Here is a 72,089-nt window from a genome sequence, read left to right on the forward strand (position 1 = left end):
ATGTCAAAAAGTATTACCACTTAGGTGGTCCAGAAGTACTTGAAACACTCATATACGGTTAACATAATATATGAATATGGATTTTAACTGATGACTTCCTGAGAATGAGTGCACTTCACAGAGACAATGTGAGTAAAGAGACAGATACATCAATTTTTTTATTTTAAGACTCAAGTAAAGTGGTCCTACAGTAGACGTTACAATTCTGAAAGACTTGTGCAAACATTTTAAAAAAGGGTTAAAAAAAAAGTTTCATGCTGTTAAAAAAAGTGCTCTTTTATATTTGTAAAACCTCTCAAACTAACAGGGTCTGTGAAGTGAGAATCAAACCAACAAAGTATCACAAATGTGAACCCTCAGCTACAAAAATATTGCACTTTAGACATTAAATTTGACTGACAACCTAAAAATATAATTTTCAAATAAGCGCTCAGTATAAATGGACAATATAGAACAACTTCACAAAATATATAAAAAACAATATTTTTTAAATACTAGAGTAAGTCTCTGAATGTCACTTAAACGGTTAGAACCTGAGGAAAAAAAAAAAGGATCTGGCCTGTAGACCCTGGGAGACAGTCTATTATTTCAGTTTATGTGTATATTTCTTCATATGTGTGTAAACCACCTCTTTCAAGAGATTATCAATCATATCACAAGATGTTTCCATTGTATCATAAATCATATTTTGTTTCACGCTGTTTCTTAAATAGCAATGATATGAATAATATCTGTGTGCCTTATATAAATGTAAAAACCTAAAAAAATCTATGACGGTGTTGTCAGCACATAGTATTTAGTGTTAAACAACCAGAGCAGTTCCTCAAGTAGAAGCTGGGCAGCATTGTCTTTGGGGAGTGTCAGATCTCATGCGAACATATCTGAGCTGGAAGTCTCTGCTAGTCAGGTGTTGGATTCTTTACATTCCATCCAAAGAACTTTTTTTTGCCCGGGCCGACGCTTTTTCCTGTGGAGGCATCACCGCGTTCGCTATAGCGGTCACTGAAGTAGGTGAACAGGCTGACGATGAAGAAAGCCACTCCAAGCAGGGTCAACACAATCCATAACAGCCGATTCTGCTTGAATATCTTTGGACACATGCGTTCTAGGATGTCCAGGGCCTCTTCATACTTGCTGCTGAATGAAAAGCCAGAATTAGATTAAGCTGATGCTCTTTGATAGACATGGCAGTTAGTATAATTTTGCTGGGGCTACATTCATTAGTTTAAGTTGAAACCCTGAGAATTGAACAGTTTTGAGATAGACCACAAGGAGCTGTGAAAATAGACAAGAAGATATAGCACAGGGATAGGAGCTGAGGACATTTGGAGAAGCCAGAATAAGACCGGTGTTCAAACAATCCATTCACCTGTTCTTCAACGTCTGCAGCACACAATTTTAAGTAAAAGCAATAACTTCAGTTTAAACTAATAAACAATCATCTGTGATATTCAAATTTTGACTTTCTGGTACAACAAAATTTAAAAAATGAATTGACTTTGTGCTGTACTTATACCCTTGTGCTGACATCTGCATTAGGTTTAAGGTTAGTCACCTGGTGCATTTCTTTTCTTGGACTGGATCCTGTTCATTCTCTCCTTCCTGACTCTCTTTTGTTTTCTCCTCCTCCTCTTTCAGTTGCTGGAGCTCTTTACTCCGCTTCAGTCCTTCTTGATACCTTAGTCATAGTTTTTTTTTTTTTTTTAAATAATACCAATTCATTAAAGTGCTTCCTGTTCATGTTCACAACAATGCAAAGAAACTGATTTAAATTAGAAAAATTTTTTGATATAAATTTAATGTTTTTGGGAGGTGGTTGAAAGAAAGAAAGAAAAAAACTCACCCTTTATTGTAGGCCTCTTCCTCAATCTTGGCTTTGAGTTCTGATATTATCTCATTGTTATTGATAGGTGCACTGGGCTTGGTCAGAGCAGACGTCTCACCTTCCTGGTCCGCTGGAGTCCTTCCACTGTACAGTTCAGAATGGAGGAGATAGTTAAAGACCTGTGGCCACTACACTGCTGTGCTTCAAACGCCTCCTCAAACACATCTGATAAACTCACTTTTTGTTGCGGTTGTGCAGATAGAAGTACAAGGTGACCCGGGATGTGGAAAAGCTGAAATGCAACTACCTGTCTGGCACATTCCGCTCCTGAGTGGTTCAAATATGCACAAATGTGGCCTTTAAAATGTCCCCATTTTTTACTGTGTGTGCTTTTGCACAAATATTAAGATGAAAAGGATTAGTCTTTGTAACATCAAGTCTGTACCTCTCAGTGGAATCTTAACAAAAGCAGACTTTGAGCACACACCATGAGTGCACTCTCATACTAGGACCCTTGAAAAATCGTTGAACGAGGAATCTGGATTCCGTCAAGCAGGTTCACTCCGGATATTTACACAAAATCTCTAAATGCTGTGGAAATCATTTACGGCTGGCATTTCACAGAATAGCGGGTAACTTTAAGAACTTCAATAATCTCACTGTAATAAATATGCAGCGTGCACCTTCATCTCATACATCTTGCTGGTATGCCTCAAGCAATTCACTGGAATGTTCTTAATGGCCTCCTTCATGAAGCCCCGTAAACAAGCCTGATGTAGCACGAAAATCTTCTCATAAGAGCTGTAAACCTCCCATTGTTTAAAAGAGCAGAGATGCACTGTGACATTTATAAATAGTGTGCGCAGGTATTTTATCTGCATCGACAAGCTATAAAAAGCAGGTAAATTAATAAGAACTGTATTTACTTCTCAGTTCCTGCCTGCTGTGTGGGCTCATTTGGAGGGCTGGATCTCATACTGTTTGTCTCACACTGTAAAACAAGAACACACACAGCATACAAATTAGTAAGGCAGTATTGCAGAAAGACTACAAATATAAAATCTGCATGCGCAGGACCTCATTTTAAAAAGCTAAAGGTGCAAATATTTGTATGGACTGGTGTGTTGTTCACAATGTACCCTGAGCAGCCTTGCACCCGTGCTTCCAGGGCAGGGTCTAGACCACCGTGACCCTCACTTGGATAAGCAGTTAACAACAGTGAGTGAGTGAATGAGTGAGTGAGTGAGAGAGGGTATTTAAATCATACCAGCACAGGAAGCCCTTGTCCAGAGTTGGATGGGCTCTGACCAGGGATGTTTAACAGATTGAATTTAGGAACCACAGCAACGCTGACTCTTCTTCGTGGCAGCGCCTGGAGTACAGGGAGAGAGAATGCTTATGGCAAAATGCTTTGGAAACTTTCAGTACCCTGTGGTGTGAGCCCCTTCCTGAAATCTCCATCACATGGCTCTGATGCCCTTAAAAGTGTCTTAGATATCTTACCTTTCCAAGGGTCAAAGACATGGACCTTGATGAACGAGGAACTCCATCATCTAAGGAAAACCAAGCAAGAAAACACAAAAGTTTCACGTCATCAGAATGTTTCCCTCAAGGGTACTTGTATGACAGTACCTGACCAGGTGTCACACGCACCTCACCCGCACCTGCCTCTCAAGGCAGCACGGGATAAAAGGTCAAGGATTCCACACCTGCTTGCGGAACCTCACTTGAGCAACTGCTACTCCCGTGTTTCCAACGATTCTTGTCCTTTTCAAAGTTCCTGATCTCCTGGCTACCAACCTTCGCTTCGTCTCATCGTTTATGTCCCTCGTTTGTCGCAAGAAACCCTGAAAGGTCATCGCCTGACCCTCACCTGTCCCTGACTACGGCTCTTTGTCTTGCTCCTTGGCTTTGTTTGTTAATAAATGGAACACGCGACTGGGTCCTACTCACCTTTGCCCTGGCTTCCATTGTTCCAGCATGACAGAAGGTTCTGCCTCTCAAATGGACCCAATGGTTCTGGATCGTCTACAAATGGCAGTTGCTGCACAGGGCACCCTGCTGGGCTGCCACAACCAGACCCTGAAGCAGCACTCTGAAACCCTGCAGGGGCTCATTCTGGTGCTCCAAGCAAAGGGAATTGTGGAAGTGGTAAGCGAGGAAACCGCCTCTGATCTGCCCCCTGCAACCTCGGCTCCCGAGCCAGCTCTAGCTCCATCCGTCCCCACCACAGACCCACGACTGGCCACGCCAATATGATAGGAAACCTGATGCCTGCCAAGGCTTCCTGCTCCAGTATGAGCTGGTATTCGCTAACCTGCTACACACCTATCAGACAGACGATATTAAGATAACCTATCTGATTTTCTTGCTGATGGGTCCGGTGCTGAAATGGGCCACAGCTATCTGGAGTTACCGTGTTCCCACTACCTATGCGGCCTTCAAACAACACTTTAAGGCTGTGTTTGATCACCAGTTCACCATGCAGGATGCATGCAACTGGCTCAAACAAGGCAACCGCTTGGTGTTGGCATACTCCCTAGAGTTCCGTACCCTCGCAGAACAGAGCAGGTGAAATGAGGCGGTTCTCCTGACCGGCTTAAGGAATGGTCTCCATCCCTGGATCCAGGCCAAGCTCACCTACCGAGGGGAGGACTGGAGCATTGACAGGTTTGTGAAGACTGCTGTGGCTGTCGATAACCTGGCCTGGAACCCCTCCGACACACCGGAGCCCATTCAGCTCGGACAAGGAAAGTTGTCGTTGGCTGAAAGCGAGCACCGGATCAAGAACAGACTGTCTGTACTGCGGGGACCCTGGACACATCCGTGGCCCCTGCCCGGTTTGACCCACACCACCAAAGGACTCCTGCCAGGAACTGAAGGTCAGCGGCTCTTGTCGCCCTATCACACAGCTAACGGTACCTGTAGTTCTGTCCGGGGGGGGATCAGCTCTACGCATGTGCGATGGTGGATTTGGGGGCCACAGGCTGTTTTATGGACTTGGCGTTTGCGCACTCCCATGGCATACTGATACGGGGATGCAATGTGATGCTACGGGTCAGTGCGCTGGATGGGCAGTCTTTGGGCTCCGGGGTGGTGGAGGCATGCCATAAGAAGGAGATAGTGTTTTTTCTCATACGGTCTCTGGACACCCCTGTCTTCCTGCGGTTTACCTGACTGACCCCTCACGACCCGGTGTTTGCGTGGAGCAAGGGTGAGCTAGTGGAGTAGGGGCCACAGTACACAGAAGGGGGTCCTAAAAGCAGAACATGAGAAGTACCTCCGTTGTCCATGGATCCTCCATAGCATCGGCTGGAGTTCTGGTTGGCCAACTTTTTGAACTCCATCAGCTCAGCATGATCTTTCTCATAGGTCCTCTTCAAGTTCTCCACGTACTGCATCATCACCTCTGTGGCCTTGTTCATGCGCTTCTCCTGCCGGGTCGTGTTAAAGGAAACCATCAGACCTATAGCTCTGTGAAAACTGAAGTCACCGGAGACTACGATTTCCATCCAGCATGTGATACCTGCCGTACAGCTCCCACCATCTCTGCCCGGCTGGAGAGACGCGTAGCCAGGCGATGCAATACATCCACGGTCTCCAAGAGGCGCTGGTAGGTCTCTCGTTGCTCTAAATTCTGCCACAGCATCACAGAGCCCTGCAATGTCAAAGAAAAGGACACCAAGTGGACTCATTTGCCACCTGCCAGGACAGGGCAGGGCATTTGTTGGTTCTCATGATACTAAGAATTTATGTTTTGGCACTGGGTGAAGGGTGGGAGGCCCTGCCATCTGCACACCTTCAGGCAGCCTTTAAATTCTTCCAGTTCCTTTTCCGCATTTTCCTCAGTCAGGTTGCGGTCCCTTTCTGCATGACGTAGCCGCATCTCCAGGGTGTAGCTGTCATTGCGGAACGCCAGGGACAGCTGCACAAACGCGTTCTGTTTGGGGAGATGAGATGCCCAGTTACACTTAAGAAAATGTCAGCTCTAAGAACAGTTGCTCCCCAACATACAAACTTAATAGTAACCGAGAGTTAGTTTATTACCTGAACAGTTTCTAAGTTGAATGTGAAGGTAAGTTGAGTGGGCGAATGGCTCCTCATAAATTCTATAAGCAGATACTCATGTACTGCATGCTAGCAAAAACAGTGGTTTTGTACTGAGTGACTGTCCTCTGAAAGTTGAACGAACCAACACATCTATAGCGCTCCATGTGTTGGTGAAATGTAGTTTTGTTTACTCCGAGATGTATTTTGGAGGAAAGTGTCTGCTAAATGAATAAATGCTAATGTCAATGTGAATGTTACTAAGCCAATCTTGGACAGCTACAAAAACTTAAGTGGTCGTGCTTACGATTTGAATGTATCAGGTAAAGCTTTGGTGCATGATTTGAATTGCTACACCAGCCATCTTTTCTGAAACAATAAACACTAAATACTTCTCAAAAAAGTTCATATTGGCAAAAAAGTCTGAAAGACTTGTTACTCAAAATTAATAACTTAGGGAGCAAATTTTACATAGTTCTCTACAGTGGTGAACTGTTATTTACTTCTCAGTTCTTGAAGTATTTTGATAGGGCAAAGCAAACTTACTTTACAGAGAGAAAAATGTCCTCAATCATACAACTGAAGTTTTCCCATCTATTTCCCTTCCTCTTCATTTTTCTCCATTGCCTGTAGCTTCCTGCATCAACTTTAAGACTCTGCTTATAGCCTCCAAGACCATCAACGGATCTGTTCCCCAATACTTACAGGACTGGATCACTTGCTACACCCCAACCAGACTGCTACACTCGTCCACCTCTGCCCGCTTGGTGGTCCCACGTACAAGATGTCCAAAATGAAAAGACCAGAGGTTCTGACTCCAGTGTAGTGGAACAAGGTCCCTCTCTCCCTCAGAACTACTGAATCCCTCTTAATATTCAAGAGTGTCAAAATCCATCTCTTTTGGTCCCATTTCTTTAGTGATTTCCTGTCCGTGCAACAAGCTTTCACTGGATTATCTGTCTCAATTACCTTTGTATTTCCCATCAATTCTATAGACAGCTATTGTGTAATGTATGTAAACAAAAATGGTGGTATTGGACAAACTGACTAAACTGTTGCTTAAATGCATGTTTTTTTAAACTCTTGTGTGCCACTTTGGCTAAAAGTGTCTATTAAATGAATAAATGTGAATGTAAATACAGTCATACTTATTGTGACCTAGAGAAGAGCAGTTTTTAACTAGCTTTGAAATAGAAATATCAACAGAGCCAGAATGTCATGGTCTCACAACATTGCTGTACTTTTGTATAAGCAACCCTTGCCTAACATCATTGCGACTTTTTGAGAACAGAGCTTCACAGGGAAGTCCCTGAAGGCAAAAAAAAAAAAAGAGAAACACTGGCTCTATATTCTAAGAGATGTCTGCTCAGGAAAAGTAAGATCTGCTGGGAAGCCCTCTCTGTCTACCTTACTGTCAAAATCAGAGTTTTCCCAATACCCCTAAATGCCATGGTGGCGCTGAGGGACTGAGCAGGAGGAAAGACTGTGATGCTGGCTTTATCACATCCCCAGTTTGCATCACAAGCCAGTGACTGGAAACCACTGACACCTACAACACCACTTAATGGACAGCCTTCCTTATTCTGACTGAGGATGGTCTGCAGATCACAGGGGACCTCAAATAGGAAACAGTTCTGTCTATTCATTTAGAACAGAAAATGACCCAAATTACTTAAGGGCTTATTAAAGGAAGATGTAGTTACTCTGTATATACACACAGTTACAGTTACTGTGGTAAGATTGCTGTAGTTACTCTGTATCACATTGAACAGCGGATGGACGAACACTGCAGACACAATATGCGCAGCAAAATTTGTCCTTTATAATACTTCCAAAAGACAGCGGGAAATTACCATATACTTTTAAGAAAGAGAAAATGTTATAGATCTTTTTCATTTGTCTACTGACCAACACAAATATATAGTAACTTTAAACCATACATTTCATACCAACCTCAACTTCTTTTTCTGTCAGTGATGGTGCACTGCAATAAAGACAAATACAGTATTAGTTTTATGAGACAAACTTTGTGAATCCCTTCCAACATAGTAAAAATGTATTTGTATGCAAGACAACTCTGTGGTGTTCAGAGAGGCCTACACCATGAACATGACCCTGCTGCCATGAATCCCATGGTTGCCATGGACATGTACGCACTTGCCGGGCAGCGCCCTGTGCAGCTTCAGCTTCCGCAGCATTACGTCCGAAATGCTTGGCATCACATCCAGCTTCTCTTTGCACTCCTCCTCCATGGGGGAAGCTAAAGATTGAGATGGAGAGGAACGAGGGGCTGAGATGGAGCTCATTGCAACTCAAAGACAAAGATAAAATTTAAAAAAAATAATCAGATTGTTATTTTATTTTGCAGGGTTTAGGAGAAGGATTAAAAATGCTGAATTGTATATCATGTGCTCCACATTACACCATCAAAAGAGTAATTGATGCCATTGTTATTTTGCTGAATATGTGCGCCACCTGTTGGTCTAAATGCAAAACACCACATCCAGGAACTTTCAAAAAAATAGAAAAATAATGTGGTACACAACTTAAAAAAACACAAGTAAATACCTGTAGATCTGGATCATTAACTACACTGAGTGCACACTGTACTTCGGCTGCTCAAATTAATAAAGTGACCCCATTATTACTGGTTTTACTTTTCTGTGTCATATCGGCAATGCCACATGGCTCAGATTGGATTTCCAGCTAAGCAATCGAAATGTCAGTTATGGCACAATGTAAATAACATTTACCACTTCGAGGAAGTTACCTCTATCCTGTTCTGCAGTTTCACTTAAATCTGGCAACTTTGATCCTACAATGCTCTGGTTTCGGATCAGCTTGTGCTCCTAAACAGGGAAGCAATGTGTTTTTAGAAACAACTGCAGGAAACTTGTTCAAGAGAAAAAAAAAGACAGACCTACTTGAAACATGCAGCTTTAGCCTACAAGGAAATGCATCTCCCACCTGCTGAGTGCTACTGATTGACTCCTTCTGAAGGGGTACGTGGCAAAAATACCAGTGCACCAGTAAATACGCAAAGCATCATTTTCTCTTTAGGGTGAAACAAACACCCCCATCTGAGATGCTCCCTGCTCACCTCTCGAATTTTGGTCAGTTTCTGCATCTTGACGGGCTGGACGGGGAAGTCTTTGTACCCAGAAGACTTGAGCGGTGAGTCGGTGGCAGATGGCTCGAAGGGGAAGCAAGCCTCCTCGCCTTTGCGAGAGAAATTGGGGGCCGCACATCCTGCAGTATCCCAGGACACAGCCCTCATGAGGGGTGGGAAGGCACCAATGGTCTTGATCTCAGCAGTGCAGGGGGCCTGCTGTGCAGCTGGCCGGGGAACTGGCTTGGCTACACTTGTTGTGGGGGGCTCGATCCGCTGGCTGCCCCGTGTAGTGGAGCCCTCCCCCACCCTCTCTGCTGATGCCATGGGACCTTTCTTGCCCCTCTCTCCACCCTGCTGGGGATCTCGACTTTCTTTCGGGCTGTAACGGGGAGACAGGGTGCCGGAGGACACCTTCCGCTTCTCAGTGGCCTTCCAGTCTACAACCTTCCTGGAGTTCTGACACACCAGCAAGCAGACAGTTAGATACTGCATTCTTTATTTTTTCCCACTAAAAAGGTGTACGTTGTAAGCCCTTCCTTGTTAATATTAGTCCTTCTATAAATGTTCATAAACTGGCTCACATTGTGTACACTTTCAGGCTTTTATGGAACAGAATATGTTAGACATCATCAGGAGATCAGATCTTATCAGTAAGTGATGCTTTCAAGGCTTACTTTTCCAGCTCTCCCCACCCTACCGGGGGTCTTGCAAAGGGATGAGCTATGAAAAGTGCATGACCAAACTCTACAAAGACTCCTGTTTGTTAACAATTGTATTTCTGAATCAAATGACTGTCACTCTTTGTGGTGGAGGGAGATCACAGTTACCACTAAAACATTTACTGAGGTAAGTCTCTGGGCACAGCAGTAATGTAAGTAGGACACACTGACCTCTGGGTCCTTTGTGCTGGAGTCTCCTTGTTCTTTGACCCCTGGTACCTCCAAATGCTGCACATGAATGCAGGAAACAGTGAAAGGTTTCCATGTGAAGCTCCACGGTAACTTACATGACACAGTCTGAAAATCAGATCTGCTGCTGATATATCCAAAAGACAGACAAAATGTCTTGGGTGTTTCATTAGATGTTACCTGATTAGCTGAAGGACTCGCATAAGTCACATCTGCTGCCTCTGCAGAAAAAGTACCAATAAAAGGTTTTAAAAAAAAAAAAACTAACTGGTAGTCCCACTACACTGACTCATTCAGGCCAGAGACTTTACACAACATACAGTATAATAAACATGAATATTGGTTATTGGTTTATGGAGACAATGCATTTTCCAGTACTTTAGCAATATGTAATTTTATTGCAACTTACAGTTTGAAAGAAATACTTAAAAAAAAACCTTTGTAAAACATTTCATTTATTGTAACTATAGCCACAAATTACAGGCCCAAGCCTGTAAAGAAATGACAAGACATCCGAGCTGTGTTCATATATGATATACACATTGCATAATGTATAGGATGTGAAAACGTACCAAACTGGGGGGGTACAGTAAGAGAACTGCTTCTAGAAGGCACAGGAGATGAGCGAGGAGTAGGGCTGGGCGAGAGACCTGCCAGAGAGACAGCCCACCATTAGCAATTTTTGTTACCATCTCGAGGTTTTCGGGTGGTCGAAAGCCTTGTTTTCACTGTGATTTCAGCGGAACAAACTCAGACATGGTCCGTTAAACAGGGGCCTGCTCTCCAGGTCTCCCTCTAGTAAAGGAGCCTGAGTGAGAGAGGCAGTCCAGTCCAGATTCTCTTGAACTCTGGTGGGAATGAAGATGTCACGGTACGATAACAATGAGAACAAAGAAGACAGAGGAATGTGACCTGTGTGATGCACTTTCCAGTTAAAATATTTTCACCCTAATTTGTGTTGTCAGTTCCTTCAGGTTAAAAAAGGAATTTTTTTTCCTTATTCTCATTACCTCATTAAACACAAACCAACAATTTTAATAAGAAACCTGAGTGGAAATGTTATCAACTGCAGACTACGAGTTGAATTATGGATAAAGAAGCTGATCTAAAAATATTTCTAAAGTTTCTCTGGAAAGTAAGAACTATAAAAGCAACATTTTCAGCTGCACACGAGTGGCGGTCTCTACCTGTGGGGGAGTCTGAGAGACTGCAAGTGGACCTCCTGCCTCTTCGTGTGAGGAAGCGATCGCTGACTTTTTTGGCCTCCTCCAGCAACTCCAGATTCTTCTTTTTGTCCTCTTCAGAGAGCTGCACTTCAGGCAATGTATCCTTGACCAGGTCAATAACATGCCCTGCACTGTCTGGGGACCACACAGATGAACACAAGAGCTCGTACACTCAGCTGTAGCATCCCTGGACTATTGCAATGCATTAAAACCGAGTTACTGCAGCCTTCAGTGCAAACCCCAGACAGCAAAACTGAATTTTTTCACAGATGGGATTCTTCTATAGAGGGTTCCACCATTTCAGCAGTAAATCTTTGAAAACACACCAGCGTGGAAAAATAGAACGGCGAGTAACGGTGTTTATGTTCATTAGTCATCATTGCTGTACACTTCTGAGATGTTTGCCTAAACATAGGAAACATTGAGACCCAGGCCAATGGCACTGCTGACTGTTTGTAATGTGGACACTTTTTGCAGTTTTAAGAGCCCTGTGTTTGTAGGGTAGCGATGAGGTACGGGAAAGATACAGCTGAGGTAAAAGGGAAATACAGACGGTAGGGGTGAGCTATGGGTGAAGGTGGAGGTGAAGCAAATGGGTTACAGATCAGGTAAAAGTGAAGCACAGGTGAGGAAACGGTGAATTAAAAGTGAGGTGAACATGGTCTCAGCTCACCGATGGAGGTGATGGCGTTTCCCGATGAGTTTCTGGATAATCGGGGCCGAGGGCTTTGGGACCTGTGTGTGAAATGTGTTCATGTTCACCACCAACAGCAATTTTCGAAATACGTCACTGTAGCAAAATCTCAGATATTCATAACCAAACTGATTCTGGGAGAGAGGACTATCCCATAAGTCTGTCACTTCTGTGCCTGCTCAATAGACTCACATTTTAAGGATAAGTTTTACAGTTAGAATAAGAATAAAGTTATGTGGTTACAATTCAGTACTTCCATGTATTTCAGTTTAATATTCTTTTAAATAACTCAGCCATAGTTCTTAGAATGCTAAAGTGTTCTACTGCAAAAACAGTGAGTTCTAGAGCTGGGTTTGATTTAATCGATTAATAGCACAGACTTCATCTACACAACCTTTACGGCAATTTTTTCAACTCAAAAAAAGATTAAACATTGGCTTCCCCTGTGTACCTGGTCTGTTTCAGTGGTTTGGGAACTTGGTTATCTGTGTTAGCTTGTCCTGGGATAACGATGGATGGTGTGGGTAAGACCGTGTTCACCACATGGCTCTCCGCAGGTGTGTACTGAAAAGTAAACGGAAATGGCTCAAAAACACAGGGATCCGGTGCAAAATGTCAGTCTGCTGAAGGAGACAACAGGGCAGATCTTCCACTATAAAAACAGTGGCTGCTGAAAAGGAACCTCCTCCTGCCATCCGTTTTTATGGCACAAAGTCAACATCTCATCGTAACGGGATATCCTGTTGTAACAGCGAGCGTATTTTTACTGCTGGAAAGAACGTAATGTTCCCTTCTTCCTCGCTGCTGACCACCACATCACCGTGTGATGCCTACCGCAGCACAGGAAGGAGGGGCAAATTCCAGGATATTCCATACACCAGGTCTTTAAAAAAAAACTCAAGATGAAAGGACAAAATGACTACGGTATTTCGTGCTAAAGAGTCTCGTCTTTGCTCTTAACATCAGTGCAAACGGCAAAGGTTCAGGTCACAGTTACACCGCTGCCTCCATCCTCTGCAGGGCTCTACACATTCAATTACCTGCCCTGGAATGGACAGACCTGGTCCCATGGTGGAATTCAGGAGGCAACCTCAAAGGGATTACTTCCGTAAAGGTACAAAGCGACAATACGACACATATTTAAGGAGGCTGCTGCGATTAGCAACTGGTCCCAAAGCAACCAGGAAAAGTCTGCAGCCGTTAATATTTTTACCACATAGCAACGTTTGCTTGCCACTGCCTTCCTCAGTACAGCTGAAGACTGAAGCTCAAAGAAGATTGTATCAAACATGCTGAGCCACTGACGTATGAGTCAGACGCAGTGGAAACAGGGAGCAAAAAGTATAATGTAAATAATGGCACTTTCCTCAAATTCCTGGCGAATTATTTCAATCCAGGAAGCCGTTCAGTACATGGAACACAACACACACACAGTAGCTGAAACCGCTTGTCCTGAGCGGGGCTGCGGCAAGTCAGAGCCTAAACCCGGCAACGCATGGCGCAAGGCAAGAGGGGGAGGGGGACACACTCAAGATGGGATACCAGGCTGTCACGTCAGGCTGTCACAAGGCACCCCAAGCAGGGGTTGAACCTCAGACCCACCAGAGAGCAGGACCTGGCCTAACCCACTGCGCCACTGCCATGGAACACAGAGTAATGAATTTATTATTGCCTGTTAATTTAGTCAATGCTTTTTCTTCCAAAGGAACTTTCAAAGTTTGGTTGGTACAATAAGGTACTGGCAATTATTTACCCATTAATAGAGCTGGGTAATTTTCACTGTGTATATTCAGGGTAAGTACCTTTCTTAAAAGGTACAACAATGGGAGCAGGGATTTGAAGTCATGTCTTCTGAGTGTAATGTAGTGGCTTGAACCTCGCCCCCTCTACAGGATTACATTGTCAAATATTTAAGCATTCCACAATATCTTAGTTAAACTTAACTCTCAAAAACAATATCTGTAAAGGTGAATCCAAACGAAGGCCCACAGAAATATTATATTCAATGAAGACTGTAGGTTAGGTGTATGCTGGGTCCCACAAGTCAGACTGCGATCACTGTTCTGCAATGTGATTTATGACTGACAGCAGAAAAACACACTCAAATGAAAGTATCTCAACTGCTCTGGTGAAAACAATCATCCAAAAGTACTTTCTTGTCCCCGCTGTAAGTTGCCTCTACCAAAAGAACTGCAGAATAACCGTCCTGTGTGTCGAACCATGATTGAAAGTGCAGCGCATGTTTGCTCAGAGATTGTTAAAACTCCATTATCTGTGCCCCGGGAGATAAACAAGATAGGGCAATCTGACATTAAAAGACTCATAAATCATTCCCTGGATGTGGGTTATAATGAGGAAAAGGCAGATTTCTTCAGCAAACATTGGAGGCGGAGACTTAAGAAGCGCTGTTGGGGCTACTAACGGAAAGGAACGACTTCAAAGTGGACCTGACAGCAAAGTTGGAGCTGGTGTAGCCACCGAAGCTGCTCTGAGCATCAAAACAGATTTTTCTTCTCCTAACACTCAAAGCGCAAGCAAACCCAGCAGTTGAACGCTTGGCCATGAATGCAACCGAGGAAAAAGAGAAGGGGGTTTCACTTCTGTTGAATCTAAGGCGGTTCTTCGTGAGGGCTATAACCGACTCAATGTTCTTGATGGTCACTATGACCTGACAAATGCAGTTTTAAGATTTCTGGGTCTGCCTTGGTCAGTATTTGCACAGAAAGACAACAGTCTGAATATTTAGTTTGGACAGCTAACAAAATTCCTGCTGATGGGAGACAGAAATTAATACATACAGCAATATTGTCTGGTTTTAATATATAGTTGTAAACCCCAGAGCTTTTGTACAGACAGAAACCCACATACATATGTATATTTACAGTGCTGCTTGAAAGTGTGTGAACCCTATAGGAATGGTCAGAACTCTTGTATGATATAATAAAATAAACTTATATCTTAAGTCTTAAACTTAGAAAATTAATAAATGATAATGATCTGCACACCTGATTCTACTTACCTACTTAGTTCAACCAGTGCAGCTTGAGGTTCACTTTTTTTTCACCTGCACTACTGCTGTTTCTACCACACACATTATTTCCACTAAGCAACACTTGTAACTGTCATTACACACCTGATATGTCAGATGCAAAGGCTGCTTCTCATTAAATAATGATTTTGTGGTAAAACTAAGGAACACAAGGGCATCACACATTTTCAGGCAGCAATGTATATATAGTATTTAGACATTACTGTATATCAACATATTTATGACATGTTGCATTATGTACAGCAGCTGATAAGGATCATTCTTTACACCTCTCCTTATAGGCAAGTAGAGCATCTAGCACCGAAGAAAGAGGTGCTCACAGAGACAGGCGAGCTGGATGAACTGTCAAGCTCCTCTGGGGAATCCTCCTCTTCCTCGGGGAGGGTGGGCATGGTGGGGCACCGGGAACGAAAGCGTGGGCTGGGGGTAACAGTGGTCTCCTTTGGGTGGCTGCAACTCCTTGCCGTGGGGATGTGCTGTGAGTGGTGGTCCTCTTCAGCCTGAAGACACAGCACACACACTCGCTCTGGAAACCATCATAGCACAAGTTATGTTTGATGTATGTAAATATTGCTGTGAATCTGTGCTGGAAATGTGTCCCGCTGTTTTGTTTTTTAAATGACTGAACTGGTTTCAAAACTTAAGACATTAAGTCTTTAGAGATTTAGCAAGTAGTGTACGACCCCTGTAATAAATAAATAAATGAGATTCAACATAGGAGTGCATCTGCCTCCTTAAATGGAAGAAGTGTCTAAAAGTATCTGGTGACAGTGCAGGGGGTTTGAGGACTGCCTGGCAGCTGGAGCCATTGGGGGGGACTGGGTGAGATCACCTTAGGGTATGTAAACAACACGGGGGAGCGTGCCACTCAAATGGTCCTCAGTTATCAGGAAGACATTAGAGAGCTTAGTAAAAGGACTGCAAATTGTTATGTAAGTGTCTCTTACATAATGGAAGATCATGATAGCAAACACATTATTTCACATTATTAAACTGCTTTTTCAGTGCTTGTGCTCTAATAATACTGGAGATGTTGCTGTTGGTTTTATTATTCCTGCACTTTAGTAAACTTAGATTTGTATCCAATACACAATAAAATTATGGGCCACATATAACTTTTAATTAAATTCTAAAGGCCTTTTGTTAAGGTATCAGCCCTGTGCAAACTTCTAAAAACAGTTCTCTGCATACTCATCATGCACATGGAAAAGAAGCATGAACTCACCTTTGCTGAGTCAGTCAAAGTCAGGAGGTGTGACCCCACAGTCTGACTTCTTCCATCGTCTGGTGACTCTGACTGATAGGTATCACTCTGAACTGAAATCTCCTGTCTGTGGTCAGCAAAATAGATTGACAAAAATGCATCATGCGCCAATAACCATTTACTGAAACCAAACAAAAGAAATGTGAATTTATATTTGGACTCAAACATCAGAGACTACGCATTAACATCATTTCAGATATGTACTGCTCTTATACAAATCAGGAATTCCTTGTGAATTACCTTTACAGCTTTCACTGAGTTCCTATTAAAATGATAATTACTACAAAAGGCAAATTAGACACAGAAACGGTTCTAATGTAGTGAAGAAAAGGTTCATTCCATTGCATTACTGTTGCATGAAAATCATATTTATTATGAGGACCAGCAGGTGGCACAATTGTTAGAGATACATTTTTTGTACTCAGAAGTCACAGGTTCGACCCCCACCTCCTGCTGTAGAACCCCTGACCAAGTAATTACCCTGATGTCGCCAATGACAAAAAATTGCCCACCTGTGTAAATGGGTAAACAACTCTAAAAAGATTAACATTGTAAGTTGCTTTGGAGAAAAGCATCAAATGTCAGCTACTAATTTGACACGGACTGTTATGGCAGTGAAATAAAGTTTTCCGGTGGAAACTTGAAAATATCTCAGTGAAATAAACAGGACCAGTGCAAACACTCAGTGGTCACACTGGATTCCTACTCAAGACAAAAACACTTACCCTTCTACATGTTTGTTACCATGTTGGGAACGTGATGCTGGGGGAGGTCCAGGTGACTTTGAAGAAATACCAACACTGTTGTCCTCTGATGGCGGAGCTGTGAGGCCAGCAGGGTTTTCCTCAGGGTTCAAGGGGCTGGTTTCAGCTGGAGAGGTACCAAAGGTGTGTGTTAACTCAACAATGATACTAGAACAACAGGACGTGCTGTATGGCTGGAGCACAAGACCTGTCAATTTGCATAGAAACATGATCAAAGCAAGAAATGCAAAGAGATGGAAGTGTTCTAAAGAGTACAATGGAAAGTGTGAGAGCATGTAAATAAGTAGCCGTGTAGCAAGGAGCACCACAAGTATTACCTAGAGGAGGATGTTCATGGCAGTCATTCCTACACCAAGACACCTCTTCAAAGCAAAGGTGCGATGAAGGTTTATCAGTGGTACTAGCAATTCCGGCATCATCAATCTCGAGATGAGTTAAATCCTACACAGAAAGCAATCATTAGAAACAAAACCCTAAACAAAGGACTTAACGTTCCCTAGTAATGGAGCTAACTAGCAAGCACAAGCCACATTTGTAGAGTTAATCAGTTAAATGTGTTAGTAGTATATCAGTTACTTTCATTGCCAAATTTTAACAGCATCAATACAATTCCAAAGCGTCTTCATAAAAGACCCAGTATTAAGTGAAGAAGGTGAAATAAACTGTGAGAATAAGCTTTACCAAGTACACACACACACACACACTTTCTGAACCACTTGTCTCATACGGGACTTGAACCCCAGACCCACTGGAGAGCAGGACCCGATCCAACCCACTGCACCACTGCACCACCGCACCCCCCTTTACCAAGTATTCAAGAGCTTTTCAAAGACTATTTAGATGTCAATGATAAGGAATGGGCAAATTAATTTATTTACATTTACTTTTATAGGGTGCTCTTCTTACACAGTGACACAAGATCAAAGAAATAGAAGGCTGACGTTATATTAAATTACTACAATAAATAAATTAGTTACTAAAGCTATCAGTAAGCCATCTGACCACGGAGGAAAGAAAAACAAAAATTCCCAACCGAAAGGCAATGGAGAAAAAACCTACCTGTCCTGAACGCTATAAAAAGAAAAAGACTTTAAAGACAGCTTAAACAGGTATTTATAATATTAATTCAGTTGTTAGACACCAATAAGTTAATGCAGGTTCACTATGGCACGTAGCCATCGGCTTCCATCAACATGGAGTGCTGGTATCGTACTCAGTGCCACAATTATGAAGATGTATTTCCCATATAAGACTAAAAAAGAAACCCTATAGTCCTGAATGTGAGTAATCCTTTGAGTTTTGCAAGGTATGCTGGATCTTGCTCAATCTCAGTTCTTATGCTCTCAGTGAAAGTCAAAGCTGGGTATTTAGTTCAAGTTCAAGGTTTGTCATCATAAGTACAAGTACCATGTACAAAGTACTATGAAATTCTTGCTTGAGTGCTTCTCCACAGACTATAGACAACACAATAGATAGTACTACCCCACCTGGAATTTCAGGCATTAGACAGGCAGGAATTAATAATTACACTGCAATGCAATCCCTAAAATTAAGAGGGTGCCAGCACTCCAGGATGACTGGAATGGTGGACTCTTGGCACGAAGAGACATTTTTCAGAAATTATTCAGGTTGTATGAGGATCTGAAGTTCCAGTAAAGAGAAATGTCACCAAATTCTTTCATTCTGTCATTTAATCAGCATAGTGCCTAAATATGGAAACAGAGTTCTAACTTGCCATATCAGGCCCAGTGGATCTGGTAATGGCTCACAAAAGACAATAAATAATGTCTAATAATAGTGCACACATTGGGTTGCTATGGTGGTGGTTAGACTTCTGTCTATTTTGATATGCACTGGATGGTGACATTTTTATAAGCAGTATATTGGCTGAGCCACACTTTCTGTTCCAAAACCAACTGTCCCCAACCTCCTACTTCTTTTTTTGCCACATTATCCTTCTTAACCAGTCACTGCCAAGAATAAATTAAAACAAACCTAAATCACAACTAAAATTCTTTACTGAATTTGAAGAAGCAGGATAGGAAAAACAGAGTCCTTTGAACTTTTGTACTGGAGGAGACTTTTAGGGGACCATCGATGACCAGAAAAACAAACACATGGATCTTGTTCAAGTAAAGCCAGATCTCTCACTGGAAACACAAATGATGAATGAGGTTATCACACTTTGAAGAAATCAAGTGAAGGCTGGACTCTTTCTATAAAAAATTGGTAATGCCTACAAAATGTTTGCAAAAGAAGAGGAAGATAACCAGCAACCAAATGGATTGTTTCAATCACAGAGGCGATGGACACCCCTTTCAACAGCAAGAACACAAGTGGAGGACAGGACACTATGGAGGGACTCTACATATCTGGTCTCCAAGAGTCTACATCAACTTGATGGCACTTAACAACTGACTATACACACACACACACACACACACACACACACACACACACACACACACACACACACATTTTCTGAACCGCTTGTCCCATACGGGGTCACGGGGAACCGGAGCCTAACCCGGCAACTCAGGGCGTAAGGCTGGAGGGGGAGGGGACACACCCAGGACAGGATGCCAGTCCATCGCAAGGCACCCCAAGCAGGACTCGAAACCCAGACCCACTGGAGAGCAGGACCCGGTCCAACCCACTGCACCACCGCGCCACTGCGCCCCCCTAACAACAGACTAACTTTCAGAATTTGACTATAAATATATAAATAGCTAAATTATTTAAATCAACAATAGCTGGACTGACATCATGTCCAGAATATACCCTGCCTCATGCCATGTGTTTCCTGGGCTAGGCTCCAAACCCCCCACGATCTTGCACTGGACAAGCAGTTACTGACAATGAATGAATGGTAAGTTTCATTTTTATGAGAATAAGAGTCCTCATTCAACTGATTTGAGGAAGTGTCTGACTTGGAAATGGATGTGTATGAAAGATGTTCTTGCAGTTACGGAAATCCTCAACTATTCTGTTTCAGGGATGTTCTGTCAAGAGCTGCGAGTCTGACTGGTTAGGCATGACTGCCGTTCTGAAGAATTCATTCTAAAGCTAGAAGCACATACTCAGGAGAGCACTGAATTCCGGTGAATGGTCTCGTTAACGACTGTATTTCAAAAGACACGCTCCATTGGGGAAACAGCTCCCTAAGTCTTACAAATACATGGAGTACATTATACTTCTGTTGTGTTTTTAACTGAAGAGGAGGGGCTGAAAGATCACGTGAACGTGTGACCAGTGAAGACATCCAAATATGGCAGAGAGATGGCTGTGGGCAACTCTCATAGTAGGAGACAGTCCGAGGACAACGAAGGCCATTGAGAAAGAGAGGGAGAGAAAGAAAAACACACATACATGCCACATTTATCATCCTTAGCTATTTTTACACCAGCTTCCTTGTGATTCCAGAAACTTAATTTGGGACAGACACAGTTATCATTCTGAAGCCAAAACATTAAGAATGTCCCAGCGGGAATTATGCATCTGTCTCCCAGCAGACAGAAGTTTGACGTGAATGAAAACGTAACATGATAACGGATGTATGGCGTGTGATATTGCATGGGCCACCCTTTCAAAGTCTGCAAGGACTCCACCTTGCAAACTTGGGCTGGATGCCTTTTTCCCCCCCCATTTCATCAACTGCTTGAACCTATGCTGGAAACATAGGGCATGTGGCAGGACTCGTGCTGATGGGGTACCAGTCGTTTACAGGCCAATCACATACTCATCAACAATCCACCTGAAGCATATGTCTTTGGAGTGTAGGAGGAAACCAGAGTACCTGCAAGAGACCCAGATGAACAAGAAGAGAATATGCAAGCTCCACACAGACTCAGTTGGATTCAAACTCAAGTCCAACTGTCCAATCAGGGCATTGTGAAGTTCCAGTAGTATCTACTGTGTTACTGTGCCATGGACCATAAACCTTCAGGTCTATGATGTCCTGTTGGACCCAGATGAACCCCTTATTGACCTATGGCCTCATGGGATATCATGCACATGTACTGCTGCATCCAAAAGCTGTCAAATCACACATTGTAGCCAAAGTGTCAATTTCCCATCCTGGTATGAAGCATTAATATATTACCAACAAACTACAAGCAAAGTAACTGTTTGTGATGGTGATTCATTACAAAGACTGGGGAGATGGTACAACAAAGACCAGAGCTGCCTTTACTACTTCCTGAAGGACAGTGTTCTTTGGAGTGTTTATGTCCTTTACTTAGAACACCTCCTGCATTCTTGAACTCCTCCGCCAATACTACACAACTGCGTGTGTAAGCAAAGTTCCAGCAGGAACATGAAAATATTTACATGTTGATTTTTTTAAAGCTCGGTAAGCGCACACATGCCCTCCAAAATTCGGGAATGCAGATTATCATGTGCATCAGCAGGTCGTGGGGCCTTTTGGTTTAGCCAGTTTAGCCTTGCTCAGAACATCATCCCCAAATATGCACTCTGGAGACACAAGGGGGGTGAGCATGGTGGTGCAGCAGGTTTGGTTGGTGCCCGCTGTGTGGGAGGCCTGGGGCTCTAGCCCTCCTTTGGGTGCCTTGTGACGGATTAGCGTCCCATCCCGGGCGTGTCCCCTCCCCCCTCCGCCTTGCACCCTCTGTTGCCGAGTAAGGCTCCGGCTCGCCGTGACCCTGCTTGGGACAAGCAATTATTGACGTTGGTTTGATTGGAGACACACAGTAAATGGGCTCCCATTGCAGAAGATACACCACATTGCCTTGGCTTAGTGCTTTACTGCTCAATTACCGGGTGAATTTCCTGGCAGGAAATAATTGCATGTCGGTCTTGTTTGGGAAGCACATCCTTGTCAACAGTTTTTTTTCTGCGGGGCTCAGGCTGCCCCAGACCAGAGGTCAGATCCCAGTTGGAAACAAAGCAGGTTTCTCACTGGCTGCCTGGTCCCCAGGGCTGTGACCACTGCAGTAACCACACTGCTCCACATCCCCCTTCCCTCTTACATAAGAACTCGCTTGCTTGCCAACATTTGATATGTGGAAGTCCGGCGAGCGCAGGACGCGGCCGCAGTTTTTGCCGCGTTTCGAGATAACAGGATGGAGGCGTGGGATACATGGAAATCGAATGGCAGATACACTGGAATGTGGACCCGAAAATAGTACACACAGGCACTATGCACCCGTTATAAAAGTTGTATATTGTGCAAAACATATCAGCAGATATGGATCAAAGCATGGATTTCACAGTAAAAAGTAACAGCAAACACACCCCAATCACACCTAGTGCTCCTCTTGTCTAAAATTACAAGAAGTCCGCTCACTTGCACATCTGTCACCTGGCCTTTTATTACTGTTTACCCTTTTACGTTTTCACTTTTCTGCAAAGTGACTTACGATGTTACTTTCGTACACCAAGTTACTTGTAGCAAGTTACCCATTTATGGAGCTGGGTCATTTTTACTGCATCAATTCAGGGTACGTACCTTGCTTAAGGGTACTACAGCAGGCGCAGGGATTTAAACCCCTGTCCTACAGCTGCAATCAATTTTGAAATAAGTGTATACTGAAATGTACGGTGAGTAACAACATGTACGTTCACAGCAGTTAGGATAAAAATACATATTACGAATAAGACTTAACTGCTCTAACCAGTATGCCACCTGCTGCCCACACATTAAAGTGTGAACACCGTGCATTGTGGTAAAAGTGCACAGAAACAGTGCTTGTTGCCCCAGATTATACACAAATAGGTGAAGCACAGAATGGTCACGCAGAAAAAGACAAGTTTCTTAAATGCACCAGCTCATGAAGCGTGTGAATAATGAATACACTAGTCCCCCCCCCCCCCCCAACGTACGCATGCTAGCTGTACCTGTGTTTCCGTGCACGGTGCTGCACTCGCATGTTCTTTCCCACCGCTCTGGTCTCCTTCACGGCCCTCCCGTCATTCCTCTGACTTGGAGATTTTCAAGTCAAAGCCCAGCAATCCCGGGTCCTTTCTTTCCTTTTTTCCTCCCCTTTTTTTCTCTGCCAGCCCCTCTTTCAGTTATGGGAGCTTTTACCATTTAAGGACAATGTTTCACCACACTCCTTCACAGGCTGTTGCAAAGGCTCGCAGACAGCAGTTCGACAGGCTCCAGCAAAAGAGCAACAGCATCCCTTCAAATGTTCAAATCCTTGGAAGCGATGCTCACTCCCAGGGAGTGAGGTGTCAGGGCCATGCTGGGATGTGGCCCCTGGCAAGAGGCTGAGGAGAGTGTGTAAGGGGTAGTGTTTCAGCTCACTGGATTTCAGTGAATCATGGGTTCGGCCCCGGCGTTGCTCGCAGAGGGGCAGGGTGTGGAAACGTGCCAAGTCCAGCAGTCTGGGTGGGCGGATGAGGGATCATCCCAAACACTCCAGGAACACCCAACCCCCTTCCATTAAGCAGAACTTTAACCATAACCATTACCAGCTGCTCACTAGCACCTTGCATGTAATCCCTTTTAGGTGCTAAATTGCAATAAGTACTTTTTACTAACGTGCTAAACGTGTTTTGACATCATAAGCTCTCTGGAAATATGGGACCTATCCATAATGCTTGTATGGTGGACTTGGCTCAAGGAGTAGCACCTCAACCCCACACATATCACATCACAAGAGCCACATCACAAATACAAATAGCCTCAGTGTTTGTCTTGATCCTGCCAGGCCATTCTATGCAGAGAAGGAAGTAAGTGTGAGGCTGTGAAAGCGGCACTGTGCCGCGTTACACTCCATCACTCCACACAGGGTGCTGTGCTGCTGAACACTATCAGACCAAATCTGTAGTAAATCATAGAAGGGAGACATGACAAATGCTGATCTACAGAATGCAAAAAGGGTAATCTGTAAAAAAGATCTTTTAAAAAATAATAAAACTGATTAGAAAAGTTACATTTGATCAAAAATACACACACATATTTTCTGAACTGCTTGTCCCATACAGGGTCGCGGGGAACCGGAGCCTACCCGGCAACACAGGACGTAAGGCCGGAGGGGGAGGGGACACACCCAGGACGGGACGCCAGTCCATCACAAGGCACCCCCAAGCGGGATTCAAACCCCAGACCCACCGGAGAGCAGGACCCGATCCAACCCACTGCGCCACCACGCCCCCCTGATCAAAAATAATTAAATGGAATTTAAAGTTTGAATTTACCCTTGTGATGATCATTATTACAACAAGATATGAAAAAAGGAAGGAAAGTGCAGGAAGATGTCCCATGAATTACATTAAGTCTAAGCCACAATCCTTTGACATGTCTCACACACACACATACACACACACACACACACACACACACACACGTATACATCCATTGCAATGCACATAAATTGTCAAATTTAAAACTTAAAATCCTATACAATAAATATTGCAATTGAACGCTGCAAAAGTGGACATCAGAATGTTATGATAAAACTAATGTATTATTCATAGTATGTGATCTGAACACGAATTAAAACGTCTTAAAATGCCTAATCTGCAGAAAAGCTATAAATCTCATACAGTAAATATCAGCATAAGTATCAGTACACTCTTGTTTTAAAATAAAAAGCTGAAACCAGACAGATCTTTTACCCTGCACCCCTTTGGAGAACCAGCACTAGCTATGATAAACACTGAAATCTCCAAAATCCCTGAAGATTAATGGAAATATTGGACTGGGGTGTTCGGTGCCCAGAACAGCCTACAGATAATGACGAGTGGCTTTGCAAAAATTGCCAGAAATTTCAAATATATCTACATGGGGAAAGAGTGATGCTGTTCCTAAAGCTGAAAGTTGGAAGAATTCAGTATGCACATATCTCCAGTGAAACAATAACCAAATAATATAGCATAACCTGTTCAACACAGGTACAGAGTAGACCGACACCGTTGCCCCATCCTTTTACACACAAGAAATCATTATGTTGGAATTAATTCAGCAATACTTCACTACAGCTCTGATCTTTATTTTCACCCGGGATTTTAAAGTCTGTTTGCCTTACCTGGATATGGATGTGTCTTCCTCCCGCACCGAAGGGTATTCTGTCTGTAGAACATAACCAAACATAAAAAAGGTCAATTTGCTTGAACTTTATTAGCCATACAAATGATGAGCTATTAATAAACCCTGCAAACATGAATGTGACGTACTGGGGAGCTGACCACCAATGAGCTATTTGCGCATATTATTTGAGGAAGGCATCTCTTCCCCCTTCTTTTCATATCTAAGGGCAACAATAGCCTGGCAACCATTTGCATGTACCACTGATCTTCTGGCTAAAATGTGATGGTCCACAACAACATCTTGTTCTTCTCTTCTGCTGCACGAGGACTCAGTGAGACACAATTATAGGATCATGTTCTACGTGGCATGAAGGATACTCATCTGGGAAAAGGAACCAGCAAAATTATTTCTTTTCACAATTGTTATACTTACCATCTTATATCCCTATTAATTTGACAAAAGGCAGTCTACTCAGAGCACCTTATCAAATCCTGCTTTTCAAATGATCAGTTGAAAGCGGTTATAGAACATATGTGTGACGCTGGTTTTCTTGGCGATGATTCATTTTGCTATTCATTCAGAAATGGCTTCATTTTTCAGCACACAAAGTCTTGTCATATCTGTTCATCCTACTGCACAGACTGATTTCATTACCTCAACATGAGCCTGTTCTCTGCTGAGAGAAAGTAAATTAATTATGTATACATTTTATGGGAAAGGCACCTCGGCAGGAGAGAAATAAACGTCCGGCCATCCTCCTTTCAGTACATTTTAAATGTAGAAACATGTCAAGCACCTCTGGTAAACTTTTATAAAGCAAAACTTTTACATTCAAAAGTGGCATGGAAAGATGGTCAAAAATTTCCAATTGATGCAAACCAAACAGTTTAAGTTACACTGAGTTAGCTGTGTAGAAAGGCCTGCGAAACAAGTGTTTGTCTTCGTGATGCCTAGACTGAAAAGTTTGAAATCCCCAATGTGGCTCCCTCTGCTATTACGCCAGCTCCATCGTGTAAACAGTCCAGGAGCTCCTGAGCACAGTCTGAAATCTTCAGGACTTTATGGGCAGCAAGATCCTCTTGGGTACGTCCCATCCGGCTTCTGAGGGACTCCACAGCGAGGCACAACGTAAACAAGAAGTAAATAACCTGTCAGAGCCACTTTAGAGCAACATTGTGCATCCTCACTGTTCTAGCCTTGTGTCTCAAAGTCCCTGGTGGAGGATGTGGCATAGGACTGCTCATCAGACGAAACTGTATTTAGTAAAAGGGCATATAGGGAATGATGCACACACACTTGTATGTGATCACATCTTAGGTCACAACTCATTTATCTTAATTTTTGTCTATTTTTGGTTCCCGACATAATGCAAACTCACATGGGCTTTCGCGGGTCCTTTTATGGAAACGCCTTTGTCTGAACCTGAGACGGTCAGCTGCCTCCCCGCAGGAGTTGCGCAACACATGGTACGGCAGAAAAACCCAGAAAGTGGATTTCATCCTTCTACCTAAACGTCCTGACAGCTCACACTAAGTGTGACTTCCTCCGTTTTGCTTTAGGTATATTTATGCACCAGCCAGCCTGCAGACTATTATTATGCTCTTAATATCATTCCTTTAGTGTAAAAGCACTGTAAAGGGGATCTCTTAAAATACATGACTGAAACACAGGTTTCATGGCTTAGCTGATGTCTTTTGTTCTGGAAGGCAGGTAATCAATCGGAGTATTAGCCTATCTCAGGAAAAAGGACAATGTACTATCATACTCTGAGGCCATGTTGCACTGTGTTTCATTGTTTTTCATGTAAATACTATTCATTCTTTAGAAAGGGGCAGAAATTAATTGTGGTGGTCCCACAAAGAAGCCCAAAATAACTCAAAGGTTCTTGATTTTGGCTCCAAAGTGTTGGAATGATCTCACTCTCCACCAGAACTGCTGAATCCCTCTCAAAATTCAAGAAGGGTCTCATAACACATTTCCTTCAGATCCACTTCTCTCCTGATCTGCTCCATAAACTTTCACCACATTATCTGTTCAGATAAAGGACTGCCTATCAATTCTGTATACAGCTACTGGTGAAATGTGTGCTGGCTAATGGTGGTATTGGACTAAGAGACTGTTCTTCCAAAATTATGTGTACATCTGAATCTGTCTGTTGGTGAAATACCGTTCTGTTTACTCTGAGATGTATGATACCTTAGAGAAAAGTGTCTACTATGCAAATAAATGTAAATAATAAATATAAATTCTTTTTGCATACTGCCCTTGAAGTGAATGTTTACTGCACTGAGCTGCAGTACAAGGCAGAGAGAAACAAAGAAACACAGGAAAGACTGTGATCCAAGGTTAACACTAATTCCGGAATGAGTACAGAACTCAGGATGAGGCCTTTTCACTGAGCACAAAACTGAATGGAAGATGGTAATATTTTCAGTTAGGTCTCACAAAGCTTCCCGTCTCCCCTATATTGCTGCAGGCAGTGTATGTGTTTTATTGGGTGGTTAAAATAAAGAAGCTCTGGTCTGGAAATTTCCCAGAGTCTGAGATGACCCATGATTCCCAAGGACGCAACAGCAAAAGGGAAAATAACATCAGCAACAGCTTCTGAAAGCAGTGTACCAGGGTTTCAACACAACGCTGTGGAATGAGAAGCAAACATCACTGGGAGCAGGTGGCCGCTCTACCATACCGTTCACAGACAGGCACCCAGAGCTCTCGCTGGCTGGACCGACGAGTTCCTCTGCAGAGGAGATTCGGGATTTCTCTGCTCTGGTGCACTCTGAGGAAGCCAAGCTGGACATCCCTGGACCTGACAACCAGCTGTGATTCATGGGCTTAAAAAGATCATGAAATAAAGCACTGGGTCATAAGGCAGGAGAAAACTATAAACGGACATTATTTCTTCAGTGGTCAAAAGTTGATGTAGCTATGCTATAAATAGACATTTTTAGATGCTGCCACAGTGACACAGAGGACTAGGTTTTACTGTACTCAGATATACAGTACTGGTGTCATTGCAACCACACATTTTGGAAATATTCACCAACACTTTGACTAATGGAGAGTCGTTAAATGTGCAATATAAAGTATTGCATCTTCAGAACAGTGCAGACATACCTGTGCTTTGACTGAGATGCACGCCTCCAACCTTGTGAGCTGTGCCTCAGCCTCCGCTGCCCTGGGTAGTGCTTGCTCCATCCTCTGAATGGCAGTATCCATCCTCGTTTTAGCTTCAGAGAACCCCCTCTCATTGAGACAGGCCAGCTGAGCTGCCTCCTGAGCCCATCTCGTCAAATGCTCGGCTCTTCTCACGGAGACCATCAAGGTCTCAGTGGCTGGATCAGAAGCACCCTCTGTGATAGATGTTTGGGTTTCTCCCTCAGGATCTGTGGCTACTGCTGCATCCTTCTCTTCTCTTTTTACCATGTGTTCTTGATGACCTTCTCCGACATACACATCAACATTTTCTGTATGTTTGCATACGTCCGAGCCCACGAAGGACCTGTACTCAGCTCTTTTCTGTTGAGAATTTCTCAGGGCACCTTCTAGGTGGTGCGACTGCTCGTGCAGCTCCTGAACTGTGCCCTCAGCTGTTTGTAGCCTATCTGCAGTCACCAAGTGAGCCTGGCTGACCTGGAACACCTCCTCTGTAGCCTTGGCCTTGTTCTCTTCCACCTTCAGTGCTTTCCACCAGTTAATGACAGCCATCTTCTTGGCCTCCTGAGCCTGCTGCAGGGCTCTAGCCAGTTGGCCCTCTACCTCTGTTCTCCACACCTTCTGCACCTCCAGCTCCCGTTCACTGCAATCATGGAGTGGGCTGTACAGCTCAGCTCAAAACACATGGCACCTGTACTTGTTATGTACAAGGCTTCTAAGAATCATACCCTAAAGTCAAGCACTACGCAATAAGCTTCTTCAACCCAGTAGAAACTTATATTTATCCATTTAGCTGACACTTTTCTCCAAAGTGTCTTACAATGTTAAACTGCTTATAGCATTTCACCCACTTATACAGCTGGGTCATTTTTTTACTGAATCAGTTCAGGGTTAATACCTTACTCAAGGGTATTAGAGCAGGAGGTGGGATCTGAACCTACAAACTTCAAGTATAAAGGTGATGGTCCTAATCACTATGCCACTTACTGCCCCAATTATGCTATTACCCCAATTACATTAATTAATGGACATGTTGCAGTTCAGCCAAATTTAAACAGTGTACTGGGTGATTCCCCAATAAATACAAACCGTCACAAAATGGCATGTCAACTAAAAATTCACATACATGTTTCCTAGATGTTTCCTGATGCTTGCCTGTTGGTACCGGCATTCCAGGCACACTCCTTCTAAGACTTCTGGTTCACTGTCTGTTACACTGGCCTGCAAGTAAAAGAAATTGAAAAACTGCATATTAAAATGATTACAGCATTGTTTTTTCAGCCTGCATGAAGGAATAACTCAAAAATACAACAGAAAAGCGTACATGTGTCACGTCGACGCCCGCACCACAAGTTTAAATTCAAGTTTATTGTAATTGATACAAGTACCATGTATAAGTATCATGGAAATTCTTTTTGAATGCTTCTCCACAGACTATGGACAAAGACAGAGACAATAGAAATACTTCACAAACAAAACAATGACAATGATAGTGAGCAGTGCAACAGCAATAGCCATAAATAACGGTAACAGTAATAACAATAATACCAGTTGACAGCCAGAGAACTCAGAACGAGAGAACGAGAATGACAGCACCTGACACCAATGTGAGCGCTCGCCTTTAAAAGACCCTCCTCAGCTACCTTCCGCTTGTGGAATCTCACTGAGACAACTGTCTGTGCCTATGTCCTTGGCTTCCTGGCCCTGGCTTTTGATCAGTTGCCTTGTCCCCTGACTACGTCCGTGAATCCTTGCTCTCGCTCTGACTGCTGATTGACCAACTCTTTGCCTGTCCCTGACAAGAACTCGCCTGACCCCTTGGTTCCTGACCAGTGCTCTTGCACTTGGGTCCAGCTGTCCCCATGTCCTTGGTTCTGTGTGACAATATGTATCTGTGCTTGGAGAGTATATACCAGAGTACAATATATATTGGGGCAGCAAGTGGAATTGTTGTTAGAGATCCCACCTTTGTACTTCAAGGACCTGGGTGCGAATCCCATCTCCTGCTGTAGCACCCTTGATCAAAGTACTTACCCAAAAGTGATACAGTAAAAATTACCCAGCACCATATAACTAGCTTGACACTGTAAGTCACTTCAGAGAAAAGTATGTGTTAAATCTATAAATGCAGCTATGTCTATTTGACCCTAGCAATAAAACTGTGCGTGACTAAAGGTCTATTTCTGAATGAGAGGAAGATACACCCATCCTTCATCCCTGCAAGAACATTGATGCATGTTTCGCATCACCATACTCTGCTGAACCTTTTCAGAACATCAAACCACTGTTCTGCGTCAAGACAACATATCACAGTGTAATTACCCATTTTGCCCAATCCCTGCCGAGCAACAATATAACACAGCAATATTACAGCCTGGGTAATTCTGATGTTTTCCAGAGCTGTGGCTGCTTACAATGGAGCACAAATGAGTTTTGATGTTTCAAACTAGCTTCCCCTTGCTCTCTCAGTGCCTGTGAACACGTCTTACCCTCTCTGTAGACTTCACATCCCCAACCTCAGCGCAATCCTCTGCTTGGACGTATTGGAGGACCTGCATGTTAGTCCTCTGATTGTGTAGGGACACGATTCCACACAATGGGCTGCTGGCTTCCTCTGGATTCCCTTGGTTCTCCAACCGAAGATGCTAATGATGTGTTGGAAAATAAAAAATAAAATACACCATGGGTCCTTAGCCATGCTTATATCACAGTATCAGAGCCTTGTGATAACTGCTGATTTGTGTGTATGTGTGTGTGTGTGTGTGTGTGTGTATGTGCCCATTGAAGTGGGCTGCAGGAACTTTGAGGGAAAATCTTTACAAAGAGCTAACAGTGTGTTCACAGGCTGCCACAGGAGGAAGGCCTGGAAAGCTATTTATGAGCCAGTGAAGGGACCATTCTAGATGGCTATACATCAGGAGCGATGAGCCATGGTTTAAGGTAGTGCTACCTGAACGGAGAAGGTGTCTGAAGTCTGATCATACCTGGTTGAGTCACCTGGGTGCAAGTGTCTGATGCCAAACAACCGATAACACTCAATGACCCCAAATTACATCACTGATGGTGTGTTCAGGTGCATCAAATGATGAATAAGTGGATTTTATTGTGCATTTACATAGCGATAAACGCTTCAAATGCAAAATTTGATTTATTAAAAAGATGCACACCTGACTAACAACAGAACATAAATTTCAGAGGACTTTCACAGACAAAAAAGAAAATATGCAGTATTTTAGTAACAGTTCAGCCTATTTCAATAACATTTACAGGATATAGAAGGAAATAAAGGAGTTCAGCTGTTGTGATCTTAAGCAAAGCCCATGTCACCTTTAGAGCCTCCTCGATTTCTGCCTGAAGGGGGCGGTGATGAGGGTTATGTTCAACTCTTCCCACCGCACCAGGAGGTGCAGCCAAGAAACTACTGAACAAAGAAGACAAAGGCAAAACTATGAGCTACAAGAAGGACCCCCCGGCTCCAGCTTTCTGAAAGTGTCACTGTGGAATATGTCATAAGAATGGTTTCCACGTTAAACTAATTAAAGTAGCCATGGCAACAGCAAAAAGTGGGAGGAGCAAGTGCTGCTTTTTTTTAAAAAAGAAGGATCTCAGAAATGGAGGATAAACTCAGTTTGACTTCACTATAGAAATGTTCCCCAGATGTTTAACGGCTGTTTTGAACAAGAGCATGACAACAGCTGAACAATACCGCTTACGGTCACAGCTGCATATAATTAGAAACGGGCCAGTTGCAGTGCATACAATGATATTTACAAGATTCTCTCCTAAAGATATTTAAATATGAATAACATGTAGTCATACCTCAAGAGTTCCCGCTGAAAGTTCTCTTGCAGCTGCAATAACTCCATTTGCATTCCCTTAGAAATACATGTAGTCATGCATTGCATAGATGCAGTCAAAAACAACATATAAATGACCCTGAGAAACAGCATCATATTCCACTGCAGCAGTATCAGATATCTGAGATGTTCATTTAAAAAAAAAGACAATGATTGGCATTCACAAGTATATTTATTATTCTGTTATTTCTTGAAGACTATTTTCGAGGGGCAAAGGCTACCTCTACAATTTTGTAGTTCTTCAGGTATGAGATCTTCAGGTCATCAACAAACATGGATTTCTCCAGGAGAAATCAGCATTCACATGTTACAAGTTTTCATAAACCAACAATGAAAATGGCCTGAACACAGATGTGACATTGCTTCACAGGTGAGCACATTCTCACCTTGCTGACCTCCTTCTCTTTCTCAGCCAGGGTGACAAGTATTTCATGCAGCTCCTCCTGTCAATGACCATAAGGCCTTCATCAGCAAAAATAATCAGACTGTGCAAATTGTTCCAAACTTTGCACATGTGAGCAATTAGCTTAATTCTAAATTCTGTGTTTTGACCAAACGATCTCACCCTCATGTCAGTATGCATTTTCAACAACTTGCTGACCCAACCTTCAAAGCTGATCTTCTCACAGGTGAGTTTCTGATTCTGTGGACATAGTATTCAAACATTCGCATTTGGTAGTGTACTGTTCGTCTCCTTTGAGGTATTCTTTTTATTTTACACAAACAGAATCCAATGTAAGAAATAAAGTCTCACCGCCTCTTCAATAATCTCGATGTGTGCTTTTAAACATTCATTTTCCTTTGTCTGTAATGAAGATGAGCAATGTGAGAGGATGGCATTTACACACTCTTTTATATGCCACGTAAGACGTTTCCAGATCAATTTGGTACCAGTTTAGAAATGTTGCCCTGGGTCCGGGTTGCTTTGTCCTCGCTCTCCTGAAGGGCCCGTCTCATCTCATCCAGCTCCTCAGATAGGGACTGGACTCTTGCCACAGAACGCTGCGCCCTTTCAACCCAACGACAGTGCAACGTCAGGCAACAGACAGGGCTGAGCCTCGAGTGCACAGTGATTAAGCAGGCGCCTCTGAAATAATCCTTCGCTTTAGGGCCAAGTGCTTCAATTCAATCAGGTCTTTCACAAGAGTTGGAGCAGCTCATTCGAGCTGTGTTTTATCGAAAGCAGCACCTAAGACATTTTGGGCTTAAAGGTGATACTGCAGGACCTTTTACACCAGCGTGGGTCTACTTTCATAGATGTGTTAAAAACATACAGATAGTAAGCGGAAACCAAAATTGAATGCACATACAAGAGCCATGTTACCAGATCATAACCATTGGGTTTAGTCTAGGAACCCCTGCTAAGAACCCAGATACCCAGCCAGCTTGTTCCTCAGTTCTGCGATCTCCACAATGAGCTGCAGGTTGGTGTCCTCGCACTGCAACATGGTCTTCAGCAGGCCGCTGTTCTGCTCACTCAGTGTTTGCCGTGTGTGTTTGAGGTCCTCAAGGAGACTCAGGAAGTCCCTTGAATTACTGAGGTCAATGAAGAGTAAAGGTTAGGGTTACGGTCGAACCAATGAGGAGTCAAACAATATCACTTTGTCTGGATACTCCTTGTCCCAAAAGGGCCTGAAAATTCAAATTTACAGTGTTTATGAGGCTTTAGATTCAAACTCTGAAACGTGGCAGCATGTTGTACATCAAGACATGAAATATAGACCATGGCTCTAAATTACCAACATCCATTTCCGCTTTCTGGAAATTCCATCTCTGGCTCACATGCTGAGAATGCCATGCCTAACAACAAAATAAAATTAAAGGCATAACTGTTTTGGAGACATGGATCCTTTTTGATTTTTCTGCCAAAAAGAAGGAGAAACTTACCATTTATTGATACTTTGCTGCGCTCGGCGCCCAGAGTAGGACAATCCTCAAGCACGCTAAATAAATGATACACTGGTTAAACTCTGATAGTACAGGTTAAATCAAGTTAAATAGCTGCACAATCAAATTAAGTAGTTTAGGTTAACAGCAACATAAGCACTCACACAAGGCAACTATCATTTTTGCTATTTTTGTCACCAGACAAATTTAATTTGCAGCACTGTGCATTGATATGTTATAAAACATTTATGTGTAACTAAAAAACGAAGCTAAAACAAAGGCAACTGGACTTGCATGAGTTTTCTTGAAAACGTTTCACCACTCATTCAAGTGAACCGAAGAAGCCACTCTTCATGACCTGTTGGATGAGTGGTGAAACGTTTTCAAGGAAACTCATGCAAGTCCAGTTGCCTTTGTTTTAGCTTCGTTTTTTAGATATACCATGACCTGGATGATTGAGAATCTTCACAGACATTTATGTGTAACTTTTTTCAGAAAAATTATGGGAATGTAAGGGAGGTGATGGTGCCCCTCTAAAGTGGCAGGTTTCTGTGGTGTAAAACTCACTTGTCCTGACAGCATTGACTGATCCATGTTTTCATGGTGTTATGGAACATGTCCCTGCTCACAAGAGGGTCCCTGTGTTCCGGGTCCAACAGGTCATGAAGAGTGTTCAGCTTCTCCTGGTTGGGGCTTTCTGCTGTCATGTCTTTCAGGTAGTGCATAATCGCAGAGGCCAGAACTTCCCCTTCCACAACGGAAATAACAAGGTGACATGACAGCATTGAGTATTCAGTAGCTGCCTCATTTCCGATGCTGAAAAATGAAGGTTACCTTTGCCCATGGTGTCACATGCTTCAAATGCAATGTTTAGCAGATGTTCCTCTGAAAATCCATTTGTGCAGTATGTATCTTCACCATCATGATCTGGGCCATCGCTGAAGAGCCTATTCACTGTTGACAGAGAAACTCATAGAATGAAGAACTTCAAGATTTACATTTCATAGGTGACACAGTTAATAGCAGGGGTGGTAGACTTTGAGATGCTAAACACTTTACTTTCTGCAAGAACCAAGGCAGTATAACAGCGTTACATACAGTTTAATATCTTAACTTTTTCCTTACTTTCTCTGAGGTCTGGGACTTGACTGGTCTCAGAAAAGTAGAACTGGGAATCCTGAGACAGCACTATGGTGGGACATTCTGACTCGACTAGGTCTTGGGTTCGATGTCCATCCGCATGCTGGGACACGCAGGCGATCGTCTCAAACAGTGCACGTGATGCCTTCCCACTCTCTGAGGTTTGACCTCTCTGTATGCTGAGATCTGATCTCTGCTCTGGTCCAGAAGGACCTCCATTCATGCGTTTCTCTGAGGCCATAACATAGCTTTGAGTCTATGGGAAATACAGACCATGAAAAGTAGTGAATTAAACAATTGCTGTACCTGTATCTCACGTATGCAAACTTTCATCGTGTAGTTCAAAATCACCTTTAAGGATGCGCAAATCCTACATTTGAACAAAATTCCCTTTAAATAACAGAACCTTCTTGGACTGTCTAAGGAAGTGTTTTTCATATACATTCAACTTCTCATCCTGTGTGTTGGCAGCATGACATAGTGAGGTTACTGTGCCAACTTCAACCCCATAGACAATGAATGTGTACCAACTAGCTGTGTGATAAATAGCATGTGAAGTGAGGGTAGCATTCGTAGATTTTGGAAGATTTTTCTCTTAATGTAATGCATAAATTGTACTTCTGCTGAAATGTATGTTGCTTTGGACAAAAGCATCTGCTAAATGAATAAATGTAAATAAATATAAATGTAATGTAAATGAATGACACCAATGCAACACCCAGTTCAAAAGCATTTCCGGCAAAGTTTTTTTTTAAATAATGTCAAAGATGCCAAATTGTTAGGCTATATGCAACAGGCACGCACTCAGATAAAGAGACATTCATACAGCAGAACAATCTATTGCAGCAGGTCTTCTTAAGAAATCTAATGCTCAAGAACCATCTCCTACCTTGCAAAGTCTGTGAATGGCCCTCGAAGAAGGCGCGCTGGCGCTCCTGCATCTCCACTTCCTCTCAGCACCAAGCAATCCCTATTTTTAAATGGCAGGAACAGTGCCGCTTGCTGTCCATTTGCCGTGATGTTTACGCAGGATTTTGTTGATTTTGACAGAACCCCAGCCCTCACAGGGTTTCTGTATTCACTAGCACACATCAAAACCAGCTGACATGGCACCCCCCAGATGACAAGTCTCCATGAATCATGTCATTCACCTTCCTGCTAATCTGCATGCAATTTTATTAAAGGTCCAGGCTACGCTATTGCTGCGATGGGCCATTTTAATTAACATCCTGCAGTTTAGCACATCAATAGTTTAGGATGAGTCCACCGAACGTTCCTCTCCCTCCCTCCATCCTCTGCGCTCTGTTTTTAATACAATTTAACAGCTCCTGTTATGAAGGCTGCTGTTAAGTCTAACTTGACAGGATCCACATGCTTATTTATAGAAACACATTCAATTCACAAATAAAACTCTGACCCCATATAAAAATCATTGCAATCACAGGCATGCACTCGGATAAAGAGATAGTCATACAGCAGAACAGTCTATTGCAGCAGGTCTTCATAAGAAATCTAATGTTCAAGAACCATCTCCTACCTTGCAAAGTCTGTGAATGGCCCTCGAAGAAGGCGTGCTGGTTATGTTGAAGGCGTTATGGTTCTTAACTGCGCTATCAGTTTTAAATTAGATTTTTGTGTGATGTATGCTAATACATGCACAATATCCAGTGTTTTGCACTGGTTTTTCCAAACTATAACACTATAGAATAACTTCAAAATACAAAATAATAAAGACCTGGCTTCCTTTAAAGTTAATGAATGTAACTGCAGCTACCCTCAGATCTAAACTGAGAGTACAACATAGACCTTGACTTAATCTTATTTACACCAGGAGGACAGAGAAACAGTTTGCTGACTTGTTTTGAGTATGCAAATAAACAAATATATATATACATACACAATGATGTCATTTGTGTGACATAGAACTCGTTCACATTTTTTAAAAGTGGCTCCACAGCTACAACGATTAAACAATTTCTGATTAACCCACATATTTTTAGTCACATATTTTGTGATTCATACTGCCAGTCATGCAATGTTTTTTAAATGACTGTAAGTAAGTTAATGAAATATTCGCAGTGAGGACTTATATCAATGCTGTTTCTTGCAATTAGCTGTTATCTGCTGTGTGAACTGTGAAAATGACTGTGATTTACTTTGACAAAGACCTCCACTAAGCGTGCTTAATGAAAGACCGAAGCATGTTATGGGGAACTGTCTACAGATCGCCAAAACAATCACTTTGTTTATTAAAGAAAGAAATGAAAGAAAGGAAAAAAATGAAAATAATGCTCTTAACCAAAACAATTTTTAAAGTGTAATTGTTCTTAGAATAGTCTTCCATCTGGAAGCATGGGTGTTGTTTTTTTGGGATTCCTTCCCAAAGTGGCCACAAAGGAATTCTTCCTAAAGTGGCCAGAAGAAATGCTGGGATGTTCTAATCAACTACCTTCCAGAATCTGTCCTTCCTAAGTCCCAGCCCTCCACCACAGTAGGACAAGCCTGCTTTATGGCTAATGCTCCAGGAGTCTCTTTGTCTCCTTGGGAATGTGGACACAGATGAGTCACTAGAACCAAAAATCAAAGCTTGTCTTCCATCTCACATGGAGTGAATAGCACTGTAACCTCACTGCTGCTCTGTTTACCTTAAGATTGCACTGACGGATTGCTGAAGTCATGCCATCTCATGATGTTGTTTGGATGGAAAATTGCCAAGGATGGAGGGACCACCTTCTTGTGAACCCAGAGACCTGGCAGCAGTGGACAAGCTAGTGAAGGAATAACATGAGCACAGAATGAGAAACACAGAGGGATGCAGAGCCCGTAATTTCCAGCAATAGCTGAGTCTGCCTTCAAGTCTGGAAGCACTTCTGGGAAGGGGCCCCTTGTGTATATAAGCTTTTTATGCAGTAAGGCAGTTCCCAGAAGAGACCTTTTACATGTGCTGTTTATAGAAGCAGAAGCCTTGCTGTGTCTTTCTCAGCAATGAATAGATCTTAGATGGAACCTCCATGCTTTCTTTGTTTTTTCCTCTTTGAGGAGCATTTTACAAATCTCAAACTGTCAGCCAAACAGCCTGTCTGAGAATTGATTCCTTTACTGTGACTTGCAGCTACTCATGTATATTCCACTTGTTACCAGCCTTCTTGGAAAAAAGTAATGGTAACGTGGTAAAAACAGAAAATCGCAGTCCACCTTTACTGTGTTTCCTATGCAGTGCTCTGTCTTCTCTCATACACTAGAGGGCAGTTGTCCGGTGGTAAACACACGCTTGCTTTACTGTAAGTCTTTATTAGTGCTAACTGGAGGAGAGGCACGTGAAGACAGGACACAGCCTGGATCACCTCCACGGAACTGTGCCAGTCATTAAGAGCTGATGTTCTGCCAAACTGAGGTCATTGGACTATTTCTGTCGACTGATGTTTTGCAATACATGGTCCAGAGGACTCTGGAAAGATTAACATTCATGTGAAACTTTAGAAGTAGACTTGGAGATCTAAGCAGGGGTGAAATATAGCTGAAAGTGATTTGGAAACACGATGCGGTTTCTTAGCTGTAGGGGTATTAATAGATCTGGGATGAGTCCAGTGGACCAGGCTGACCTTGTACTCAACAGTGAGCCACGTGGGGGTGTAGGCATACTTTTGGGGTCAGTGGGTCCAGAGCCTGGCTACCCGAATGAGGATGGCTATGATAAACATACAGGGATACATTTACATTTATTCATTCAGCTGATACTTTTCTCTGAAGCAACTTACAATATTAACCTACCTATAGCTAGTTAATCATTTATACAGCTGGGTAATTTTACTAGAGCAATTCTTTTATTTTTTAGGTGTAAGGACCTTGCTTAAGGATATTACAGCATGAGGCAAGATTCAAACCTGCAGCCTTAGGAGCCAAAGGCAGCAGCTCTACACACTATACCACCAGCTGTCCCATACAGCTGAGTTGGGGGGATGGGACTTTTTCTGGTACATCGACTCAACCGGAGTCAGTGTTTACTCTTTGCACAAGGTTTCAGAGGCAAATTACTTTGAATTATCCAATATGGGGGGGGGGGTGTGGTAGCGCTTCGGGTTTGGCCAGGGCCTGCTCTGTGGTTGGTCTGGGGCTCAAGTCCTGCTTGGGGTGCCCTGCAGTGGACTGGCATCCCATCCTGGGCATGCCCCCCCAACAGCCCTGTGCCCTGCACTGCTGGGCTAGGCTCCAGCTCCCTGTGACCCTGCTCAGGACAAGCAGCTGTAAACATTTTGTGTGTGTGTGTGCGTGCGTGTGCGTGTGCGTGTGCGTGTATCCAATATAGTACTCATATACTCATCTCTCTGCACTGGCTTCCTATAGCTGCCTGTATCAAATTCAAAACCCTGGTTACTGTGTACAAATGCATCAATAGAACTGCCCCTGGCTATTTACAGGACTTGATCAACCGGTACACCCCAGCCAGGCCCCTTCACTCATCTACTTCTGCTCGCTTGGTGGTCCCATGCACGAAAAGCAAAGCTCGGAGGTTCTCGGTTCTGGGTCCGTTGTGGTGGAATGAACTTCCCCTGACACTCAGAACTGCGGAAACTGTCTGTTTTCAAGAAGGGTTTGAAAACCCACCTTTTCCAGATCCACTTTGCCCAAGATCTCTTCAGATCGTCTATGGTGTAACTGTTCACGCTTCGTAACTCCAGAAGCATCCCCACATACAACCTTCATTCAGCCATTACTCTGGTATTGTTCTGCTCATTTGTGTATCTAATATTTAATTTAAAAAAAAAAAAATGGTGTGGGTATCGGGATTTGTCTGTCTTATGCACTTACTTGAACGATGAACCTTGGTGTAGCAAGTGGTAGGGAACAAACTAGGTTTGCTTGAGACTTTCATGTCTGCAGCTATGTCTCCTTCTCTCAATGCAATGCATAAATTGTACTTTTGCTGAGATGTACGTCACTTTGGACAAAAGTGTCTGCTAAATGAATAAATGTAAATGTAAATGTATAGTCAGTCTCTTGCTCATCACCCCAGGTGGGGTATAGGCCACCAACTAGACTTTGGTCTTGTGCCATCAATTGTTCTGTATGACTACTGTAAAAAACATAAACCATGACAAAAAAAAAACTCAAAATAAGGCACCTGAATAAGAAGACAAGAGTTAATATCTTCTGTAAGTTCATGCAACACAAGTTACAGGAACACTCAAAGACACTGGCACTTATGATGTTAGATATTAGGTGTAATTCACAGATTATTAGATAGCTCAGAACAACATTTCACTTTTATACACACCAATGTGCTAGTACTCATACCAACTACATTTACTCATTTAATTGACAATTTCCTCCAAACCAACTTACAATGTTAAGGTTACAATTATTTACCCACTTACACAGCTCTGAAATATTACTAGAGCAATTTAGAGTAAGTACCTTGCTAAAGGGCACCACAGCCAGAGGTGGGGATCAAACCTGCAACATTTGGATCTAAAGGCCCAAGCTCTAACAACTACACTACCCGCTGTCCAACCAGGAGTTAAGCTATATTTTTCAACACTTTTGCCATCACTATACCTTGTACATTATCCTGTACCTTGTATACCCTAACCCTAATCCTAACTGTCACAAAAATACCCCCCAAAAAATTTCACCACAGTTTCTGTGACAGGAGATCACAGATTTTGTCCATTTTGTCATCAGACACAGTTTCTGAATTCCATCCTTGCCGTTGGTGTCTAAAGTAATCTGTCATCACTGAAGTAACTGCGAAGCACAACTATGCACAGTAAAAGTGTGACAGGTCAAATACACTTTTTCTGAATTGCCTAAATATTGTCAATAAAAAGGAAAGTAAAAAAAAATTGAGTTTGCAACTATTTACAGGTGTTGGTATGCTATACTGATATGTACATCACAAAATAAACAGAAGCTCTGAAGCCACAGGTGAACAAAGGACACATTTACAGTGTACATAGTGCTGATGGTCTCACAGCACAGAACCTAATGGGACAGGGTTTGAGCTCTGGAGTTGGGACAGTGGTTGTACCCCAAGGTCACTATGAAGAAAGACAGATCTAAAATGATCCTTGAGCAGAGCCTATGATCAGCACCGCAACCCTAAACTCATCTATTTTCACCACCTGTTGGGAACAGGCTTAATAAAAGGCGGCTGACATTTTACAGATGTATACATGACATACAGGCGGAAACCACTGGCAAGTCCCTCAGCATCAGCACCGAGGGACAACCACAACACCAGTCAGCCCGATCACAACAAACGCCTCATCCATAAGGACCTCGGCTGCAAAAATCGGCACGTTCATACAAGGAATTTATGGCTCCTCTGATCAATTCTGATTTCAGATGAGCAAAAATATGCTTTTTTCACTTCTGTGACATGACCCACGTCCATTCTCACATTCCTCCACCCTATATCTGTGTGTAAACAGAAGAGTGAAAGGCAACGCAAAACCCGCCATCTGCAGTCTGCTTATTAAGTCAGTGAAATTACTGTACAGTAAAGTCCCCACTAGCCCAGTTAAGCTAAAGTACAGGAGTGCTAGTGGAAGTGCAGCGGAGTGGCTTAAGCGCAAACCTTCAGACCCGAAGGTCGCGGGTTCAAATGTTCCCTACACCGATAGTACCCGTGAGCAAAGTACTAAATTTGAGCTGCTCCACTAAAACGAAATTACCCAGCTGTCTAAATGAGCAAATAACCTTAAGTATTTTAACACTAAGTCAATTGGGGGCAGGGGGGGCTCAGTAAAATGATCGATCCAGTGTGAACACGATGGCCGCAGCTCGGGAAACATTACATTGTAACTATGCGGGATAAAAAGAGACATGGAAGTTTAATATAATCTTTAAAACTTGTTTATTATTATTAGCAATCACTTGACTTGTTCCAGGTATAAAAATGCATTAACACAAAATGATTAAATAAAATTAGTGAATAAAGATAGTTTCCTAATTGTTTTCATCTGTTATTTTTCTGACTCTGCTATTGATGTGAATGCTAACCGTTGTATTTTTTTCTCTCCTATATCGATAAGCGGTCAATCTGATATAGGATCGTTATCTCGTCCTTCGTGAAACATTCCTTTCAGACTGAACGCTCGTTTCCCTTGAAGTAGATGACATCACGTGATGTGCCAGGCGTGTTGGATATTCCGGGATGTCAAGTACGTACGTGTAGGTCGGATAACGGAAACAACTGTATTTTATCTCTCTGCTTTCTCACTAAAACCTCGTTCAGCTTTAGCTGCAGTACTTGCTCATACTGTGTGAAGCGCCACGTGCAGTATAAACTATTTTGACTTTTTATGAACCTCATCTTTTTCTGGAGCATGTAGCTAAACCACAGAAATATTCCATCATGCATTTTTGTTGTCATCCATCCTTTTATACGTGTTTTCCTCCAACAAAGATAGACAGTATTAAGTCAATGCCACTGTTCTCTGTACCAAATAATTCCGGCAATCTAAGAGAGTCTGGATTTTAAATCCCACTTGGAGCTGGAGATAAAATAAGTTTTTTTTCCTCCCCAGAAACCAAGATACCCTGTTAGTTATTATATCCAAACTGGGAGAACAAGAAGTGTCTGGAAATATTTTAAACTGTAAACACCGTTAGGCTCTTCCTAGAAAGCGAATATTTTTACAGATCATGTAACATGTAGCTGCCGCGCTGAAGCGGTTAGACTGTGCGGCACTACAGCTGTTGACACGCTAAGAATCATATCCCTTTTCATAATCAATGACACGACTAACCTGTGAGCTTACCTTACTCACCCCGTACTTGACAAGTATGGTAAATCATAGTTCGCAGCATAAGGCTTCCTCCTGCTTCAAAGTAATACTTGAAGTTGAAACAGGACGAGATTATTCGCTTCAAAAGGGCTCTGAGAAGAGGCACACCTGCGTGCACATCGCTTCAAGTTTGTGAAACAGTTATTTATCCTCACACTTAAGCAGTACAAACAGCTCTCAAATTCCCGGGGATTTTTTTTCCTCTTGGACTCGTTTGCTTTTTGCTCCTGCACCTTACGGATCCCTCCCAACCGCAAATGGTTTTGAATTGCAATTAATATACTTTGCATATCAGCTGCACTTTTTGCCCAAGGCTCCTTGAAATGCTGAGGTAAAAATGGCGCGAGACATATTAAATTCGATTCAGACTGCGTTGGGGTAAAAGCAAAGAATTTATGCACATGCTGAAACATTACCACAGTACGAAGCGGCTCATCTCATTGCTCCACTCCAAGTAGCATAACTGAAACAGCTTTAATCCATATTAAATGGATTTTGCTGTTAAATGTTTAAAATCTGTTTCTCAAAAACAGTGCCTACTATTAGACCTAAACCCTTCCTTCATTAACCTCAGTGGCAGGAGACACAAAGGAATGTCACCGAGAGCAGGAATTTACATTTCTTGTATTTTATTAGTTCCACAGCAGTCAAGTTACACATTCGTCTGTAACGGCCATTATGTGTAAAAGCCAATGACAGCGTTAAGGCCAATCGAGTTTGAGGGCGCCACACGCACAACACACATTGGAAAAGAACCCGGGTCACGTACAGTCTCAGGTAGGGGCTCGCAGCCAAACCATCAGTGAAGTTGTGCAACAGTGACAGGCATTCCCAGCACTTCCGTACAACACTGACATTAAAATCGAAAACAAAGTTCATCTGAAATATGCAAGCCTCGTAAGCACCTTGTTACCTACTTGTTTACCCTTGTTACGTGCAGGGAGATCATGTCAAAGATCAGGAACCACAAGTAATTTATTGCCTGGGTACATCACCATCCCTTGGAGAAAGTTGGGGTGGAAATTCAAATCTCGATTCGGTTTTATTTTAATGTTTTACCGATTAAAAGAAATGTTTAAAAATTCATTTCCGTACTACGTCACTGTGAAGAGGAGAGAAAGTTGCATCCGTACAGGCCAAGTTGGACATCCCTGAACATGCACCAAGGAGAAGAAATTCAAGTATTACAATGCTGAGGAGACACAGGTAAGGGGGACAGGGGCATGTTAACACAAGTCGACTGAAGGTGGCTTAAATTCCATTCAAGTGTTCCCTATGCCCAACAGAAGCACTTAAAGGGGCACATCTGAGTTCAGAAAACAATACGTCAGTATGCAAATACCCAAGTTCATTACAATAGACTTGTGGACATCCCCAGGTTTTTAGTCTTCTAGGTTTAAACAAAATTTGAGGACATTTCAAACCCAGCACATAACAAAGCCCATTACTAGGAGGTAGAAACACATACAACAATTAAAATGTTACGGAACCAATGATTACAGTTTAGGATTCTTTGTAACACTCGAGGGATGAAGGAGTACTGCGGCGACTTAAGTACGATGAGCAAAGTGCATCTCTACAGTGTCGCTATTCGGTCAACCTAGGAGCGTGTGCCGAAGGTCACCCCTCAGCAGGGTGCCTCTAGCACAGACAATGTAGGTTCATGCTGCCAGTAGCACAGATCTTGATTAGAGGAAAAGGCTAACAAGATGGTATACCATTATGCACTTTTAAGACCTTATGCAAGTTATTAAAAACTGCTTTATGTGAAACTTTACAGTGGAATGAAGTTTTTGCAGTTACACGCATTACAAGCGAAGGATAAAGGACAGAAAGAGCAGTATCGTCAATAGTTCCTCTGCACTGTAAGGCTTTGGCTGGTTCCTCAGTCAGCTTCCTCCTCGGATTCCTCCTCCTCTGCTGTTTCCAGCCAAGTAAGCCACTGGTTCACCTGAAGGAATGCAGAATGGTAAATTTAGAGACATTGCGTAACAGTGGCTACAATTGACAGGATAGGTGCAAGTAAACAACTGCAACCTGAAAGAAAGAGACCCTTACTGATGCACTCCGATTTACCTGTACGTTAAACATTCAAATGCATGCATTACATTTAAACAGGTGTAAGGCCACTGCAGTTGAGTTTCTTAAGGGGGAGTGTACTCAGTACAGGTATTAGTTACAAAATATGCCACTCAAAAGCAGAAACAAACACATTGCAACATTACCTGAAATAATGCTTTTCCCTTTCCAGGAAACTCTTGTGTAATGTCTTCTTTCCATGCAAGGAAGGCTTCTTCTTCAATTATCTCCATATCATAAAAGTTCACAAAGTAGCGGAGTAACATGCCTAAAATTATGCAAACTTAAATTAGCCCCCCACACACACAGCCACATCTTAATTCCATGCAAGTTTAAAACCCTGCCGACAGAGAAAATTATACGCACGTCATACCTTTAGGGAAACCGTTGGCGTTGCAGTGAACCTGCAGTGCATACAGGGCACTGACCTGCAGATCTACATGATCATGCAGGAATTTCTGCATCACAGGCTTGAAGGCGAGCAGCAGCTGTTTCTCCTGGTCAAGCTGATCTTTTGACAGAGCTGACAACTGGTCATCTCCAACAATGCACATCTCATGGGCAATATACTGCAGAAAACTATTGCACAAGCAAGATACTATGATTAAAAACATACCACCTGACTGCAGTTGATGCCACCAGTTTACACAACACCCATCCTACTGAGATCAAGTCTGATACTTAAGTACGTAAACCCATAGACCCTTTTTCCATCACCTGGTCATAAGTATGTTGACAAAGCCCTTGTCAGTGTGCAGTTTAGGTGAGATGTTGTCTTTGATCCACTTGTAGATTGCTTGAGGGGAGGGGTCCGCCTTGATCTGCTTCAACAACTCCTTCTCCAACTTAAGCAGTGGGAACAGGAAGCTTAACCCTTTGCCTTCCAAAATCTCCAACATGCGGTCCTTGTTTTGGTCTATCTCTGGAATCAGGACAACAGGGTTGGTGAATGAAATGCCACAGTAAGGATTCACACACCCTCCTTGCTCATAAGCAATACATCTCTACATACAGTAGCTCACACCCTAGTCTATACAAATATGTAAGCCTGTAAAAACACCCATCATTTTATTGAATAAAATTATCCAAACCAAGCAGTGCAAGCTAGAAGAAAATGCTCTCAGCCCAGCCATAAACCTGTTTCAAGCCATCTGTCAAACACAGACTGAGCCTACACAAATCTCACTCCAACAGGTTTTTAAAAACTTACCAGGCAGCATCTTCTGCATGTTCACCTTGCTCTGCTGGAAGAGATCAGTCAGCCAGTCACGATCCTTCAGCTTGGCCATTTGCTGAAGGCAGAGCAGGAACAGGGGAAAATGGGCACCATTTTCCAGGGGGTGAGCCAGCTCCGCGATGCTCACAAGCTCAGCAATGATGGCTCGAGCAGCAAACTGGGCCAAGTATGATTTTACCAGGGGAATGTCCACCTCAATCTTAGAACACTGATCTAAAACATTCTGGAAAGCCTGGCAGAAAGGGGGAGAGGGAAGAGAAAAAAAACCCATTGTACCACCCTCTTCAACTTTTCACAGGAAAGAAAGTACAAAGACCATATACTGTGGTCATCCAACTTACCTGCATGAAGTTCTCTCCTGTGACAAGACCCTCAGTGCGCAGCATGTGGATCAGAGTGCTGGCATGCTCCCTGTCCTCATCCAACCGCTCCAGGGAACACAGGATGATCTTGCTCAACATTTCTGGCAGGAAGTGTTTGGGAGCCTTCATCTCCCTAATGCCATTCACTGCTTCATTAATATTTTTACTGTTGAGGTACTCAGTCACTACAGTCTCCTGCAAAAACAGGGAGATGGAGGGAGTGGAGAATTATTTGGAGAATATCTTAATGTGGACATACTCATGTGCCTTTGATTAAAGTTACCGTTGTTTTGAGAAGCTCCTCTTTGGCAGGAGGTGGTTTCTTGCTAGTCTTTGGGGGCTTTTCCTGTATTGGAGGAGGGTTGGTTTTCAATCCCAGCTGAGGTGGCTGTCATGAAAGGGATGGGGGTTGCAGATACATCAGTCTTTGTTTTTCACAACACGTAGTCATGCAGTCTCATCCACCACCTGGCACAGAACACAAGAGTCTGGCTTGTCCATACCTGCCCCAGTGGGGGAGTCTGTGTACGAGGAGGCTGTGCGCTCGGAGGGATCATGGTAGGTATCTGTGGCTGCAGCTTTGGCACTTGGTTCTTATTCAGAAGGAACGACTGAGCAGGTCTCAGACTGATCTAGAAGAGTGTGAACTCAGAAGTATTAATTTCCCGATTTCAGCATTCCCATTACACCAAGGACTTATGACGTCTTCCTTTACCACTATGAAAGTTAGGTGGCAATATTAATGAAAAGTGGGGCTTGAGACAATAGGTTTTACCTCATCAGCATTCAGCTGTCCTTTCTTTATGAATCGAGGTGGCATATCCTTGGATTGAGCTTGTTGCTGGGATGAATGGCTCTGGGTCTGGAAAAGCTGATTCTGCCCCTAAAAAAGGTAAAAATGTAAATATGTGAAGTAACCAGTCAACAGCTACAGAAACTCACACAATTAAAAATGAGCTGAGAACACGGGAGCCCAGGATAATTACTACTGACCATCAACCTTTAAAAGATACAATGAAATATGTTCAGCATCAAGTGTCACTGAAGGCCATTTACCTGGTTGAGTTTCATGAAAGGTTTCTCCCTAATATCAAACTGAGACTGGGAAACAGGTGCAATGTGACCAACATGACCGTTGAAGAGCGGATTCGAACGGTGACGCCCCATGGTGGGCGAGAACCTGTCCTGGATGACTCCTGGACCTGTGCCAATTCCACTACCTGTGTGAACAGTCAGGCCTTCAGAACCAGGTCCAAAAACCACTTGCCCATATTATGGCACAAAGTCAGACTGTAAGAGTGATGAGTCCCAAATGCCAGACATACCTGGCATCTGTCCAAACATATCTGCTAATCCCCCTAGAGATTCTCTGTCAAGTTTTATCCTGGGTGGCATGAAGGGGCCTTCCAGAAAGAAGTCAGGCCTCAATCCTTGGTTCTGTGGAATAAAAACTCCCAAGTCCTGGAATAAAGACATTCAAGATTAGAACCGTTTCACTGTCACTTGCAAATATTTACCAGGAAGTGGGGGGTTCAAAAAGAAACAAACTGAGACCAATAGCCCGAAGCTGAAAATTTCATGCAGTTACATTATTAAAAGAGTACGCACCTTTACTGCCTCCTGACGAATCTGGTTAATCGTCTTTGGTCCATTATCGAGAAAAGCTTTGCGAGGAACCCAGTTGTTTTCTCGCAACTCCACGGTATCCTGCAGCAGGAAGCGAATCCTTGCTGCCAAATCCTTGTTGTTCATTAGGGATCGCATACGGCCAAAGTACTGATCCATTAAAGACTGGAAGAAAGTTTAAATAAGCTCAGGTTTTTGAGAGCCATCTCCTCAGAAGTGGAAAAATTAGATTAAACAGAAAGCAATACGCACTTTGGCTTTTTCGTGGTCTAGCCTCGGCCCCACTGTTCTCATTATCTGACAGAGGCATTCCAGATCCTCGCCCATATCCTTAAGTTGGACTCTCTTCTTCTTTTCCAAAAGCTAACAAAAAAGATTTTTTTTTAAAAAAAAAAAAACCAAAACTGACATCACCTATATGCAGTCATTATGTAATCAAATTTTTTAAAACCCAAAAATAATATTTACTGTTTTGATGCACTTATGAAGGATAGATTCATGGATAAGGTCAAGTTTGCCAAGTTCCCCAATGAATTTGATGTTGCCCAGCATCTTGATCTTAGCAATGGCACGTTGTTCCTCTTCCTCCGAAGACAGAGGGTTGTCATGTTTGTCATAGACTAGAAAAGAGAGGGGGAGGAAAAAAAAAGTTTTACAGTATTCTTAACACAGAAAAATAAAAAAATAGGATTTAAAAGAAAAATTACTTTCAACATTTCTGGTGCGGTTTTCAAATTCATCCTGAAGCTTAGATATCAGAAGTCTCCTAAATGTCTGTAAAACAAGATTTTAGAAAGAATTAAGAAAGATTTATTGGTTAATTTGAATCATTTTGTCATTTCTATTTATTCATAAAGCTGATCCCCCCCCTCAACCACCTCAGAAAAACCAAAACCATTCCCATAGTGACTTAAGCTGGGTACTGTATGATACTATATCAATCCATGGCAAGTACCTTTATCATTTAAGTACACTACAGCAGGAAGTGGAATTCAACCCTGCATCCTTTGATTACATGGCAATAGCTCTAATCATAAACTGTTCAAGCCCATAGCAATTCTTCTAAAGCCTTTATTACTACAGGAGGCTGTCACAAATGACAGATTAGTATCCCTTGAGAGCCAAATTTCATTTTTACAGCATGTTAATCACAGCTGAGAGGACACTTACTGTGCTCTGCTTTTGTGATGACTGGATCTCTGAAGGGCCATCAAAGTTTGGTGCATCTTCGGCCAAACGCAGACATAGCTGAGCATATAGCGAACTATACTTGGGCTCTTCAAGGGCTTTGTCTACAATCTTGCAGCAACAACAAAAAAAGCACTCATCATAAAAACATGTTCCGAAGCATGAAGAATTACTGTATAAATAGGCAGATGTAACAAAAAAAAAAATCCTCACCAGCAAGATGATTCCTTTTAGGACGAGTTTTGAGTCTACGCCCACATTGAGGAGCTCAAGGCATAGCTTGTCAAACTTTTCAGGGGTCAACTTGTTAAGTATGCTAAGGAAGGAAAACAGAACCCCCCCCCCATTGTGAGTCAGGAAACATAGCTATACAGAAACTACACAAATGGTGACCAGTGACCAAATAATACGTACCCTCTTACTTTCCTAAAGATTGCATCATGTCGTTCTTTTTCGTTGGAGGAGTTGACATCTCGTCTAGTGCTTCGTGAAGGGACCCATCTCTGAACGCTAGGCCCTGGGGTTTTCCCCAGGTACTCGCTGAAAAGGGATGACAGCATGAAAACCAGAACCCTGATTTATCAATAAAAGCATATATCCAAAAAAGTTCCAAAACTGCTTTGGAAATGCACTCAGGCATAAGGAACTAGTTGGATGTGGCACGCGAGCATGAGAATGTACCTGTTTCCGACAGTCTTGGGATAGTGCTGGGATGCACCCCTACCTCCTCCTCCCGAAGAGGCACTGAAAGAGGAAACCACAAAACAGATCCGACAAAATTCAACACTAGTCAGCGAGATGAAACAGGGCTTCCCCTGGACAAGCTACATGGGCTCCCACGTTCTGGTGGTAAATATGAAAGAATACGTAAAAACTCACTGAAAGAAATGTGCAAAATACCAGGGAAACAGGCATGTTAACGTGAGCAGCTCTGTAACCAGTAACCTGCAGAAAGTACGGAAAGAAGCATTTCCTTCAGACCTGAAACGAGAAGCACCCCCTTCTGCAATCACACTCTCCACTTTGGCGGCTTGACAACGAAGAATCCTCAAAAGAATAATATCCAAAGGGTGGGGTGGGGGGGGGAAACACGTACTGGAGGGGAGAGAGGAAAAAAAAAAGTGATTAGGTGAAACCGGTTAAAATACCGCAGTACATCAGGCAAGCACGGCACTAAACAACGAACAATGGACATCAGGATGAACACCGGGCCTTTGGGGGGAGGGGGGACACACGCCAGGAGTGCTTAAGCGTTGCTCAACAAAGGTCCCATTCCTGAAATTGCAGCGCAGACAATAAAAGTGCACAGAATCCCCAAGATAATTCAAAGTCATTCCAGACCCTAAACCACAACTGCAAAAGCCAACAGGGATGTCAGGAGTCTGTGGCATTTTCTTAGTGCAATCAAAACCAAGACAAGAACCGTAACCTGAGCATCTACATGCCAATCGAGTGGCACCAGTCAAACAGCAGAAGTTTGGACCTATGTCTACACGCTATTGGGACCATCTGAATACATGACCAACAGAACCATCTTAAATTTGTAGACAGACTGCTCTGCTGAGATGGACAAGACCATCTCAATACCTGAGAAGTCAAGCATCAGAACCAGCCGCACACCCAGAGTCCAAACCCGTGTCCAAACTGTCACCACTTCCAAACAGAACCATCTACGAGTCAGCATCGTACCATCGTCGGATCGGAACCACCGCAATACGTGGCCCGAAACTTAGCCACGTCGTCGTAAATCAGAACCACCTCCACTATGATTACTAGTCCACTCACGAGCCGAGGTCCATCTGAAATATCCGAGGTTCGAACGCATCATGATCCATGCCACACACGCCGTGTGACACGGTGTCCACCGTACAGCGCGATCAGCAAAGTGGATAAAACACACACTTCTTGTTAAATGGAATTTCTTCAAACTGGCCACAGGTAGTCAGTGAAACAGCTGAAAATCATAACGGATCGAATGGATTTTAAAAAAAAAAAAAAAAAAAAAAAAAGGGAAAAAAAAGGCGACGCGCACGGAACCTGGACGAAACAATGGCTGGGGAAAAAAAAAAAAAAAAACACGGGCCAAGATGTTGCAATCGGATTTTTTTTTTTTTTTTTTTTTTTTTTTTTTAAAAAAACCCTCTCGTCAATACATAGCAAAGCGACAAACACACACTTGCCCAACCAACATGGCATGCCATGATGATTCTAACATATTTCAGTTAACCGTAATATTCAGCAAATACGAGTATGTGGCCAGTTTCGTAACTTCGCCATACACACCCAGCTCATCATAACACACACGTTAAACCTGGCACGTCGTTCATTATAATTAATAGCGGCAAAAAAACTGACTTTATCATTACTGTTTTTAAATGGTAGGCGCCGGTGTGATTAAGGCCGCGATGGCTCGAAAACGCCGGTAGTGATGAGGAATGCTGTGCTGTGGCACCCGGGCCGCCATTTTCTATGCCCGCTCTGCGCTCGCGGCTCCTCGTCCCCATAAAGGAAAGACACGGCAGCCGCCATTTTAGGACAGACCGGCAGACTGGCAGCGGAAAAAAAAAAGAAACACGGCACGAAACACCAACACGCGTACCTTCACCAACGGAACTTCAGTTTTCAATCTCCTGCTGCTTCCAAAGAAGGAAAAAAATAACAACAGAAATGTAAAAAAAAATTTGACACGTTGAAGCCAAACGCTTAAACAAAAGCAAAGGCGCCCCACCGTCTCTCGACACAGCTGAGAAAAATGTACTCGCTGTCGCTCTACGTCATTCGTGCACCTAAATTTTTATTAGGCAATCGGAGCTGTCAAACATGCTCGTTGTTACGTAATGGTTCAGACGCCTTTGACCTATTAGGAACAGTATGTAAATTTTGAAGGCGTTTCAAAGTGATTTACGATCATTTACCAGCGTCAAGAACACGCCCTCTTTAAAGATTGGTTGGCGCGCAGCACAGCCGCAGTAACTGATTTAGTTTTTTTGTGGCACGGTTTCTAAAGGAGTAGATGTAAATACACATGATTGTCTGCTTCACAAATCTGAAAGGGGAGAGGTTTTAGTAATCTTAAACGTATGTAACATCGTGACTAGTGATCTTATGTTTTTCGTAACTGAGATTAATCGCTAGTCCAAAATTAACAGAACTGTACTTTTTCTTTTTTTTATTGTTTTTGTTTGTATTATTTTATTTATTCTATTGTATTGTTAAGAGTCGATGCCTTTACTAGTATCTCTATGTTATGACTGCAGAGCAATTGTTTACTTATTGACATCAATTTTTAGCAGTAAACAATAACTACGTAATTGACCAAGCGAGAGATTTCGAGGCCGAAGTTTTCGTCAAAATGATCCAACCACTAAAGTTTAAAGTGTAGACATTTTCGCCGGTCGTAAAGCTTTCAACTCGAGTATTACAAACGAAGAAGACGGAAAAGAACACTTGTTTCAGACAAAATTGCGGACGAAATTAAAATTTTCATCCAGAAGTCATACAAATAAATTCAAGACTGTTTGGTACAGGCGACCTGTGGCAGTTTAGTTTACAGTAATTACTTATCCATAGGAGACGTTTAGGAAATCTTACCAAATAATATTATAAAAGCTCAATGTTAAATATGGACTGTTCTGAAGGAACCGACGGTGTTACAGAACTTTTCCTCGCGCCACAATGACGTCATTAAGCATTAATGTACAGTGGGCTACCCTTCTTTTGTACCTTATGTTGCCGCTGATGTGAATGTAGAAGACAGTATGAACACAGCATCAAGCACTATTGTCTTGAACACAAAGCTCACACCCCAGCCTGCACTCCTACCCATCCATTCTTCGTGAGAACACGTTTCCTGCTTCCAGCCCGCTGACAGTCCCACCCAACACAGGACAAACTTCTCAAAAGCAGCCATTAAGGAGTTAACATTTTCAGTCCTGCTGAATTCTTGGAGGGTTTTACGTGTGAATCGCGAGAGTCTTCACAGCACCGGTGTGCCACTCCTGATTGCACCGGGTCCATTAGTGCCACGTCCTGGGATCACTCCGATTTCCCGCTACAACTGCAATCACATGGGAAGAACAATTAGGGGCCTTTTTAAGTGGAATGTTAAGTATTTTTATTTTTAATGCTGTGACGGTGTATTTAACGTCTCTGCAAAGAAGAATTACAATGATCCAGACTTACATAAATACATGATGTTCTCCATTGCTCCCCATGGCTCGGGGAAGTCTGGCTGCACCGAGCAGATGGCCACTCATCTGTCCCCCTCCAGCCTTTATATTCCGCAGTCCCCACGGGGCATTATCGCTACTTAGCTGCATGCTTCAGGGGATGATCACATGGTGACAAAGCTGAAACTTGGAGGCCAGCAAACCTAGAGCAGCTCTCCAAGCTGCTAGCCACCAAACAATGAGGCCATCTGCCTGTGGAACCCCCCTTTCCAAAGACTTCCAGGAGTCAGTGGTCTTTCTCCTTAGGCAGTGGCTGGGAGCCTTTCTGATTGGGTCTAAATGGAGATCCTAAGGAGCAGGCATGCAGGGCACTCTGTTCTGGAAGGAGGGCTTCCCTTACATCTCATTTTGAGGCTAAATTCCACACTTGCAGGCAGTATGTGTTGTGTGACCTGATGCATCCTTTCAAGTCACTTGATCCATTTTTGGCCCAGACTAATTACCAATTACTGTACTCACATATATGTTCTCTTCGCATGTTTCAAAGCTTAAGCCATAACAAAAAAAAAGAGATGGAGCAACAGGGAGCATAGCACTTAGTGCCACTGCTTAGTGTGGGTGACACGGTGAGTAGCACTGCTGTCTCACAGTGTGTGGGTGGTGCGAGAGGACGTGGGTTCGATCCCTGCTCAGTCTATGTGGAGTTTTCATGTTCTGCCTGTGTGGGTTTCTTCTCACACTCCAAAGACATGTTGTTCAGGTTCCCCCATAGTGTGTGAGTGACAGAGAGAGTGTGTGTGTGTGTGGATGAGTGACCCATTGTAAGTAGTGTATCTAGCAGTGTAAGTCACCTTGGTGAATAAGGTGTGTGGGCTGATAACACTACATTGAGTTCACTGGAAGTTGCTTTGGAGAAAATTGTCTGCTATGTAAATGTAATTGTCTCTGGACTCAGAGGTCCAAGTTTCAACTCCAGTTTGTTGTTATTGTACCCTTCATCAAGTTACTTACCCTCAACTGATATTGTACTGATACTCAGCTGTAACAATGGGTAAATATGAAAAAAAGCATCAGGTAAATTAATAAATTATTCAATAAGTAGTTCTATCTATGTATTATCAGTAACTGCTTACAGGGACTTGGTGGTCTGGAAACTATTCTGGAAAGACAGCACGTGAGGAAGGATACACCTTGACAGGACACCAGTCATAATATAGATCAGGGGTTTCAAACTACCAGCCCACGTGATGTTGTTACACGGCCTTCATTACTTTACGCAATGTCGGTGTATTCAGGGTAATTTCATGAGTAAACTCCTTCATTTGAAACCACACCCACATTTAATAAAGTGCTCTGCCGTGTATGCTTTCAGTGCCCATTATTGTTCTGTTGTTAATAACAAGGAAGTAAGCGAAACCTTTTCTACTACACACCTTTTAGAAGTTAACAGCTGGTCTACAGTTTCTCCCAGACCGGCCCTTTCGAAACCAAAAAAGAAAGGTTGATCTTGAGCAAGCAATTTAAAGAGAAACTCACTGTTGAGTATTTTTTGTTGAGTACAATGGAATTGCCTCCTGCTTTATTGCTACCTGCTTGAAAAAAGAATAGCAGTTATGAAAGAATATGAAGTTAGGCGTTCTTACATAAAAAAGCATTCTGACACATACAGAAAATACTGATCCCTGTACCTTCGCCTGGCTATGTGCATGGGTATCTAGTTGTAGCCCTGTGAGGGACTAGCGTCCTGTCCGAGTGTGCCCCCCCCTTCAGCCTGGTGCCTATGCCTCCGGCTCACCGTGACCCTGCTTGGGACAAGCGGTTGTTGAAATTGGTTGGTCACTGTATGAAAGAAAAGGTTTGAAAATGGTTCTTTAAAAATGAAGTCGTATTTCCTTGTTACGTTACTGGTGAGAAGAAGGACTACGTTGGCCTCTACGCTGAGCAAGAATGTTGAGGTCTGCCCTCTGAGATTTTGAGTTTGAGACATCTGGTATAGCTGAATGCATATATCTATGAATATATAAATTAACTACCTAAATATCTTGTCACGCGGAACCGAGGACTCGGCGACTGCTGGACCCAAGTGCAGGATTGGTTGTCAGGAATCAAGGGATCAGACAAGTTTTTGTTGTCGGGGGCGGGCAAAGAGTCAGTCGATCGGCGGTCAGAGTGAGAGCGAGGATCCAAGGACGTGGTGAGGGGACGAAGTGAAGAGTCAAAAGCCAGGAAACGGAGACAGGAAGCAAGGGCCGAGGAAGAACTAGATATAGCGCAGGAGGGACGGTTGTCTTAGCAAGATTCCATGATTGTACGGGAGCTGAGGAGGGTCTTTTAAAGGCGAGCACTCAGTCAGATGCTTGATTTGTGTCAGGTGCTGTCGATCGTGGTGCGGGCGTGGACATGACATATCTGGCTTTAAAAATTACGCCACTTTTGAAAATCTTAAGCCAATAGATTATGATTATATGCACAGCAGTACAAAGATTGTGAAAGTATATGAACATCAAGCATCGGTGAAAAGTAGGGCCTGAACTGCATGCTCCAGATCTTCCCCTAAGGACCCAATGATGCTAAGAGCTGGTAGTTCAAGGAAGGCATTAGATTTCACACTGGGAGGTGTCATAAAACCATTCTGATTTATGTATAGCAGTTTGCTGGAGAGCATTACTGTCACAGAATATGGGATAATTGTGGATGCCACAAATGATTCCGTATTCTTGGCTGTTAGGTGGTGCAGAGCAATGACTGAACTCAGTGACTCCCACAAGAACGCTTCAGCGGACCATTACATGTCCATCCACCAACATGTTTAACAGATGGCAACAGGCAATGTGGGTTGAGAGCATCCTTTGGATTTTCCCAAGCAGAAACCTGTCGGGATGTACAATAAAGGGACAATATGAGCACATGACAATATGATAATCAGACAGTATGACCCTTTTCCAGCTGCACAGGTGTCTAGGTTTGGTACACATTACACTAGATTATGGTTTTTATCACACCGGCCTTGGGTATGAAACTACTGAACCATCATTTAACGGTTTTCAGCAACTGTTTCATTAGATGTTCAGCAGGTGCTGTTTGTGAGCTTTTACTTGAAAACACTGTTTCCATCCATCTATCATTAACTGCTGGTCCAGTACAGTGTTCTGGTGATCCAGAGTGTCTCTCTGGCTCTCTCTCTCTCACACACACACACACACACACACACACACACACACACACACACACACACACACACACACACGTTACATATTGTTATATTACCTTATAAAGCACTTTTTGTAATTTTTCCAGCAATGTCCTAGGTGAGTATTTTGCTCAAAAGGTACAGCAACAGTATCAAGAAGCTGGGTTTGAATGATCAGGTCACAATTCTACATCTTAGTATGATAACTAGCTATAGAAAACCACACGTTTACAGGGCTGTGTTCCCTTTCTTATTTTATGTTTGCTTTGACTGATATTTTACTGAGTGTCTGTGGCAAGATGCCCCTGCATCAAGGTGATGCGGCTGTTTCCAGCACTACCTCCCACCATGCTGCCATATACCTATGAGGTTTTGGCTGTTGTCTTATAACAGGACAAATCAGAAAAGTCAGTTTTTTGGAAGCTGCTTCCTTTAATAATGGCAATCAGGGACATAACTTGTCAGATATGGAGGAGAAAACATTTCAGCAGCAGCGCTCAGAGGAGTCATGCAGAAATACTGTGGGGAGGGGTGAAAATTAGGCTTGCTTGAACATTTGGGGGACACGTCCCTGTAGTCCCCAGCCTTCTTACACCTATAATGTTAATTTTCTCTTGCCTGAGAAAAAGTTAATGTTGGATACCAAGGAAAACAAGAAATACCATAAAAAAATACAACTAATTTTTTACATTTAAAACCCTGGCTACATAAATAAATAAATGTAAATAGATGTTAACAGACTCTTTTTTCCAAAGTGAAAATGAGATTCTGCTGAGCAGAAATTAAACCTCCCTTTTGTCCTCCAGCCCAGCAAGGCAATGTTTCCCAGAAGTTGACTTGTTCTTCTTTCATAAGACAATAAAACTGCTAATACATTTTTCCTTCACAATCAGAAGGACTGAAAACACAGGGGAGCATGTTCTTGAAAAACACAGAACGCAGTAAGCAACTACACGTAGAGTGGCGTGTATACAGCTATCCGTGTGTGTCCTGGGGAGAAGTACATCTAGCCATAAAGACGTGACATTTAGCAAAACTGAATTTTCACTATTATCATCTTACATTACATACATTTATACTTATTTAGCAGAAGCTTTTCTCTGAAGTGACTTCCAATGAACTCTATGTAGTGTTATCATCCCACACACCTTATTCACCAGGGTGACTTACACTGCTAGATACACTGCTTACACTGGGTCACTCATCCATACATCAGCAGAACACACACACACACACACACACACACACACACTCTCTCTCTGGGGGAACCTGAACAGCATGTCTTTGGAGTGTGGGAGGAAACCAGAGCACCCAGAGGAAACACACAGACATGGGGAGAACATGCAAACTCCAACACAGACTGAACAGGGATCGAACCCATGTCCTCTCGCACCACCCAGGCGCTGTGAGACAGCAACGCTATTTGCTGTGCCACCATTCCGCCCACCACTGTGTGACACACACACACACACATTTTCAGAACCGCTTGTCCCTTACGGGGTCACGGGGAACCGGAGCCTACCCGGCAACACAGGGCGTAAGGCCAGAGGGGGAAGGGGACACACCCAGGACGGGACGCCAGTCCGCCGCAAGGCACCCCAAACGGGACTTGAACCCCAGACCCACCGGAGAGCAGGACTGCGGTCCAACCCACTGCACCACCGCACCCCACCTGTGTGAAACACCTTTTGTTTATTTATTGCAAAGAATGAATGATATTGATATTGCTCTAGTGACTGAGGGTATTTTTCACTTTGAAAGGCAAAAACAAAAAGTAGTTACATGTGGGAAATTCTTGATGGTGGGCTAAAAGACCTCAAAAATATGAGCCCCCCAGGACCTACAATGGGAACCCATGAGAGAACAGTAATCAGTTTTCAATTAACCTTCCCCTTTCCTCCAGCAGAGGGCAGTGTTGCCCAACAATAATGTCCCCATCGTCCACATGCAGAGCACTCAGCGATTCGCTTTTCATTGAGGTTTGAAGACACTGATGAAAATTCATTACATTTTGTGTTACTGGTTCACGAATTAAAATGTTTCTGCCCGCAGACAAGCAAGATTAGGTTCTTTAAAACCGTGGTTTACAGTGACGTCTGCTATTTGCATATCAAAATGGTTCTCAGTTAACTTGATCCCCCCACAGATTGCTGCGATATTGATCAAACATTTAACAAGAAGGAACTTAAATTATCTTGGGATTCTGACAGACAGCTATGTTTAGAAAGGAAAGAAAAAAAAAAAAAAAAAAAAAAAAAAGCTAGATTAGTTAAAGGAAGAGTAGCAGGGGCATAGTGGTTAGAGCTGCTGTCCTTGGACCCCAAAGTTGCAGGTTCAAATCCCACTTCTGAGTACAATGCCCTTGAACAAAGTACTTAACTTACTTTACTGAGTAAAGTCACCTAGCTGTATAAATGGGGAAATAATTGTGCTTCTTCCTGGAGAAAAGTGTTAGCTACAGGAATAACGATATAATGCAAACATTGGGGGAAAGAGTTGATAATTCCCATGACCACAAAGAAGAAAAACATTTAAATAATAAAAAAAACCAAAAGTTACACTCTGATCTACATTGCTGAGACGTGACTTTGAAAACCCATCAGCAAACTGGTTGTGAGTCATTAATATTCACAGGAAGTCTCTTTTTTGTGTATTGGAGAAGGTCACTAAATTAGTTGCCCACCGACGTCAGGGATACCCAGCTCCAGTTTGTCCAGCTGGGTTTTGCTTGCTCCCAGCTCTTAATTGTGACATTTAAGTCATTATCCAGAGAGTTTATCACCTAATTTGGCATTTGAGATGTCAGCCAGAGACTGATTATACAGTACTCTTCAAAACCTGTCGGACCTATTGAATTAAGGGGGTAAAAAGCTGTAAGTGTCGTAATCTTGCAGGACCAGGGCTGCCCATCCCTGATTTATGTGATTTTTACTCCAGTCATCCCGTGTGTTGAATGATCCTACCAATTTCCTGGTGCTTTTTCTCACTTTACCACAATTCTTCTCCTTCCTTGTCTGCACTCTGCTTGGGCCACAAGGTCATGTGGACTGGTGGAGTTACTCCATATTTTTTTTTTTTAATGAGAAAAGTACAATAAAACCTGGAAGAAGCTGTTGCTGTATTCTGTCATTAAATTGCTGTGTGAACAAGCAGTACCCTTGATCAAGAGTGAGTTTTTTGTCTCTTGCAAGGATACGTTTCTACTTAATAAAAGTAGAATTTCACATATAAATGCTTCCACATGCCATATTTTGAAATGTGACAGATATCTAGTCTTTATAGAGAACAGAGTGTAGCTGTTGGACAACTGTTCATTCTAATTCCTCTTATAGGGAGCAGAACATGGTGATACTGACCAGTGTTTCCTAACTGCCAGATCATAGATCAAAAGTTTCAGTTTTCAGCAGTACTTAACAGACTACACCTATGCAGAGAGCTTCTGCAAAAGTAGGAGAAAAAAAAAAAAAAAAAACAAAACAAACAGTCACCAAATGTTCAATTTATATCCTTCTAATACATCAACTGCAGTTTGCAGCCCACATCCACATCTTGGGCTGCGTATGTATTTACTGTCTTGTACTCCTGTTCTGCGCTATACCATGGTCTCCCGAAAAACAACATTTGGTTCCACTATGAACAAACTATATAGCAGAATAACAATAAAAACAACATGAACAAGGAGCTTTAACCTTTTCAACCTTCACAATGTTCAGTTGACAAGACTGGTAAAATTCTCTATACTCACAGAACATTAACTTGCTTGACAGGTTACTGTGAAACTGATAATGACTTCAGATGTACTGAATGACTATTCCCTGTTACTAGAACAGACCAATAAGGTGGATGGTCAGTTAAACTGTACTAATTGGTTATTCCCTCTTGTTATTTCAGACCAATAGGATGGATGGTCAGTTGAGCCATTCTGATTGGCTGGTCCCAGTTGTTAGAACAGACCAATAAGGTGGATGATAAGTTCAGCCGTACTCATTGGCTATTCCCTGTTATTTGACTACACCAATAAGGTGTATAATCAGTTCAGCTGTTCTGATTGGCTAGCTCCTGTTATTACATCGCACCAATAAGGTGGATGATCAGTTCAGCTGTACAGATTGGCTATTCCCTTTGTTTGAATATATCAGTAAGGTGGATGGTCAGTTCAGCTGTACTGATTAGCTAGTCCCTGTAATTAGAACGGACCAATAAGGTGGATGGTGAGTTCAAGTGTACTGATAGGGTAGTCCCTAGTACTTGACCGGATCTATAAGGTGGATAGTGAGTGCAGCTGTACTGATTGGTGATCCCCTGTTACTTGACCCGACCAATAAGGTCGCTAGTCAGTTCAGCTGGACTGATTGGCTAGTTCCCTGTAGTGATTTGTTCGTCCTTGTTACTAGATCGGACCAATAAGCTGGATGGTCAGTTCAGCTGTACTGATTGGCTCTTCCCTTTTACTAGAACAGACAAATAAGGTGGATGGTCAGTTCAGATGTAATGATTGGCTAGTCCCTGTTACTAGATCGGACTAATAAGGTCGATCGTCAGTGCAGCTGTACTGATTGGCTAGCTCCCTGTAGTGATTGGCTGGTCCTTGTTACTAGACCGGATCAATATGGTGGATGGTCAGTTCCGCTGTACTGACTGGCTCTTCCCTTTTACTAGAACAGACAAATAAGGTGGATAGTCAGATCAGATGTACTGATTGGCTAGTGCCCGTTATAAGACTGGACCTATATGGTGGATGGTCAGTTCAGCTGTACTGATTGGCTATTGCATGGCAATGGCCAATCAGTACAGCTGAAATGACCATCCACCTTATTAGTCTGTTCTAATAACAGGGAATAGCCAGTCAGTACGGCTGAGCTGACCATTCACCCTATTGGTCTGAAATAACAAGAGAGAATAGCCAATCAGTACAGCTGAAATGACCATCCACCTTATTAGTCTGTTCTAGAAACAGGAAATAGCCAATCAGTGAATCTGAACTGACCATAGACCTTACTGGTCCCGTCGAATAACAGGGAATAACAAACCAATATGGCTGAACTGACCATCCACCCTTTTGGGCTGAAATAACAAGTGGGAATGGACAATCAGTTCAGCTGAAATGACCATCCACCTTGTTGGTCTGTTGTAATAACAGGGAATAGCCAACCAGTACGGCTGAACTGACCATCCACCTTATTGGTAAGGTTTAATAACAGGGAAGAACCAGTCAGTAGAGCTGATCTGACAATCCACCTCATTGGTCCGGTCTAGTGAAAGGGACATGCCAATCAGTACAGCTGAACTAGCCATTGATCTAATTGGTGTGAAGTAACAAGAGGGAATAGCCAATCAGCACTGCGGAAGTGACAATCCACCTTATTGGTTGGGTCAAGTAAAGGGACGAGCCAATCAGTACAGCCAAATTGACTAGCCACCATATTGGTCTGAAATGTCAAGAGAGAATTGCTAATCAATATTGCTGAACTGACCCTCCACCTTCTTGGTAGGTTCAAATAACAGGGAATCGCCAGTCAATACTGCCGAACTGACCATCCACCTTTTTGGTCCGTTCATATAACAGGGTATAGCCACTCAAAACAGCTGAATTCACAATTTACTTTACTGGTCCGGTCTAGTAAAAGGTACTTGCTAAACAGTACAGCCAAACTGACTATCCACCATATTGGTCCGTTCAAATAACAGGGAATTGCCAGTCAGAACGGCTGAATTGACCAACCACCTTATTGGTCCCGTCAAGTAAGAAAGACTAGCTAATCAGTACATCCGCACTGACTATCCACCTTTTTGGTCTGATGTAACAAGAGGGAATCGCCAATCAATACTGCTGAATTGACCATCCACCTTATTGGTCCGTTCATATAACAGGGACTAGCCAACCAGTACGTCTGAATTGACCATCCACCTTATTGGTCCCATCTAGTTAGAGAGACTCGCCAATTAGTACATCTGCATTGACTATCCACCATATTGGTATGAAGTTACAAGAGGGAATCGGTAAATCAGTTCAGCTGAACTGAATATCCATCATATTGGTTTGAAGTAAGAAGAGGGAATCGCCAGTCAATACTGCTGAACTGACCATCCGCCTTATTGGTCCGTTCATATAACAGGGAATCGCCAATCAATACTGCTTAACTCATGATCCACCTGTTTCGTCCATTCAAATAAAAGGGAATAGCCAGTCAGAACGGCTGAATTGACCATCCACCTTATTGGTCTGGTCTTATAACAGGGAATAGCCAACCAGTACAGCTGAACTGACCATTCCCCTTATTCGTCTGAAATAACAACAGGGAATGGCCAATCAGTACAGCTGAACTAGCCATCCAGTTTATTGGTCTGAAATAACAAGAAAGAATGGCCAATCAGTACAGCTGAACTAGCCATCCAGTTTATTGGTCTGAAATAACAAGAGGGAAAAGCCAGTACAGCTGAACAGACCATCTGCCTTATTGGTCCTGTCTAGTAAAAGGGAGTAGCCAATCAGTACAGCCGGACTGACTTTACACCTTTATGGTCTGAAGTAACAAGATGGAATAGCTAATCAATACTGCGGAATTGACCATCCGCCTTACTGGTCTGGTCTAATACCAGGGAATAGCCAATCAGTTTAGCTGAACTGACCATTCACCTTATTGGTCCTGTCTAGTAAACGGGATTAGGAAATCAGTACAGCTGAACTGACTATCCACCTTTTTTTGTCTGAAGTTACAAGAGGGAATCGCCAATCAGTACTACTGAATTGACAATCCAACTTATTGGTCCTGTCTAATAAACAGGGAATAGCCAATCAGTACAGCTGAACTCACGATCCACCTCTTTCGTCCATTCAAATAAAAGGGAATAGCCAGTCAGAATGACTCAATTGACCATCCACCTAATTGGTCCGGTGAAGTAAAGGGACAGCGAATCAGTACAGTCAAACTGACTATCGACCATGTTGGTCTGAAATTACAAGAGGGAATCGCCAATCAGTACAGCAGAACTGACTATCCATCATATTGGTATGAAGTAAGAAGAGGGAATCGCCAATCAGTACAGCAGAACTGACTATCCATCATATTGGTATGAAGTAAGAAGTGGGAATTGCCAGTCAATACTGCTGAAGTGACCATACACCTTATTGGTCCGTTCACGTTACAGGTAATAGCCAGTCAGAACGGCTGAATTGACCATCCACCTTATTGGTCCGGTCAAGTAAAGGGACTAGCAAATCAGTACAGCCGAACTGACTATCCAACATATTGGTTTGAAGTAAGAAGATGGAATCGCCAGTCAATACTGCTGAACTGACCATCCACCTTATTGGTCCGTTCAAATAACAGGGAATAGCCAGTCAGAATGGCTGAATTGACCATCCACCTTATTGGTCCCATCTAGTAAGAGAGATTAGCCAATCAGTACATCCGCACTGACTATCCACCTTTTTGGTCTGAGGTAACAAGAGGGAATCGCCATCAATACTGCTGAATTGAACATCCACCTTACTGGTCCGTTCAAAAAACAGGGAATCGCCAGTCAGAACTGCTGAATTGACCATCCACCTTATTGGTCCCGTCTAATAACAGGGAAAAGCCAATCAGTACAGCTGAACTGACCATCCCCCTAATTGGTCCGGTCTAGTAAAAGGGACTCGCCAAACAGTACAGCCAAACTCACTATTCACCATATTGGTCTGAAGTAACAAGAGGGAATCGCCAATCAATACTGCTGAACCTACAATCCACCTGACTGGTCCGTTCAAATAACAGGGAATAGCCAGTCCGAACGGCAGAATTGACCATCCACCTTATTGGTCCCATCTAGTAAGAAAGACTAGCCAATCAGTACATCTGCACTGACTATCCACCATTTTGGTCTGAAGTAAGTAGAGGGACTCGCCAGTCAATACTGTTGAACTGACCATCCCACTTATTGGTCCATTCCAATAACACGGAATAGCCAGTCAGTATGGCTGAACTGACCATCCACCTTATTGGTCCGGTCTAATAAGAGGGAATAGCAAATCAGTAGAGCTGAACTGACCTTTCACCTTATGGTCTGCTATATTAACTGAGAATCGCTAATCAGTACAGCTGAACTAGCGATCCAACTTATTCGTTATTGGTCCGTTATAATAACAGGGATTAGCCAATAAGTACAGCTGAACTGACCAATAAGGGGGATGGTCAGTTCAGGTATACTGATTGGGTATTTCCTGTTATTAGACCGGACCAATAAGGTCGATGGTCAGTTCAGCTGTACTGATTAGCTATTCCCTCTTGTCATTTCAGACCAATAAGGTGGATGGCTAGTTAAGCTGTACTGATTGGCCATTCCCTCTTGTTATTTCTGACCAATAAGGTGGATGGTCAGTTCAGCCGTACTGATTGGCTATTCCCTTGTTATTAGACCAGTCCAAGGAGGTGTGAGGTGAATGGTCAGTTCAGCTGTACTGATTGGCTAGTGTTGTATTTTTTATTGTTTGAGTTGGTGTTGTTGATGTTGATGTTGTGCGGAAAGGTGTTGCTTGTATTTGGTTGTCAACTTGTAATTGCTGATGAATGATTGGAATTGAGTTTTAATTGTACAATTTGGAATGCGATTTATAGAACTGCTATTAGATGTCTATACATTAATTACATTCTTTGTTTTTTGCATAAATGCCAGAGTAGTAGGGAAGAAGAGGTTTGCCTCAGAATATACAAGTGGAGCGGCGTATGTTTGTTGGTATTTTAATTAAATGTAACATTTTTATTAGAAACCCTGGAGTCGGTCTCGTCATTTCTGAACTTGAGAAGCTGCGAGGGGGTTCATGACAACAATAGCTAGTTCCTGTTATTAGAATGGATCATAAGGTAGATCACCAGTTCAGATATCCCAGACATGTCCAAAGTCCAGCCCGTGGGCAAATTACAGCCCGAGGTCAGATTGTATACGGCCCGTTCCTTCTTTCTTAAAATGCATTATTTGTGGCCCACCAGCACAGTCAAAGAGTGAAAAAACCATACAAATTCAACATGCAATTCCTCTTTTTACCTTATGATGGCAGCACCACTCTGCAACTGGCTGGCTGTTTGAAATTTGCTCTGACCCTTCTACTGTCATGGGTACAGCAAGTAAAAAAATGAAAAGTTGATAATGAGGGCCGCCGCTTCCAGGAGAGATGGAGATTACAATATTTTTTTTACCGAAAAACGAAACAACTGTGTCTGCCTAATTTGTCATGAGACTGTTGCCTTGTTTAAGGAATATAATGTAAAGAGACACTACGAGACAAAACATTCTAATGCATACAGCAAGCTATCAGAGAGCGACCGTGCTAGAAAAGTGAAGCAACTCCAAGATAACTTGGCCACACAGCAGTGGTCCTTTATGTGGACCCACGAGTCAAATGAAAACATCACCAAAACAAGCTATGAAGTGGCCATGTTAATTGCTAAACATGGCAAACCTTTTACGAAAGGTGAGTTTCTCAAAGTCTGTGTTATGAAAATAGCAGAAAACATTTGCCCAGAGAAGAAGACAGAGTTTGCTAATGTTTGCCTGCCTTGTAACACTGTGGCATGGAGAATTGAAGAGCGATCATCAGATATTAAGAGACAACTGGGAGACAAGGCAATGAATTTTGATTTTTTTTTTCATTAGCCTGCGATGAAAGCACAGACGCATCAGACACTGCCCAGTTACTGATTTTTTTGAGAGGTGATGACGATGACATGAACGTAACAGAAGAAATGCTTGACCTTAAAAGCCTTAAAGGCCAAACAAGAGGAACAGATTTATTCCTTACTGTTTGCTCAACTGTTTTTGATATGAAACTACCGTGGAGTAAAGTTAGTGGGATTATTACCGATGACGTGCCTGCAATGACTGGTGAACAAAGTGGGTTATCTACACAGATCTGTAACAAAGTCAGCGAAGAAGGCGGCAACGCTGTTAAACTTCATTGTGTCATTCATCAGCAGGTTCTTTGCGCTAAACATCTCAGATTTGATCATGTTATGAAACCGGTGGTAAAGGCAGTTTCTAGGTAATTAGCTTTTAGATAGCTTGTTCTTTATGTTATCTGACTTTTAAGATGTGAAAAAAATGCAGAATAGTTGTTGAGATTTGTTCATACTTGAATGCTTAAATTTGGTTACATTGCTATTTGCTGTGTCATTGAAAATAAAATTAGTAAATAACAGTGTATTTATAGTCAGCTTTTATTGTTTAAAATAATGTCAGCAAGGACTGTTGGCCTTTGGGCATTTTCACATTATCAAATCTAGCCCTCTTTGAAAAAAGCTTGGACACCCCTGAGATATACTGATTGGCGATTCCCTATTATTCGAGTGAACCAATAAGGTATATCGCTAGTTCAGCTGGACTGATTGGCTATTCCCTATTGTTATTTCAGACCAATAAGGTGGATGGTCAGTTGATCCGTACTGATTGACTATTCCCTGTTATTATACCGGACCAATAAGGCGGATGGTCAGTTCGGCTGTACTGATTGGGAATTCCTTATTAGACCGGACCAATAAGGTGGATGGTCAGCTCAGCCGTACGGACTGACTATTTCCTGTTATTAGACCGGACCAATAAGGTGGATGGTCAATTCAGCCGTACTGACTGGCTATTCCCTGTTATTAGACCGGACCAAAAAGGTGAAGGGTCAGTTCAGCTGTACTAACTGGCTATTCCCTGGTATTAGAACGGACCAGTAAGGTCGATGGTCAGTTCAGCTGTACTGATTTGCTACTTCCTGTTATTAGAATGGACCAATTAGGTGAATGGTCAGTTCAGCTGTACTAATTGGCTATTCCTTGTAATTAGACTGGACCAATAAGGTGGATGGTCAGTTCAGCCGCATTGATTGGCTATTCCCTGTTATTGGAAGGGACCAATAAGGTGGATCGTCAGTTCAGCTGTATTGATTGGCTATTCCCTGTTATTAGACCGGACCAATAAGGTATATGGTCAGTTCAGCTGTACTGATTGGCTATTCCCTCCTGTTATTTCAGACCAATAGGGTCTATGGTCAGTTTAGCTGTACTGACTGGCTATTCCCCGTTATTGGAACGGACCAATAAGGTGGATCGTCAGTTCAGCTGTACTGATTGGCTATTCCCTCTTATTAGAGTGGACCAATAAGGTGGATGGCTAGTTCCGCTGTACTGATTTACTAGTTCCTGTTATTGGAACGGACCAATAAAGTGGCTGGCCAGTTCAGCAGTATTGATTGGCTTCTCCCTTTTATTAGACCCGACCAATAAGGTTTCTGGTCAGTTCAGATGTACTGATTTGCTAGTTCCTGTTATTAGAACGGACCAATAAGGTAGCTCGCCAGTTCAGACATACTGATTGGCTATGGCCAGTGATGTGGATGTTATGTTCAACTGGCCATACTGATTCACTACATATGTCTTGTTCAGTTCTGGCCAATATGGTGCGTGGATTGTACAGCCTGCTAATCTGATTGGCTATGCCCAAAACAGGAGCTCTAAAGCCACATGGATGTGCCATACATCCAGAAGAGGCTCGGTTTTTTTTTTTTTTTACATCTTGCCTTTACTTCAAATAGTTATTAAGCTCTTTCTTCAGGTATATATTTTCAGAATTATTATAGAAGACCTTTGTAACCCAAGCAAAAAATTATTTCATAAGGTGTGAAAAATTTCATTGATTTTTTTTTTTTTTTTTCCCACTTCTTTAGTCAGCTATTTCCCTAGTCGACTTGTTTATACCAGGAAAAAACAGGCAATGTTACACTGAATAATGCATTTTATATTTTTTATATGAAATATTGTGAAATGAATGATGGATAAACATTTGGACACAGATAGGTTGTAATTAATACTGCTTTCAGCAATTTCAGTGGCAATTACAACAATCCAGCATTAGAAAGTTATAGGGAGTGTAGAGTTCTTATTTTTAAATATTTAATGTAATGTAATGTAATTTTTGGTTTCAAAACAGATGACTTTTTATATTGTCTGTAGAGAATGCCTTTGTTTACATATATGATGACTCAAAATTACGTAGTTTGACAAGCGGGTAACATCAAAATGATACCCCTTTAACTGCAAGATTTGAAGGAAAACAATTGGTGACAACTTCAGCTTTGTCACAGCTACAGATTTCACAGTTCAACCCACAATATGTTATTTATCAAACACATTGCAGAATGACACGTTAATTGGCAAAGGTGCTGTTTACCATGTGAAAGATTTCTGTTTCTTCAGCACTGGCCCCAGTTTAGTCTCCTGGAAATATCCGACTCTCACAGCAGAGAAAGAGATGTTTTAAAAGCTGGAAAAATACGGGAAAAATTCCATGTTCATTAGTAAACTTCACAGAATAACTGTTGTGCTTATGGCAGTGGTCTTTATTGTTTCAGTATAACTGCTGTCTTAATTATTTATTCATTTAACTCACAATTTTTGCCAAAGCTATTTGTTTGCTTACCTACTTATAATTATTCATCCATTTAAACAGCATTATAATATTTAATACATCAGTTCAGCTACCTTGATTAAGGGTACTGCATTGGGAGCAAGATCCAAATGCAGGTCCTCTGATTGCAAAGCATTGGCTCTAACCACTGTGCCACCTGCTGTCTCAGTGGAGCTATGATTGAAGATGAGGAATATGAAGTTTAGCAAGGTTTATAACTTTGTGACTGGTTAAAAAGTTGTAATGTAAGCCATGTAATTTGCTTTCACAGAAGTACCCCCTGAGCAGTTGGGTTGTGTAATAATAAAGTGCACACAACTTGATTTAATTAATGCAAGACAGCATTTGAATAAAAGTGTATAGTTCTAGGATAATGGTAAACTTTTTTCACCTGAATTGTAGTCTTTGGGGAGCACAATGTGTTTGAATCTCAAGGGAAAGTTATAGAAGTTATTCTTTCAACAAAACGCCCCCCAGGCACAGAAAAAAAGAAAATCTCATGTGTCTCTGTGTGTGTAAACATGAGGGAATTAAACATCCAGCTGAGCCTTCACCCAATTTTCTTTAAACCTTTGCTTTAAAACTTGTGTTCTCTCGGGCAGGATGAACTTGCTTAACCTCAGTACTGTATTGTTAATGGAGGAGAGAAAAATGCTGTAAGTGAAGTTGACTTTCTATATTATTTTTAGTCCTGTTCCTCAGCAACATCAAAAGACCTCGTAATGTGTATATCCTGCTCTCTACAACAATCTAAAATGAACATATGAATGAGTTTATTGGCTGTTCTTATTAATGGGCCTCTGAAAGAGTTAATGGGGTGCTCAAGAGACACAAGGCCCATTTTGTGTCTTGTAACAATATAGAAACATGATTGATATACTAGGAAAATGCAAATTTACATTTATTTATTTAGCAGGTGATTCTCTCCAAAGTCACTTCCGACGGAACTCTATGTAGTGTTATCAGTCCACACACCTTATTCACCAAGGTGACTTACACTGCTAGATACACTACTTACAATGGATAGTTACAAATACACACACACACTTTCTGAACCGCTTGTCTCAGACGGGGTCGCGGGGAACCGGAGCCTACCCGGCAACACAGGGCGTAAGGCTGGAGGGGGAGGGGACACACCCAGGATGGGACGCCAGTCTATCGCAAGGCACCCCAAGCGGGACTCGAACCCCAGACCCACCGGAGAGCAGGACCCGGTCCACAGCTGGGGCTGATTTCATCCCCTATTTCTTCCCCGGTGCCCAGCAGTAGAGGGAAGAGACCGAGGAGGAGAACCAGACCGAGACGACTGCAGACCCGAACCCTGACACGAAGCCCGCGTCCCGATCGACCCGACTCTCCCAGCCCCCCCAGCCAGCAAGAAACCTCTCCCTACCTGTTCCCTGCTCCCCCTTTCCCATCTCCTCCCTTCTCCGCTGTCTAGGCAAATAAAAGCCCACAGCTACGGGCGACTGCATCTCCTGTTTCCTGCCTCGTCTCTTACACAAGTGCATAATATGAAGACAAAGGGTGACTACAAGGTAAAAAGTACTTACGGTAGGATAACCATCTGCTAATGGCTGTTCAGAATGATACTTCTTCTTCTTATGCCTTCCACCCCTTCTGGTGCAAAGGCCGCCAGCAAGGGTTCTCTAGGTGTCCCTAAGAGCTGAGATGTTATGAAGTTTCCTTGTCGGAATTTCTGTAGCTGGCAAGATTTTTATGGTGTGGGGTAGATAGCCTCATGCCCAATCCTCCTCCTTTCTCAGCTGGGCTTGGGACCTTCCTCAGCCAAGTTAAAATTAGACTAGTGTTTGTCAAATCAGTTTAAAGTATGAATAAATATACATTCCACTCCTTCAAATGCATTGAATTACTTGCATTCTTCATATAGCGCTCTATTAAATAAAGTGATGCAAATAAAAAAAAATTGACAATTAAAAAGAAACCATGTGGCAACTGAGGAAAGGAAAACAAAAATTCCCAGGCCAAGGGAGGGAGGTACCAATGGATATCCAGACAATGTCCCCTCTCTGATGTCCAGTGACAGGGAGAATGAAGAAGGCTGGCATTCTTGAGCTAGCATTGCATTGCACGGAACCCTTTTGAGCTCAGTCACTTTGCTAGCAAAGAAAGTTACGGGTAATTAAAAAAGAGACTGAACTGCTCTAATGTCGTTCTGTGGGGAGCCATCATGTGTGGTCAGACCTTAATGCTCTCATGGGGACTTTTTTTTTCCAAGAGCTAATCACTGTAATCAGAGGTGTGATGGCAGATTTTCTCAGTGTTAATGCCAGAACACGCTACCTGCAGAGAATTTAATTCTCAGCAGTTGAGAAGCCTGTTTCAGAATTTACCACATTGAGGATTTCACTTTGGTGTTTCTCTCCTATCGCAGTTACACAAAAAGGCCTAGTGGTGCCATTAAGAGTTACGGCCACATTACCTTTGCCCTTGAAGATTTTTCATACAAAGATTCATTCAGCTGTGGAGGATGTGGAAATCACGGAGGACCTTCGTCACAGCGGAACCTTAACGCTAAGATTGCCAATTGCTGCTCTTCGCTCGGCACAGTCCATGCAGGGCTGACCCTACTCAGACATCAGTTATTTCCCCATTATGTCCACTTCAGCTGAGCTCATTTTATTTTTATCTGAACACTAGCTGTGCTGCTCTATATTAATCCCCTCACTTTTTTCAAATGCATATTCAGTACCTTTTATTGCACAAAATAGAATGCTGACAAATGAAAGCTGAGCAAATGAAAGTGTGAGCATGAGTCTATGTGTGTGCTTGCTGATATGATAACACGGCAAGTCAATTATATCAATCTACTTCATTGGTCAAGAACCTGGGAGTAAAGATCGACTGAAATCTCTGCTTCTTCCGACGCAATGAAACCTGGTCTTGCAGATACTTTTCGCATAATAACTCCAGGATCCGCCCTTATCTCCTAATACACTCTTCACAGTCAAGCCATAATAATGTCCTGCCAGGACAACTGCAGCTCCCTCCTATCTAGTCTTCCAGCCTCTGTCATCAAGCGTTTGCAGCTGATACAGAATTCCATATTATGGGTTATGCTCCACCTGTCAAAGCT

At 42.7% G+C, this 72,089-nt stretch overlaps 2 protein-coding genes across 5 annotated transcripts; both read right to left on the bottom strand.

The window, feature by feature from the left end:
- Positions 1-261: 261 nt before the first annotated feature.
- LOC108934518 (protein MRVI1-like) lies at positions 262-24,930 on the bottom strand. 4 transcript variants are annotated; one of them, XM_018752410.2, is made up of 24 exons: positions 24,884-24,930; positions 17,207-17,330; positions 16,851-16,995; positions 16,087-16,192; positions 15,182-15,361; positions 12,264-12,376; positions 11,792-11,853; positions 11,080-11,253; positions 10,465-10,542; positions 10,073-10,113; positions 9,875-9,931; positions 8,973-9,440; positions 8,643-8,721; positions 8,030-8,132; positions 7,826-7,856; positions 5,625-5,765; positions 5,352-5,483; positions 5,106-5,259; positions 3,329-3,378; positions 3,093-3,197; positions 2,752-2,816; positions 1,844-1,969; positions 1,556-1,678; positions 262-1,137 (listed from the first exon to the last, which is right to left on the bottom strand). In XM_018752410.2, the coding sequence occupies exons 5-24, from the start codon at positions 15,251-15,253 to the stop codon at positions 900-902; spliced, it is 2,412 nt and encodes an 803-aa protein (XP_018607926.2). In that variant the 5' UTR covers positions 15,254-15,361; positions 16,087-16,192; positions 16,851-16,995; positions 17,207-17,330; positions 24,884-24,930; the 3' UTR covers positions 262-899. The 4 variants fall into 4 exon arrangements, with proteins under 4 accessions (XP_018607926.2, XP_018607928.2, XP_018607925.2 ...); XM_018752412.2 differs by lacking the exon at positions 24,884-24,930 and adding an exon at positions 22,746-23,093 and having other exon boundaries at positions 262-1,134; XM_018752409.2 differs by lacking the exon at positions 24,884-24,930 and adding an exon at positions 22,746-23,093.
- Positions 24,931-43,755: 18,825 nt separating this feature from the next.
- eif4g2a (eukaryotic translation initiation factor 4, gamma 2a) lies at positions 43,756-50,298 on the bottom strand (the record flags this gene model as incomplete). The annotated part of the gene is made up of 20 exons (XM_018752723.2): positions 43,756-44,666; positions 44,941-45,062; positions 45,168-45,373; positions 45,512-45,716; positions 46,005-46,263; positions 46,373-46,588; positions 46,677-46,781; positions 46,897-47,025; positions 47,169-47,276; positions 47,450-47,613; positions 47,719-47,854; positions 48,002-48,184; positions 48,272-48,382; positions 48,488-48,639; positions 48,727-48,793; positions 49,190-49,318; positions 49,421-49,523; positions 49,622-49,747; positions 49,889-49,951; positions 50,189-50,298. Coding segments are annotated over 20 exons (2,760 nt in total), but the record flags the coding sequence as incomplete, so codon positions are not given.
- Between the last annotated feature and the right edge of the window lie 21,791 nt (positions 50,299-72,089).

The sequence above is a fragment of the Scleropages formosus genome, chromosome 11, assembly GCF_900964775.1.
Source record: "Scleropages formosus chromosome 11, fSclFor1.1, whole genome shotgun sequence".
In the NCBI taxonomy this organism is placed as follows: Eukaryota; Metazoa; Chordata; class Actinopteri; order Osteoglossiformes; family Osteoglossidae; genus Scleropages; species Scleropages formosus.

Coding starts and splice junctions, on each gene's coding strand:
- LOC108934518 (XM_018752410.2), bottom strand. CDS start 15,253: ATGCCCACCCTCCCCGAGGAAGAGGAGGATTCCCCAGAGGAGCTTGAC. Junction 11,254..11,791: donor AAACGCCATCACCTCCATCG/GTGAGCTGAGAC, acceptor TGTGGTCCCCAG/ACAGTGCAGGGCATGTTATT. Junction 1,138..1,555: donor CAAGAAAAGAAATGCACCAG/GTGACTAACCTT, acceptor CTTTTCATTCAG/CAGCAAGTATGAAGAGGCCC.